This window comes from Panthera tigris, chromosome D3 (genome assembly GCF_018350195.1).
Source record: "Panthera tigris isolate Pti1 chromosome D3, P.tigris_Pti1_mat1.1, whole genome shotgun sequence".
Classification (NCBI taxonomy): Eukaryota; Metazoa; Chordata; class Mammalia; order Carnivora; family Felidae; genus Panthera; species Panthera tigris.
The window spans coordinates 59,419,689-59,491,777 of NC_056671.1; positions in this window are offsets into that span (position 1 = coordinate 59,419,689).

Consider the following 72,089-nt stretch of genomic DNA (forward strand, 5'->3'; position numbering starts at 1 on the left):
ACATGACAATGTATGTCTGAAAGATCTATCCACAATATAAAGAAAGAGAAGGGAGTTAAGAACTGTGTATAATTTGGATATTTAAGTCTTGTCTATCAAATAAGAACCCTAGGAAAAGACCTTCTTCTTCTCTCACCCTTATACACGATAAACAATTTTTTTGCTCCCTGCATATTCTCAGTCACATTATGTTGATGAATTAGTTGCTTAACTGGTGCTAGGCACAAAAGATTGCTTTGTCATGCTCTAGTGATCAGAATGAGGGCAGTAAGATGATATATCCTTCTTCCTTGTTTTCTGTAAAATCTGGTATCACAGAACTTATAATTCTAGGCACTGGGTTGATGCTACAAAAACATTAGTCCATTACTGGAAACATCAATGGTATTAAGTGGCACGAAATTTCCCCAAATTGGGTCTGAAACTGGTCTATTAAATTCCACCCAAAGATATCATTTTTCCCCAGAATTTGAAACTTAAAAGAAACTAAGTCAAGCTGGACTCCAAATTATTGCAGATGAGGAAACTTCAGCTCATAAGGAAGAAATTATTTGTCTGTCACATACTCAGCAGTAGAGCTCTGACAAAACTCTTGATATCTAGAGCTGTTAAGAATACCTTTTATGCTGCTTCTCATGAGTGAATGCCCTCAACATAACAAGATACACGATTTGCGGCTCCTAATTGAATATCTAAAGTTTCCAGCAGCTCTAGATGTAAGAAAAGATATTTGTGGTATCCATGTCTGAGGGAAAAGGAAGGATGTATTTCCCCTTCCTTGCCTCACCATATCTATGCATGTAGAAGTCTTTAAAATGGGTAAATCAAGTACTTTTTAAAAAGTACAAAAATATCACTGATCTTCCACTCTTATTATCTATGAACCAAAGGTATAAGAAATCAGAACCCTAAAGCAAATAGTGAAAGCTTAATTGCTCTAGAAATATACATCCTATTGTATTTTCAATTTGGCTCTAAAAAGTTCAGACAATCTCAAATATTCAGGGAATTAGGAAATGGAATTCTCTTTATAGAAGGATGAAAAAACATTTAGCTTAATTATTTCTTTACTTTCTGTCATGTCCCTATTAGGAATGGACTTTGGGGATTTGGTCAGCAATCCTCCAGAAGAAAAATTTTCACCTCCCCAAAGCATTATCATTATCATTATCATTATCATTATCATTATCATTATTATCATCATCAACAACAAAGATAAATAATTACCAAGATTAATACAGAGCTTACTGTGTGTCAAACAGTGCTTTAAGTTGATATGTATACATAAAATTTAATCTTTCTAAAAGTCCTATGAAATAGGTAATATTGTTATCCCCGCTTTGCCTACAAGGAAACTGTGACCAAAGACACAGTTCTAGTTGCTGAGGACACCAAGTAGTAAGTATGAGTCAGGCTCTTCTGTCATACCTAGGCTTCATGTATTATTCATTGACTTTGTAGATGGATGACTTAAGTGATAGAGCTGTTAGGTGCTACTCAGTCCCAAAGAACAAGAGATTATGTTTTTGCAAAAGCAGTCAGGGAAGGCTGCAGAGATGGAAATGTCCTTAGTTTGCTCCTGAAACTAGTTAAATGTTATTGAGATACATGAGGGAGTTCTAGAAAGTTGGTAAATTGTGGGGAAATCTGTTAGGAGGGCTATGATATTGGTTTGAGTAGAGATGAGTTGAGTAGGTATAAAGGAATGGAAGGCTTACATGAAGCAAAAATGATGGCAGTAATGTGAAAATACACATCAGTAATTAGGACAGCTGGGTGCTCATTAAAAATGTTCTTCCAACCAACTGTGTGACCCAGTAGCTTTCTCATCTGTAAAGACAATAAACTAAATGACCTCTAAAATTCTTCAAGTTTTAACTAATTCTAAAGAAAAAAATAAATCTCAATTCAATGTAGAAATTGAGGTCCTATAGAAAGTAAGTGACTTGGCAAATGTACCTACCACATACCAATAAACAGCAGAACTAGATCTAAAACTCAGGTTCTGACATCCAGCTCTCAAATGGGGAATATTAGGGACATTATTTGCTACATTCATTATTCTAAAAAGTTGCAAGACTAAATATTTAAATAGGTTTAATAAAAATAGTTAAATTTAACAATAATTTTACCTAAAACCACTCATGTAAAAGGGTTTTTTGTTTGTTTTTGTTTTTAAGTAAGTATAACATATCAAACAGCTACTTTTTTAATGTTTGTCCTCCCTTCCCCCAGATTTTTTTTTTCTTTTTCTTTCTTTAAGATAGAATTTGGGACTAGTGAGACCGTTGCAATAACCCAGGCTCAGAATTTGTTATTATTTATCTAAAATGGCATCTTTCTTTCTTTCTGTTTCTTCTATACTGTATGAAAGAAGAGTCATATTGCTCAAAGCTGATGTGGCTTGGGCTGTGTTTGAAAAAAGAAAATGAAAGAAAGGGGAAAACACACACGCGCGCGCACACACACACACACGCCAACAACAACACTGATCCTGCAGTTGTTCACAGTGAGGTTCACCCATCAGAGCTGAAAATAACCTATATTTTATTTCCCTTATTTTTAGAAAACTGCCATGGACACAGGGGTGGCCGAGTGGCCAGCTGTGCCCTGAAATGCCTGAAGCCATTGCAATCAGTGCTCCACTGTCTGAGGCTTCCAAAATGAAACACTTTGAACACTCATTCAAAGGTGTGAAAGCATGAAATTGGCACAATGGCCAGCTACCGCAGCACTTCCCATTTTTTTGCACTGCCTTCTGCTTCCCTTGTCTGCTCTTTCCGCTCTCTGTCCCTTGATTCTGACAGTTCTTCAAATGTCTGCTTAAAGAGCTGTGGCAGCCTGGGAGAGAGAACTGGAACGTGTTCTTAGGGAGTCTCTATCTTCAAGTGAAGAAAGCTGAGGGAAAAAAACAACTGCATTCAAAAATCATGAAAAAGTTGGCCTAGGTAACAGACAAGATGGATATGAGAAAGATGATGCATACACGGAGATGCATTAGTGGACAGATCAGTTACTGGGTGAAATCGAAGCACCTCAGCCTTAAATTCACTTTCTTAGCTGTTTTCTATACCATTTCAATCCTATCACTCATTTCCTATCACTCAACTTGATTCAATTAGGACATTCTGCTTCAAGCTTTGGGATGATCTCACTGGATCTTTGTGTGTGTAGAAGAAGCTAGGCCAGTTGCTGCCATATTGATACCCCAATATTTTTACCTGGATATATTGTTGCATAAAATTAAGGCATAGCAAGTTTATATTTCACTCGGCAGGTATTTTCAAAAAAGTTGCCCCAAATGAGCCTGCGCACCAATAATTCTTCCCAGGTTGTCATAGGAAATTTACCCTATATCTGTGCCTTTATCCCTCCTTCCAAGAATATATTCTGTCTTCTTTTCTACCAGTCTTCATTCAAGAATTTGCCCAACACGGTTCCTTCAGGACACTTCCCTCTATTGCTAGTTCATATTCTCTTATGCCTTTTCTCTCTGTGTAGAGATATGATATTTTGTATACTCCATGTGTTTTTTATTCCATGAAATTATTTTTTTTTCCTGATAAGCCTTCCCTATCCCTTTTTAATTTCTTGTAGTATCCAGGATCATGTAGGTTTGCTGCCTCAGGGATGGGAAATCAACAGTAGAACAATGGAGAACAATGGAGAACAAAAAGTCAATTCTCAGCTTTTTCATATAAAAAGATTTTTCAAAATTCAAAGTGGAAAAAAGAAGTTTTTGAATCTTAAAACTCAGTCTACACCATAAACATTAGATGTAGGAAGAATGTCTGGAGGTAAGAATTGGTGTGTATATTCTGGACTTCATAAATAATAAGTGGACTGGGGAAACATCAGAAGGCAAATTAAGAATTAGATGTTGGTGATTGTCCCCAAGAAGAGGTAACATTTCTATTAGACTATAACTACTAATTATAAGCCAAATACACAGAAGATGAATGCATATATTTGTAATACAAATGGATCCTTCCACTGGCAGACAGCGTGACCTATTTCTTGTGCTCTGTCCTTTCTCAACTTTATGCCTCTTCTAAGATAGATACTATAACCAGCCTTGGATGATAGCTGTTTATGTACTTATTCTCTGGTTTGATTATAAGTCATTCGAGGGAAAAGACTGTTTTATTCATCTTTGTATAACCCATGATCACTTACCTTATCAATTTCTTAGTCAATCACAGCCAGATAAAATAAAATGGAATTTTTATTTAATAGAATCAGATCTGGAATGGCCTTCCTGTATGTCGGCCTTGTTCTTCTGTGTGTGTATGTGTGTGTGTGTGCATGTTTATGTATTTGTGTCTGTCCAAGTATGTGTGTTTATATGTGGAAGGAATGGGGCCGGGAGAAAAACATAAATTTATTTCATAATGTATCATTTATGATGCTTGAGGATGCAGGAAGCAAAAAATATGCCTTAAATTATCATTTAAAATAAAATTAGGTTTCTCAACAACAGTAAGTACTCAGATCCATTAATAGGTTAATTTACTGGCTCCATGTTGACATATTAATAGCATTGCTTCTGTCTTTTAAATGTTTCTCTTTTTACATGTTTCTTTCTCTGAGTGTTGCTCTTTTCTTTGCCCAGTGTCCTTCGTTGTCACTCAGGGTTGTCTCAGTCACCCCCCCCCACTTTTTATATACAAGAATATAACATGTAAGAGAAGAAGAGCTTTCTTTCATGTTCCTTTGTTGTAGTAAAAGAACTTTTGAAGAAGTTCCCCTGTAGTCTTCCCGTTAACTTCTTTATTGGCCAAAGGCAAATGCTAAATTAGTCTCTGGCAAAGTCACTGGGACTACTACAAACTGCTTAAATTCTCAGGATTCAGTCTCTGGCAAAGTCACTGGGACTACTACAAACTGCTTAAATTCTCAGGATTCTTCATAGTCACACTGAGGAGGATTGGACATAGGGTCCTTTAAAGAAGAAAAGTGTGATGGCAAGTGTCTAATAGAAGTAATAATACTAAGAACAATGATAGTGATAATAGTAACCAGCATTTGTTGAGTGGTTACTCTATTTGAGGCACCCTGCTGAACAGTTCAGAATAATATAGCATTTAATAAACATGGTAACCCTATAACAGATAAGTATATGGAAATCAAGGAATAGAATAGATATGTCCAAGGTGATACAGATAATAAAAGACAAAGAAGAGAGTAGACATTTAAAACAACAGCTGTCTGTCTCCAAAGCTATTATTGTTTCCAGGGTTCCACAGTGAAGACTAGGAAGGAACATATGCTTTTGAAGCTGAGACAGAGATGGGTCTCACAAAGCCAGTGAACTATTTGCTACAGCCACCATGGCCACTTTCTAAAACATGTAATAGGCTTATCTAAACATAGTACTTGCTGATTGCAAACTTTCTTGTAATAGGAATATAAACGCTGCTTTCAAGTCTCTATCCCAGACTTCTCTTAATGATCTGTTTTAGGGTCACTCAAAATCTGGATTTCTTTGTCTATTAAACTAACTTAGGGGAGGCTAGAAACTGGATGTAGTGGATGATTCAGTCAATCTAATGCATGAACTTGTGAAATTGGACCATGACTCATTTCTTCTCCTTAAAGACAAACACAATCATTAAGGATAGCAACGCCACATCCTCAGACAGTTCTTTGCAAATTGCCGAAGGCTGCTTGCACTGAATTGCCCATCACTGGAGCTTCAAACTAGAGCTCAGATCTCATTTTAAGAGGAGACAATCATTGTATGTGTGTGTTATCTTTTTAATGGCCAAACTCATATGGCTTTATAAAGTGTTTGAGAGAGTTCCAGGCTGATCTCTCCTCCATAGCCCTCCCTCCAAATCCAAATTTCAAAGATTATTGCATGTGCCTGCCTAACCACGCCTTGGCCTTATCCATGCTTTGTACTTACCAGCAGTTGAAAGCAAACTGTCCCTTCCTGACCTTGTCTATCTCTAAGCCCTCTAGCTAGTCCAGAATTTGTGTAAAGACACAAGTTAATTCTTGACTCTACACTGCTACACTGTTATATGACTCTAATGTGTGGAAGATTGTGCTTAGCTAAATCCCAAGGACACTGAGGGGAGGGACAAGTTGACATTTCTAGTTATCACCAGTAATAGTGTCTGGCAAATGACTGGGCCCACAGTAGGTGTTGTTGAGAAATACCTTCTAATTTGTGTTAATTTACCTTTTCTTAACTCAACATTCCCTATCATGATCTTAGAGTACATTCTGAGGTAGCAGTTTGATCAGTGAGGGTATGATGGGTCAGTTGAACACATTCAATACTGCTAGATAATAGATGGCCCAGAAAATTAAATGATTAAACATTTACCAATCATTTTCTATAGTGCCAAATTTTGCTTGTTACTTTCACTTGTCTGATGTTTACTTCTTTTCCCCCATTTCTTTTCTTATTTATTTTTAGCCCAGTGCCAGACATTGCCCTCTTTTCAGAAAGAAAACTAATAAAAATTCTTAAAATGCAAGCAAACTTGCCAAAATACACACATTATTTTACTGAACTCAAATACTGAAAGATGCAAGTGAAGAATATATCCATCAGCTACTGGATGCATTGATGAGATAAAAAATTGAACATATTCACTTGCCTCCATTTACTCTTTTCAGTGGTTCTGTGGCCTCAAGCTGCTTACTGCAAATTAGATTTTGCCTTAATATGCTAATGTTGAATAAGGGAATTGGACTCTAAATAATTAAGTTGTGAGAAGTACAAAACTAAAGCAATCTATTAATGCAATATGAACATCCCTTGATTATATTTGCAGAATGAATTCACCTGCTTTAAATGGTGAATTAGAATGGAAAGGTAAATTGAAATTTAGAAGAAAATACAATAATAAACCACCACATTCATTTTTCCCCTTTTACTGTTGCAGATGTCAGAGGCTTCATTCAGTCATACTATTCACAAAAGGGCACATTACAATCACTGAGCCACAAGAAGTGTCTCTTGAATGATAAACTGGCTTTCGCCACCATTATCCATTTTCACCCCTCTTTCTGCCCCCACCAGAGGCAACAATTCCATTGCAGTTAATGGGTGTTGTTTTGTTTAGAATTGTCCTTGTAAGATTGTGAACTGATTTTACTTCATGAAATTTGAAGTCATGTAAAAGGGATCATTGGGATATTTACATATTTATTCCTTGCTTTTTTTTCCACTTGGTGGTCCTTTTGGTAAAACTAGGAGTTTCAAGGTCAGTATCCCTTTTCGGCCCTTTGATGGGAATTCACATGGGCATATCTTGTCTAATGTGCCACTGAGAAGTTTTATGAGAAATCTTCCAGTCCCCATAAAAAGGGTTTGGAAAAAAAAAGAGCACAGCTCTTTATCAGAATAAGATCCCTAGGCATAAGCTGAAACGGAAGGTCAGTCCAAGAATGAAGACCAGCTACGATATCAGAGTTGGGCACTTAGGGTGAAGAATTCCATTTTCAGATCCAGGACATCCCAGGGTAAGGCTTCGCTGGAACTGAGGAGTAATATGGGGTTCAGGTTAAGGTTCTGTCTACTGATTTTCAGGTCAATCTTATGGTGATGATGGCTCTATCTTGAAGATCAATAAACAGGGGGCTCTGAGGCACCTGACTCACGCTGGATGGGGCTGAGACTGCAAGTGGGAAGACTGGCAGACTGAGCTATGAGGTGGGCAGTGGAGCTGCAGAAAGCAGAGCCCTGAAAGAAAAGAGAGCCAAAGATAGACAGACACAATGCAGGGGCATCAAAACCTGGCTGTCTTGGGAAAGTAAGGCCTCCTCTGATGGGCATATGAATATATTTACACTGGAAATCCTATGAGAACTTTAGGGAGGGCACAGCAAAGTGAAAAACAACCAAATAAATAAAAGTCAACCAAATAAAGAGTCATAAATATTTTCTGAATTTCTCATAGTCTCCACACTATCTATTCTGTTTCCTTGAAAAATTGAATTATGATTCTTGAAAATCACAGCCTTATTGTATTTTTCCACGGCCTTGCCTTAATAGATGATGAATCGTTAAGTAGCACCTGTCACAGGCAAACACCCTTTGCAGTCGTGGCGCATTTTCACCCTGTGAACTGCAATTAAGCCTAGGTTTTTGCTTCCCAGTCTATCTCATTATCACAGATTTGAAAAATAACTAACAATGGAAAGTTTCGTATTTGCATATGGAGAACTAATAAATTTACCTTTCCTGACTTGGAAATTAGAAATTGTGAGTGGGAAAGATAGGATTCGTGGAATCAGAAGGCCTGGGCTTGAGTGCCATCCTTGCCTCTTGGTTTGATTTGGTTTCTTTAACTTGAGCAACTGGATCTCCTTTTCCACATCAATAAAACAGAATTGATATTAACCACTTCATAGTGAGGATAAAATAAAATACATAAAAGTTGTCTGGTAACGCTTACCCAGGCACACGCAATGTTTTCATACACTATTCATGTATAGTGTCCACAGGTAAACCACATATAGTTTAAGGCTTTGAAGAGTTCTTTAATGATAGGCACGCAGACTGCTTCCTGCATCAGCTTGGAGTGCTCATTCTCCATTCTCAATCAATGCTAGTTTTTATTATTTCAGACTTAGGTGGTCCCATAATGCAAAGGACACCACAGAGCCCCATCCTACTAAGAAGGCAGCCTTCCACAAGTCGCCATTAATTCTCCTTCTACCCCCTGGTACTCAGACTCTACAACTCCAAGTTAATCTCACTAAATCTCCACTTCTAACATAGTATACTTCTGTGTAAAAACATCTTTGGTTCCTCATTTTATGCAGAATAAGGTTCAGATAAAAATCTCACTCCTTCCATGAAACCATCTCTGAATATCCCCCCACACATGCTATTTTGTTCCACTCTGAATTCATGTTTGTACAACTCCTATGACCCTGTCACATTTTCTTCTCTACTCTAGCTTTGTGTTCCTATGTGTTTTCCTTGGGGAGCTAAGTTGGGGGAAGCAGAAATTCTGTCTTTCTCGCATATCTCCCATAGCACTTACTCTTGCCCTGCAAATAAAAGTCCCTCTCCCATTTTTATTGATATTAATACTAATAATTCCACGCAAGGCCAAAAACATACATATTTCTGTGCACCTCTCTCAGGTGCTTAATTAATCCTATGATGTTGCTGGAAGAGTTATTCAGATAAATTATCCATAGAACAGATTGTTTTCTCTTACTTCCAAACATATATACAGACGTTCTTTACATTTATTTCAAAAAGAGACACAGACCATATATGTCTATTTCTAGATATCCCTCTATCCTATGTATGTATGTTTGTATGTATGTATGTATGTATGTATGTATGTATCTATATATCTATCTACCTATCTATCAACTATCTATAGAGAGAAGAGAGGAGAGAGTGAGAGAGAGTGAGAGAGAGAGAGAAAATGAGAGAGATCATACCTTAACACAGATTCCTGCTGTGCTGGCCCTATCATCTGTAAAATGAAGGGAAGCCATTTCAGGTAATAAAGGTTTTTCTTTTTTAATTTGATGTCATCATTACCAGTTTATACTCTGTAAGACTTTCTTACTCCCAGGGAAATGAGGGAAACAGAGATCCAATGATCTCAAATCCACATACACTGATGCCTAAAATTTTCCACCTTGGAATCAGTGAAATGGTCTGAATATGCAACTCGAAAAGGTCAAATTGCCCAAGAATATAATTGGACCCAACATCACATTGTAATTAAAGCCGCAGAGGTTCGTACATGCCACCTCTCTGTCTCTCAAATGCAGAGGGAAACACAGGCTTCACAGACCACAGGAAAATGCACTGATTAATTACACGGTGATGTGATATTATTCCTGCCAGGATAGTCCCTCTGAAATGTCAGAAGGATTAGAAGTGCCACATCTTCCTCCCAGACTCTAATCTTAAAGGGCCCTAGGATGAAAACACAGCAATTACGTTCATAGACTGTGTCAATTTTACAATAGAAAAAAGAGCGTTCCCAACAGCAAATAATTATAGCACTGCTTAATGATTGATTTAACATAGAAAACCCATCTAATTCCTTTTGTCATTACAATCTACAGTACTAACAATCTAACAATGCTGCCTTCGTGGATAGACATTACATTAGCATTAAGAATAATGCTAATACAACACGCAGTTTAACTTGTTATATTGTGAGTTGGCAATGCTCCCCCATACACAGTTATTAGTGTAGCACACCTTCTGAGTGAGACCGACCAGCTGAGAATTTGCTTTTCAGCATCTGTGCCAATGCAAAAGAGCATTGTAACCCAAAGTAGTCTCCTGCATATTTCATACAGCAAGAGAGAATGTGTTTTCTGTTTTCCTAGGATATAATTCCAAAGTCTGAAAAACGTAAACTCTTAGCAAATCGATTCATGATGATTCTAAATGGATCCCTATGTGGATGCCATGCAAATGCAACTCTTGCAAAAGATTACCTACAGAAATCTAGCTAGTCTACAAGTCAATAAGCATATTGCAGCCTAAAGAGAAACAAAACAAAACAAAACAATCTTGCGAGCTCTGAGGCTTTCTTGTGCTGAGTGATTAGGTGACAATAAGATCATTCCAGAACATTTAGAGTAGAATTAGGAAAAAGAAAAAGAAAAAAAATATGGAGAGTTATCTTTTTTTATGGTATTCTACAGGAAATTATATGGGTGATTAAGGAGTTTCCAAACCCATTTCCCAACCCCTGAGGCTTCAGGGAATAGCTTCAGATAAACCCCAGTCATTTACTGATCTGATCCAATCAGTGCCATTACTGATTCACTAACTCCATAAATTGCAAATATTTGCTGAAGGCCTACCTGTGTTAGGGGATGGACAAACAAATACAAAATGCAGAAACCAGGCTTCCTATACTGGACAGCAGTGGTCGATGGACACCGGTTCAGTGGACATTAATACACACATCATTGTGTTAGCTCTGCAAGAACCACCTGGGGAATATGTTAAGATGTGTGGAGTTTCAGGTTTCATTCCGTCAGGTGGAGGCTCAGTTTTGTGGTTAGTAGAAAGATCCGTGTGCACAGACAATTTTTAGGTAGTCAGACCATCTGCATTAAATACAGGCTCATTCTCTTATTATGTCTCTCATTCTGCAAGTGAGCTAATCTCTCTGTACCTCATTTACTCATGTGTAAAATGATGGTAACAATGGAATCCCCAAATAGGCTGTTTGTCAAAGGTGAAAGAGTTCATAGAAAGACCTTCCACTGGTGTCTAGCACCCACGGGGTTAATTATACTATTCCTATGACCCTTGGTAGGTCTGATCTTGTAGTGCTTCATTGTACATGAATCTCTTCATTCTGACTTTATTTAACATGATGAGTCTTCTGGATCTCAGTATATCAGTGATATGCATTTTCATTGAAAAGAGAATGAATAGATGTATAAGTTCATTTTTTAATTCCATTAAATACACATCTTGTATTGAAAATATATAATTCAAAATTCTGTTTCTCATTTTGTTCTTCAGTAAAAATAGTTGATGACAGTCTGTTCCTGATAGCTTGATATCTCTGGATGTGTCCTTTTTTTTTAGTCTTTTGAGTATAGAACAAGAATACAGACCCACCAAATCATTCACTGAAGAACGATATCTCAGTTTCCTATCAGTTCTCTCGTCACTGCTCGCAAATTACAATGTCATCATTAATGCTCTTAATAAAAATAGACACAATAACTTATCTTTAGGTATGTGACCTCATTGTGGCAGAGCCCTCCTCTTCTGTCTCAGAAGGAACTCATTGAGCTTGGTAGCTTGGGAAATACTCCTGGTGGAATCTGGAAATCCAACCTTACTAAGGCTGCCTACTAGGAATTATCTGACTGCAGAAATTCAGGTGGATTTATTCTTTTTTGGACTACATCTGTCTCCTTCCTTTACCCTGTTTCAATTTCTCTCTCTCTCTCTCTTTTCCTCTTGCACATAGACCTTTCTTTAAATCTACACAATCTTGTCTTAAGAAAATTCTTCACCTTCTCTGGGGCACCTGGGTGGCTCAGTCGGTTAAGCATCCTACTCCTGATTTCTGCTCAGGTCATGATCGCACAGTTCGTGGGATGGAGCCCCACATGAGGCTCTGCACTATCACTTCAGAGCCTGCTTGGGTTTCTCTCCCCAGCCCCTCTGCCCCTCACTGTCTCTCTCAAAATAAATAAACTTAAAAAAAAAAAGAAAATTCTGCATCTTCTCACAGAAGAGGAGGAAGCTGGTCCCTAGGTAGCTCCTTGATTCTTATACATTTGGTCTCAAATTTTTGTCAAATGCTAATGAAGAGATTTGGAAGATTAAGCTCTATATCCTTGTGAAATGAGGCTCCTTATGCTTGAGATTCTTACATATAAACATGGGATAGGTGTTATAATTTCAGTTCAGTCTCTACATCAGAAACAACAATGGCTGATTTTAATTCTCCAGAGATGCAAGTATTGTTTTTTTCCTCAGAATATATCATATTTGATTAAAATATAGTCACCTGTTAGTATGATTTTTATGTTGCCCCTGTCAATAAAATAGTAAAAATAAGAAAGCTCTATTTTATGAAGAATTTGACTCTTTGATTCTTTAAAACTAGTTTTATTTTCCCTCTAGGAGTGGTGATATCACTTTTGAGTATATTATTTAAAAATCAACATCCTCTCATTTCCTTGGAGATAACTAAGAGTATGTGTTGCCAGTTTGTACTATTATTCTTTCTATATTGAAATTTCTAATGTGATTTCACACATATGTCTCAATAAATCCCTGACTCAACCATGTTGCAGAGTTTGGACAGGATTAGTTATGTCATTACATGAACACTCTCTCCCATCTCCACCTCTCACTATCTTAGTGGGATTGTTTTGGGGAGTATTGTCTTAGACTGTAGGCCAGGTAGAACTAGGATAGGAATCGAGGGGTTTTTCTGGTTGGTAAAACTGCTTCTCTCCCCCATACACATAACCCAAGGAGACATAGTAACCAACTGATGTTATGTAATGGTGGGATTGGGATGGAGGTTTCCAGAATGGACAATGCACTTGTGCCTGCTGCTAGACTGCTGCTAGGATGAAAGTAATACTCGGACTCTTCAGGGTATAGCAATTACATATGAAGTAGAGAGAATGAAAAATACTCAAAATGAAGGATTTTGGTTTGAACTCTGAAATATATATTTCTTAATTAACGATGGTAATAAAAGCATATGCTTCTTTTGACACACTTTCTTACCATGTAGTTTTTTGTTTTCCTCTCCAAGTAGAGTATTAGACTTAGAGTTTGCCCATCTGTTCTTGGTCCCAAATCTGCTTATTTATTTATTTATCGATCGATCGATCTATCAATTTATTTATTTAATGTTTATTTATTTTAATTAGTTTTTTAATGTTTATTATTTGTTTATTTAAGGTTTATTTGCTTATTTTAAGAGAGAGGGAGAGATAGCATGGGGAGGGGGAAGGGCAGAGAGAGAGGGAGAGAGAGAGAGAGAGAGAATCCCTAGCAGGCTCTGCGTTTTCAGTGTAGAGCCCAGCATGGGGTTTGATCCCATGAACCATGAGATCATGACCTGAGCCGAAGTCAAGAGTCAGACACTTAACCGATTAAGCCTACCCAGGTGTCCTTGAAAGATGTTTTTTTTTTTTTTCCCTCATTTCTCTTTATTTTCTCTTGAACCCAAACAGGTTATCCTCCTTCTCAAGGTTTATTTATTTGTTTATTTTTTAAGTGTTTATTTATTTTTGAAAGAGAGAGAGGAAGGGGCAGAGAGAGGGGGATGGAGGAACTGAAGTGGGCTCTGTGCTGACAACGGAGAACCTGATGTGGGGCTCGAACTCATGAGCTGTGAGGTCATGACCTGAGCAGAACTCGGACGCTCAACCAACTAAGCCACCCAGGTCCCCCTCAAGGTTTATTTAGATGACACCCTGAAAACCCTTTGAGAAGATATAGGTGCTTATATATGTCATTATCAATAATTACTGTTAATAATATCATTATTTCAGTTTAGATCACTGAGGTAAAGGTAAAGTCAATGATTATTAATTATTTTTAAAACTTGTATTCATTCATAACATACTTTAGCTGTTTTTCCCAGTCATAGTACTCTAGTGTAGACAGGTTAAGTACAGAGGTGTGAAATCATTAGGATTTATATTTCAGCATGTCTATAAGATTTGGCTTGGTTTCTTTCCTGGAGTTGCTACTACTCCTTTCTGTTTAACACGTCAACGTGCGTATTTGGCACTTGACCGCACTATTGGATTTTTGCTGAATTTTATGCTCCAGGAAGGAGCACGTTTTCCCCTGGGCTCCACCCTTCTATATATTCAAATTTGTTGTAAACTTCAAGAACCCTGGAACCCCATGTAAATACTTATAATCAATTCTCCTTTTTTCTTTCTGTCAGTATGTGGGCACACATTTTGAAAATGAATTATGCTTAAAAGTTACTACCATCAACAAAGAATTTCAGTAGAGAGAAATATTTAAATAAATGAGAGAAAGAATAGAAGAAGACAGGGAGGAAAAAGACAAAGTTTTCACTTAGAATCATGCACAATTGTAGGGAAAAAGAACTATTTCCTGCATTCTGAGGTATACAAATTAGCAGACCTCAGACTGAATCCAGCCCACAGACATGCTTTGACCAACAAAGTGGGTTTTTATTGTTTTCATATTTGTAATTGAATGTCCATACTAAAACGTTTGTCACAGGCCCCACCATTCCTATTGTTTATCTTTTGAGAGACACATCTATAGCACCTGGCTGGCCCCTTGGGCAAATGCTGGTGTTCCACGAATCCATTCAGGAATGGAAGTCATTTGTGAAATCTGAAGTGGTTCAGTGCAATAATAAGAATGTGAGTCCAAGGGGCACCTGGGTGGCTGAGTCGGCTAAGCATCCGACTCTTGATCTTGGCCCAAGTCATGATCTCACATTTCCTGAGACCGAGCCCTGCATCAGGCTCTGCACTGACAGCACGGGACCCGCTTGACTCTCTCTTTCTTCCTTTCTCTCTGCCTCTCCCTGGCTCATGCTTTCTCTTTCTTTCTCTCTCCAAATAAATAAACATAAAAAAATAAAAGAGTGTGAGTCCAAGACATAAAGCCTCCAAGTTCTTGTCCCTGGTTGCTATCACTTGAGTCACTTAGTGTTAAACTCCTCGAGTTTTACTTTCTTCTCCTGATGCACAGTAAGTATTTGATAAATGTCTAGGATTGAGTTATTATCCCATCTGGCAAAGTGAGAGTCTGAGGCCTGCCTGGGTTATATGAGTCACTCTTCATTCACTAAAACACATGTGCTTCCTAGGTAGGTCCATTTATGTTACTACTTAGATGCAACATTTTTATGTAAGGCAATAGGAGAAAGGATTAAGAGTTCTGTTTGAGGTCATTGCTATGGGGCTGACTTGAACTGTGCCCATATGCTTCAATTAGAGAGAGTCATTTAATTTGGGGTAACTAAGTTTCTTTTTAAAATGTAATTGTTTTAACCAGCAGAAATAGATTAAAACATACTCATTACTTTAATCAAAGTCCAAGTAAGAACGATTTTTTTTTCTTATTTTTGGTATCTCAATGCTTTAAATAAAGGGGATTTTGCATTAGGAAAGGCAGTTAACATGAAAGGCATAACTGGGAAAGATGCTATGAAACCAGCTGATCTATTCATCTCCACAGCGATCTCTTTCAAAAGTGCTTATCTCTGCCGCTATTATTACAATCGCAGAACATGACAGCACGCTGCCGATCAGAGATAAAACCCAAAGCTTCAGAGGCAGCTGGAAATAACACAGCTTATAGTGTCATGGTCTCTATCCACTTTCCCCTCACCTCAGCCAGCCAGCTCTAGAAAACATTGTGAGCAAGAGAAAATGACGTTTGCTTTTGGTTTCTGTTTCTATTCTTTCTGTACTCGGCCTCATTGCTCCCTTTGAGCACTAGCTCCCTTCTTCCCGTGATGCTAGATTCTCTTTGCTCTTCTCCATCAAAATCCACATCCCTCCCGTTACACATTCTTTAATACCAGCGTTATAAGTATCAGACGTGGTATTTTGCATGCTACATGCTTTGTTCCATGTTTGTACTTGGATATCTTCCGTTTGCCCTTCTTGCCTTCTCCCTAACTTTCATCTTTGCTCTCTGTCTAGGTCTCCCTTGCCTATTGGTTTCCAGTTGGGCTAGACCAGGGGGCTGGGGGGGCATCAGCATAAGATTAGAGAGTAGGAGAAAGGAGAGGATAGGTATTTGATCCCCTGCTGCCTGCTGGACTACCAGATGGCAATAGTAAAATCACTGTACTGAAGGCCACAGCTCCCATCCAGCAGTCCTCTCTTGCCCACTTCTAATAGCTGCTTCCCTGTCCCAGACAGAGCCTACAGACTCAAGAGTGGTGTGGTTTCACACTGTTGCTGGTTCTGTGGTGGTCAACACTTGGATTATCTTTAATCCATTCTGCACCTTTGTTAATAACTTCTTCATTAAGCTAGCTTTGAGTACCCCTTGAAGAATGCCGCAGCCTTCCTGCCACATTGCTGACTCACACACTGTACCCCTTTTAATCTGCTCCAAACTTGGATGGGGAGAGAAGTCCTGTTTGTAGGGCTCTTTTGGATACCAGATGTTTGTGTCCTCCTTTTTACAGCTCCCTGCTCAAATATCACCTCTTCTGAAGGGACTTTCCTGACCACCCTCAGCAGCCCTTATCGGATCACCTTGCAGTGATTTCTTTATAGTGTTTATTATCAGCTTTCATCTGTTGTCTTCCCCATTAAAGTATAGACCACGTGAGGGCAGGTGTTGCGTCTGCTTGATGTTCGCAGCAGTTCATCTTCGGTGTTCAGGACAACACCCAGAATATAGTGAGCACATAATTAAGAACTTCTGTTGCTTCGTCTTTCCCCAAATAGTGTGTACTCCTTTGTAAACTGCTCGTTTTAAGAGGAATGCCACTTAGGCAATGGTTGCTGAAATTCATAACCTGGACTGGGGCTGCACCATGCTCAGTGGCTCCTGGCTGTTCTGGATAAAGGCAGTGTTCTGGAACCCCATCTCCATATACATGACTCCTACATGCACATATAAGGCCAGACCTTGGTGCTGCCACTTCCTATAAATGCTAAAACCTTAGTGTCCACAATCCTAATGAAAATCGGTTTTCCATGAATTCACCTTAAGATGGACTCTTCAAAATGACTGTGAGTATAAAATGAGGGGAAATTCAAATGCATTTCAGGGAGAGGATGGGAAATGGCAGTGTGTCACACATAGCCACATTTGCTGTGATTGGCTCACTCTCCCCCCTCCAGATGTGCTTCTATTTTCAGCCATTATGTCACCAGAGCTGCCCATTCTGCTTCATTCTCTTCATCTCTTTCCAGACTCCTCCCTCAACCTTGGTCTTTCTGGCCCCACCTTTTACTCCTTCTGAACACTGTTTTGTCTTTGCCTGTCATGAACTGTGTGAGGCTAATGCTTGGTATCCTACTTTTTATTTCTTTGTGCCTTTTTCTTGCTTTTCCTACGCGGTCAGAGAAAGGACAGTCGAGTCTGTAATCTGAGAACAACATCCTCAAGGTAAGGCAGGGACACGTCTGGATAATAGCCCTGTGAGTGACCAGAGGCAGTGTCTGTGTATTTATAAGAGTCCCGTGTACTTTTAACCAGCAGGCATCAAGGTCTATAACCACATTTTTCTAGGGGCTGCATTCAGCCCCGTGCCGGCCACACTAAAAAGCTCATAAATAACTTGGATCAGAGGAAATTGGAAAATGATGACTACACAAATACAAGGAGAATTTTTATGTTTTCCAAAACCCAGAACGGCATTGACACTTACTTTCTCCTTGGCCATAAGTCACCATTCCTCAGAGAGCTGTTAGAACTTTGTGATAGGGGTAACAGAAGTCAGATTTGGGGAAGGGCAAGTCTTACAGCATAGAACAAAGTTGTGCAATTTGCTTTTGCCTCTCCTATATCTCATTTTTAGCACTCCTCTTATATTGCCAACATGTCTCCCCCGCCCCTTCAGTTCTCTGATGTTAAATTCTGTTGATCTGCAGGAAGATTCCCTCCATGACACTTCACCCGGGCCTATTTGAGTAGCGTCCGAAAGTGTCACAGGCTTCAGAGTGAAGTCTCTTTCCCAATTCACCAGAAATGGATCCCTGGTATGTTTAGAGTGACTAATAGAAGCCCTGCATCAGCATATAGGGCTAATAACTTAAAAGTGAGCCTAGTAAAACAAGCACATTTCTAATTCATACTTTAGGCTGGCAGAAGGGGTAAAATGTATACTTTTAGGAAGAGGGGAATTTTCTCATGAGGGAGTTTATTTGACATCTCCACGTCTTTCCCTCCATGTGAAGCCTGACTTGGTGCTGGCTTGGGCAATGTTACAATATTTATGTAAAAAATCATGAAAGGATGAAATTTCTGATTTGGTGGAGGTTAAAGAAATAAATATTTTCCCCAAACTGCACAAATCAGTAATTTTGAAGACAAATCAACAGACGCAGCTCTTGAGCACTTAGCTTGATCATATTTTATTCCTCCACCATATCCCCATGGTATCTTTATCATCTCAAACACTCTGGCTGGGCCAATGGCTGGAAATAACAGAGTCATCTTATCACATGGATGCAAATATTTTCAAAACAACATTGGAGTAGTCCTTTGAATAGATATTTTCTCTCTCTCATAGGTTTATGGGAACTTCATGAACACTTAAAATATTAATCTGTTTGTCATCTGCATTTTTTCTTATCTGTTATTTGTGATTTGCTATCATTTAAAGTATCTTTGGGGGCACCTGAGTGGCTCAGTTGGTTAAACATCTGACTTCAGCTCAGGTCATAATCTCACAGTTCGTGCCTTCAAGCCCTGCATTGGGCTCTGTGCTCACAGCTCAGAGCCTGGAGCCTGCCTGCTTTGAATTCTGTGTCTCCCACTCTCTCTCTTCCCTTCCCCTGCTGGCGCTCTCTGCACCTCCCCTGCTGGCGCTCTCTCTCTCTCTCTCTCTCAAAAATAAACAAAAACATTTAAAAAATTTTAAAAAACACAAAGTATCTTTGAACACAAAAGAGTTTTAATTGTCATATAGCCCAATATCTTTTTCTTTTTGCTTATAGTTTCTTGACTTTCTTTTTAAAAATTGTTTAATGTTTATTTATTTTTCTGTTTATTTATTTATTTTTTAGAGAGAGACAAACACTAAAACATTAAAAAAGATATTTGCTGCAAAGTTTTACAGCAGTCTCTGTGAAGAATACTATACTTTCCTTGTTTCAGACAAAAAAAAATCCAAAAGCAAAGATTAACCTCAGTCAAAATGATTTCTTTAAATTTTGAAACAAAATGGGTGCAATCATGTGTGACTAAGTCTGAGCGATATTTTCAGGATTAAAAATATTCATTAATAATGCTAAAAGAACTTCCTTGCATAAGAATGAATTAGTGCCCCTTTCTGCAATGTGGAGCCTGCCTTCCATAACATGCCTCAGTGCATTTGTTTATAGTCTGAGGCTGCTCCAAGCTGGGATGAGGCTATGCTTTCCAAGCCCCCACTTTCTCAAGTCACATTCAAAACTAGGAGCTGTCTTTAAAGACGGATGAAAAAATAAATCGATCTGAGACACCAGATCCATTAATAAAATTAAACATCGACAGAATAGTTATAATTGGGTGGCCACAAAAAAGCCTTTGCTCTCCCAACTCCATAGGCCTCTTAAGATGTTTGGAATTCGACCATTAAAATCCAGTACTTTTAGGTTCAAGAACTGAAATCCTTTTAAATTCTCTTGGGAGATGTCACATTTTATACCATAGCATTTAATAAAAATAATGATGCTGGTAACATTTATTATTGGGTTTAAAATGTGCAAGAAATGCTTATAAGCATTAGTAATATCTCTTTTAATCCTTACAGTAGTCTCATTATGAGGTAGGTATAACTATCACCCTACTTTATAGACAAGGAAAAGGGAATCCCCTCCCTGTGGTTAAAGAACAGCGCGACATCACATCTGGTATGTGACGGAGCAAGGACTCTGTCCTGACCTATTGCATATCCAGTAAGTCACGTAGTGGGCACAGTGTAGTAGGTAATGAACATGAGCCAACTGTGTAAGCTGGTATTGAAGAGAGGGCACAACCAGGAAATGGAGCCTGGATGGAAGACACTGGGGAGTTCTACGTCCAGAAAGGGAAGAGAAGGGAGTACCAAACATGGGTTTTAGTGTGCCCAAGTTTTCTCCAGCACTGCCTTATTGGATCCATTAGAATTCCCAGAAGGTGAAGTTCCATCTGCATCAGTCTCCTGCACGTATTATCTTCCATCTCCTTAAATACTCAAGGTGCCTCTGGATCTTTTCACTCTGCTCCAGGGAAACACAGGTACTCTTCAGGTGGATGAGCTGTATTTTTCCTTCTCTGTTTTCCTCCTGTGATTTGGATCACGATGACCATCTCAGAGCCTTTCTTGCCTGGAAAGTGTTCTAGGGTACACAAGCAACTCCTCTCAGGCAAAAATGTGGCATTTATTATTTATCAAAATATAACTGACTTCAGACCTCAAGAACCACGAGGAGACTAGAATGCAGCCACATAAGCATAGTTGTTTGGTCCTGAGAAATTTTAGAAAAATAGCTAAAAGAACAGCCAAACAAATGATCAAAACAACTTTGGGGAAAAGATTCTTAATGAAGGTCATTTTCATAGCATTTTCCCCCTTGTCTTTATCTTCTTTGTCCCCTCGATGAATAAAGAGATGTCCAAAGCTGATCCTTTTCTCTGCAGACTGTGGTGGGGGTAGGTGGGCTACAGGGATAAGGCCAGTGTCTTTTCTCTAGGCTATGTCTGCACAAGACCCACACACTTGTCCTTGGTCTGGTGCGGCTCTGCAACTGGTCTTTCCTGGTTGTGCAACTCATGGTCGCACAAGACAGGACCCATCCTCAAGATTCACACATAAATGCCACTTATGTTGGTTGGGGCTGGAGGAGCAGGCACTCTTAGGTTTTCTATGGGCTTGACTTGTTTACAGCAAGAAATATTGGTAGGACTAAGAGGTCATCCTAAGAAATTTCTTGATGGAACAAAAGGGATCCTTTGTAACTGATTCTTGGTTGGGGGTGGGGGCAGGCATTATATCAAAGGAAGCCTCTGACCTGGCAGGAGTGGCGTGGGGTGTAGAAGCTGAGCATCAGAGAGTCCTGGGTACTCAAACTCCCTCATCAAGGGGCCAATCCAAATATACATCTGTTCAGGGCCTGGTCCTGAAAAGCAAAGTTCATGTCACTTGCTACTACTTACTATGCTATGTAGAAGTGGTGTCTCATTTCTTCTTTTCAGGTATGGAGTGATGCAGAAAACTAAGGAAAGAGTTAGCCTATGACCTGTCCTGTGCAGTCTTTGCATCTATAACAAGACCCAGATTAGCTGGCATGTAAGAAAATATCCTGTAGTCAAATGCATTCTTCTGTTTGCACAGAGAAACAGAAGCTTTAAATGGCTTGTTAAAATAACACAAAGCTTCAGGGGCCCTGAACGGCTTCCACTAAACAACAATTTGATGGGTAAAGGGTAAATGAATCTGCAATGTATAGATTATATTGCCCCTAACAAAGATGCAAGTTTATAGAAGTTCACTGGGCAGTGATGTTTGGGGGCATCCCCAAGCTCTGGGCATTTGAAAGATTAATCAGGATATTTTGAAATAAAAAGCCTATCTGAGTATCTGCAGCAGCTATGGAAAGCATTTATTTTGTTTTGGAAAGTCTTGGATGGGAAGACTGGAGTCTGTTTATTATATTTTGCTATTTGTCATATCTATCCAATGACCCAAATGTTCCATTTCATGCAGTTTAATCTCAGACCAAATGCCGTTAACTATCTGAGAATGACTTCTTCTGATTTTTCCACAGTTTCCAATTGAAGCTATAATAGCTCTTTCTTCCAAGTCTCTGACCAGGTACTGTGAGAAATCACCATGTTTCACTGTGGGAGAGAGAATTGAGGAAAGGGCCAAAACAGTGACATTGGAAGCTTCTATCAATGAAAAGGGATGATAAAAATAAGCTGTAATGGGAAGCAGCATAAAGTGCATTAAAACAAAGCAAAGCAAAAGAAACAAACAAAAAAATGCAGTGGTCATTGCAATTCAATAGCCAAACCTGCAGAAAAAAAGAATAACAAAAGCTTATCCTCTGTGTTCAGTGAGTTTGTTTATGGCTTTGAAGATGACTGCTCCCTTAGAGTATTCCAACATATAACAAAGCCTGAATTCAGGAAAACGTGTGGTGTGCTGGGCTTTACAGTAAAGGAACTGACTTTTATTTTAGGGAAATGAAATTACCTCTCCTAAGGTGAAGGAAGGTTTTTATGATTCCTATTTGCTTCGAGTGACTTTACTGTCACATCAGGAAATATATAAAACGTAAAACAAACAAACAAACAAAAAATAACAGAGGGTTGGCAGGGTTGTTGTTGGGGTTTTTTGTTTGTTTGTTTGTTTGTTTCTTTAGAAAAGGACTTTTGGTTTTACGAGCAATTATAAGGTCACAGTTCCCAAGAAAGGAAAACCAGGAACTAGTTTCAGTATGAGCAAAGTATTAGATAATACCAACAAATTGGTACAGTCCTATCTACAAAACTAAAGATGGGTGGTGCTATTGGTTACTGACTCCTACATGGGGGTCCATCCATCATCAGCATCCATCCACACAAGGATAAACAGGGTTGGGTAAAATTGATAAAACTAACATTTAAAAATACTAGATTTTCTTGCCAATTCCAAGAACTTTTTTCAGATATTTTGAAGTATTATTTTGAAAAGAGGTCAAAAGACTGCCAGTGAGGTGAATGTTGAAACTCCAGCTGGGCCTTCCTGCTTTGGGGCCTGCCCTATTAGCTCTTTCATGGAAGCTGCTGCATGAAATGGAGTACAGGCAGTAGGGGGCCTTGGTTTCTGATCCCAGTGGAGCTGGTGAATCCCAGTGTTGGAAATTTCCTGGTGGATAGGACTGTGAGCTGTGTTCCACAAGGCATACAGGAATCAGCTATAATTCTAATTCTTTAGGGGCACTTCCCAAAAGTAAAATGAAGTCTTATCATTGCTTGATTTCTCTGACCTTAAGAGACTAGGATCTCTACTGCTTTGTGGAAGTAGATTGTCCAGTGGACTATGGGCTCTGGTCTCATCGTGTAACTAACTCCCTATGTGGAGGGAAACTGGATGTGTGTCAAGTTCATTTGTCTTTCAGGAGTCAGAACAACAGATTTAAGATCTGACCTAAGCCTTCAGTGACAATTTGTAAAGACAGCATCAAAGCCTCTGCCAAGGTTCTGCTAGCTGTCCCTCAGCCTACACTGCCCACTGTGTGGCATAAAGAATGGCTGTGCCTATCCAAAGCCCATGGTGTGGGTGACAGAAGTGAGCACCTTAGAAAGCTTGGCTTGGTGGCAGGAGGTGGGGGCGCTGCCCAAATCCCTTTCTACTGTCTGTGGGCTCCAGAGTTCATCTAATGTCATTTCTTTGGGCCATCCTTTTTTTTCCCCCTGTTCTTTGGATATCTGAGTTGTTGTAAAGCCTATGCAGTTCAACTGTTGTTGGCCTCGAGGGCTATCTGCATTGTTGTGCATTCTCCTCAGCCCCAAGTGTTACATTAGAACTCAACAAGTGAATAATAACCAGAAAGCAAAAGCTCCATTTGGTGTTTCTTACTGTGATAGGAACTCCCAAACTCCATCACCTCTGAGATGCAGGGAACTCACACTAACCTTTAATTGGGTTGAGGGTTCAAAATCCCTTATATAATTTCCTGTTTACAAACATTTTTACAAATCTCAGAGGCGATAGAAATACGTGTTAGATTTTAAGTTGATCCTCAAGTCTCTGTTTTTACTTGTATTATTACAGAACCCTAATGTGTTTGCAAAGGCCAACTGTCTCCGCGGTCCCCGTAGAGATAACATTCTATAATGCAGCATTTCTGAACCTATTTAAGGGGGTTGGGTGAGTTATCATAATCATATGTGGAGCCTTTTCCAACTTCACTTTTGCCCCAATTGTCGTTTCCCCTTGTTTGTTGTAGAAAATCGGTTAGTAAGATACTGGAAGGTTCACATCACCAGGACAGGTGGTCAGTTGAGTGTGGGGAAAAGGGAGAGAGAAAGAAATGAAGGTAGCACTCAGGTGTCTGACTCAGGTGCACTATAAAAGATAGTACTATCGACTGAAACGTGGAAAGCAGAAGAAGAAGTCAGTTCCAGGGCATGCACATGAAAGGGATTGGTATTGTCCATCTGAAGAATATCCAGGCACATCTGCCTGCTGGGCAGTCTGTTTACTTTCTCATGTCTGAGCTGATATACTCAGCAGGGACAAGTCTCATTCAGTTAGTAATCACTGAAATTTCCATTTCCTGATTCAGAAAATGTGCTTCTGGTGCCATTTCTGCTCCTGACTGCTACTATACAACTCCAAGCAATGCTGGCACTCCGGGGCTATGACCTTTTGAAACACACTTCAAAGGACAATTCAATCTGCAAATGATCAAGTGATAAGGATGCTGAACAGGTCAAGGCCAAGGGCAGAACTCATTGTCAGGCCACTAGAGATCTATCTTCAGGTTAATGCCGATCTGTTGATTAGCTGCCCTTATGTGTGGTCATCTAGCTAGCTACAAGCCAGTTCATATTTATACAAAATAATGTACGAAGTGAAGCCAAATAAGTTGTTGAAATCCAGCTACTGTGTTTTTTAGGGCAGCCCACTTTTGATATACCTGTCTAATATCTATGTCAAAAACCCTATCATAGGATAGTATTTGGGGCTGAAATAGGATTCTCATGGCAAAGACAAAATGACAGGAAAGTTGGAGAGGTGTGGGTGGGTCTGAAACTGAATCAAGCGTGATAATACATGTTCCTGCTGCTCTGAGAACAGGAGAAGCAGCAAGTTCCATGAGACACCCTTCTAGGAACTGAATACAAGTATATTGGGGCTGTAAATCGACGGGCAGTGAACAGGGGAGTTCATGCTGAGTCCACTGGAAGGTCACTGGAGAGTGGGAGTCTCATTTCCCCAGACTCCTAATCAGTGTCAGTCAAACCACACCGGGACTGAACTTTGCTGTGCATGAGCACTGTGAGTATGGCGCTGGAGGAAAAAAAAAAAGGCTCGTTCTCAGCACCTACCCTCAAACCAATGGATGAGAGAAGGCCACGGTTACCTGACATGTAGGGACTATGCATGCATGAATTCCTGGATCAAATGTTACTAGAGCCTCTCTACCGGGGAAGTGGTTAATGGAAAGCCTGCCAAAGGAGAGCAAACCTTCAATGGGAGATGGATGCTCAGAGAAGATTCACTTAAGAGTGGATATTGGAGAAATGGAGGATAAAACAAATTGTGTTTTCTTATATGTGTTGACTCATTAAATTTCATTAAAATGTTAAGTCCTTCCCCACTCACAATTATTTCAAATATGGTTCACAAAAATGCAGCATTAAAAAAGAAAAATCAATGGGGCGCCTGGGTGGCTCAGTCAGTTAAGTGTCCGGCTTCAGCTCAGGTCATGATCTCACGGTTCATGAGTTCAAGCCCCACATCAGGCTCTGTGCTTACAGCTGGAGCCTACTTCCAATTCTGTGTCTCCCTCTCTCTCTGCTCCTTCCCTGCTTGCTCTCTCTCTCTGTCTCTCTCTCTCTCTCTCAAAAAAATAAATGAACATTAAAAAAAAAATTAAAAAAAAAAATCAAGAGGCAGAAACAAAGTCCGCAGGATTCTAGTCCCACATACTCCCTCCCTTGAGTAAATCACTAAAGTTCTTTGAACTCTAGTCCCCACATTTGTCAATAGGCATAATAGGTCCCACCATGCTTATATAAAAATGAATGTTATCAGGATCCCGCAGCTCATTTGATTGGTAGTGTCACACAAAGCTGAAAGGACATACGGTTACAAAATATTAGGTCAGCCTTCTTAGCGGCCTGGAATTCCCCAATTCCCAATGAATATACAGCTCCTGTTTTTGTACTTATAAGCACTGAATGTTACTATCTCTTTTCTCACCAAGGATCTAGCAAATATTCTGTCTCCAATGGACCAACTAAAAGTATCTTACTAACTCCTCTTCTTGCTTCTTAGTAACTCCTCTTGCGCTTGCCATCTGCACAAGGCCATGCATGTAGTAGACATTCAAAAAACATTTGTTGATGCCTCATGGTATCTTGAACGGAGAGAAGTCCATGGATTTATAATACTTTTAAACCTCTCCACCGTTCATGGGAGAATTGTTGAGGAGGAGGAGGAGGAGGAGGAGGAAGAGGAGGAGGAGGAGGAGGAGGAGGAAGAGGAGGAGGAGGAGGAGGAGGAAGAACAGGAGGAAGAGGAGGAAGAGAAGTGTGTGTGTGAGGGAGGTGGGTGAGACAGAGACAGAGAGATAGAGGGAGAAAGACAGAGAGGTTTATTGTTCAATATGGTGGAAGCCCCTTTGTCCTTTGCTTTTCTTCCAATTTGGGAACCTTTAATACTTGCTATTGTTGAGAACCCTTGGTTAAAGTGGGAATGGGAAGGAATGTAAAAGAGACGGTTGGTTACAGGGATATTCATACAAAAGGAAAAATAACTGAAACCTGTGAGTACTGATGAAACTCAGAATTGGTCCAATATGTAAAACAAGTAGGTTAAAGAAAACACATTAAAAAAAAAAAAACTTAACAAATAAGCAAACAAATTAGACTTCCAGTAGAAGCTGTCATCTGAAGCTGTGCTGTCCAGTACAGCAGCAACAAGCCCCAAGAGGCCATGGAACACACAGAATGAGGCAGGTACACAAGATTGCTGTTAAGTGTTAAGTATAAAAGGACACTGGAGTTTGAAGACTTTGCATGAAAAAAAGAATGCAATGTATTTCACTGATATTTTATATATTAATTACTTGTTGAAATTCAAATAGTTTAGATATATTGGGCTAAAAATATGTTCAAATTCATTTACTAGGGTTTTTTTTTTTTGCTTTGTTTTTCAATTTCTAAATGTGACTATGAGAAAAATTTTGGCTGACATTATATTCCTCTTGAGCAGAACTGATATAAAACATCCAAAATATGACAAAGCTTTGATAGTACAAATGTCCTTAATAAGGAAGTCTTCTTACAAGTGAGATACAAAGGTCAGAGATGCAGCCCCAAATCACCAGCTGCTTTAAGAACATTGCAGATAGATCTGGGGGATTAGAGAATAAGGATACTTTAGTAGTAAAAAGAAACTATGTAAAATTACCAAAAGAGCCATTTCAAAAAGCCGTTTTGTCATGAGATATGGCATGATGTGGGACATTTTTACATATTGGGTGAAATTTTAAATTTTATAAAAAGAGTAAGTGTGCTGCCTTGGAGAATTGAACTACTCTTTTTTTTTAATAATAGAACTTAAAATTATATTTTAAATTGCATCATTATTTTTACTTTATAAAATAGAACTGGTAAGATGAACAGCTATTTTAATTGCATTCTGCTCCAGTGAAATACAGGACTTAAAAATATATATTTTTTAAAAGCTATTGCTCTAGCATTTTTATTGGTCTGACTAGTGAAAAATGATGTTTTTGCTTTTTGCAGGAATATCTTGGGCAGAGCAATAATGATCAATCCCTGATGAATATAACAATGGCTCCAGGCCATCACTGGGGAATGGCAAGAACCTCATTTTTATAACTATGTTTAAACACAATACAGGGGATTTTGTTTGTTTGTCGGCTTTTTATAGAAATTACTCCTGTAAGCCTAATGAAAAATTGAGGCAGATTCATCAAATGTATACATCAGACTGAAGGTCAGGATTCTATGTCTCTTGTTTTCTGTGCAACTCTATAAGCAAACTTCCCTGTCTCCTAATTCAACACATATTTCCTGAGCACCTCTCTGCCTGTCTTGTACTAGATAGGAAAGGCACGGAGACCAGTCAAATATGGACTCTCAATTTTAGAAACAGTGAATTTCTATTTTTAAACAACTTTAAAAGACCTTAAGGAACATGTCTAATTTTACCACCCTACTTTATACAGAGATCCAGAAAGAAAGAACAGAGATCCAGAGTGTCAAATGACTTGCTCAGGGTCACAGAGGCTGTTTTGGGAGAAGCCAGTGCTAGAAGCCATGTATTTTGTTTCCCAATTTAACGCTTTTGTATAACAATATGTTGCTTTAGTCTAGACAACTTCTGCTACCAAAACCAGATTATTTTTGTTTTCCTATCCCAATTCTTCTGATGCATATCACTAACTTTTTTCCAAGAAATGCCTCTTTGCAGTGAAGGCAATAATTGTATTTAGAGGATTACTCTAAACAGAACAAACCCAAGCAGAGAGCAGCCCTGGGCCCTCTCCATAGATCACAGCTTATGGCAGCTCCCCTGGGGAACAGAGAAGCGCTTGGACCAGCTTTAAGTTTAAGTGCATGTCACCATGATGTACGGTGTCTTTGGTGTCCGTATATCATAGAGTGGAAGGGGTGTCGCCCATGGACGGAGAGCATCCATTCTCCTCTCCTGACACTGTGCCTTTTCCCCAAACAAGACATATCTGTGCGATTATCATCTTATCCAGGCTGGCTTGCTTCCTCCAGAGCTCATCTGCAGTGAGGGGGAGAGTCAGTCAGCATTTTGTAGAGAGAAGTTTTGGGGAGCATTCTTTGAGAAACAATGAAAGAGATATAGAATTGAGACTATATAAGGTCCTTCTAACTGCTTTGTTTTTAGCTTCTTGTTAACATCTCAAAGGGTCTAATTCCTGAGTGCAGAGAAATGTGTAAGAGCATGTTCTCAACTCATACTTTTCTTGATTAACCCTTGATTAACTCTTGATAACCACTTCCTGGCTGTGTGACTCAGGCAAGTTACCAACATATCTTTGCTTTAATAGGGATTATATGAAGATAGTGCTTACTACATGGAATTATTATGAAGAATAAATGGATAAATACAAATGAAACCCTTAGTCTAGAGCCTGGAGATTGCATTGTCTTCAATACAAGTAATTGTTGTCATTATCATCTTTTCTTTCCTAGGACTTGGTCTAAGATACTCTTGGTAAAGTTTTTAAGTTAAGTAATTATTCTTTTAATAGTTAAGGAGCTTCTTAAGCAAAAGCTACTTCAGGACTCACCTTTACATATTACCTAGAGGACAGAAAGTGAAGCTCAGAAAGAGACAACCCAAGAATAAGTTGATCCATTCAGTCTTTTTTTTCCCTTCCATTCATCCATCCATCCATCCATCTATTTATCCATCCAGCTGTCTATTTATCCATCCATTTATTTATCCACCAACTGTCTTGCTGTCTTTGAGTTTCTTAGTCTAATTGAATGTGCTTGAGGACTTCTTGTTTCCTTGGGCTGATGATAGATCTTTTTCTTCTTCATTGTGAAGGCTTAAGGGAAAAGGTGAGGTTTAGCTTGTGCCCAAAGGCAGAAATTCTTCACTCAGATGCCTGATGCTTGTGTGGGCATCTGGCCTGAACTTGTATTCTATATTATACTATATTATTCTATAGTATATATGTATGTGTGTATATATAAGAATGTAATCATGTAATGTAATCATATAATGTATGTGTGTGTATATATAAGAATGTAATCATGAGATTATCAAGGGGGCCAGCTGGATAAAGGCAGTGGGGCATATTTTCTCTAGTTGTGCATGTTGCAGAAAGAGGACATTGAGCACCATTCTAAGCTTAAGTTCCTGCACAGATCCCAGAGTTTTGTCCTGTCTCCTCTTTGCTGTCCTCTTTTCAAACAAAGCCTTTGGCAATGTGTCTATTGCCTAGAAATAATCGTGTAATACTACTTGGGGGGAGGAGGGGTGGAAGGAGATGCTCTCCAAAGTAAACAAAACCTCTCCTCTCTGATTCAACACAGTGGAAGACTTTCTAAGGATGAGCTATCACTCTGTCTCAGCAGTATGACAGACATTTATTAGCTGACACTCAACCTCCTTTCCTTACATGGTATTCTAAATCACCATATTTAGGATTTCTATACCACTCTAAATTGACTAGTACTCTTAATGTATGTTGGTCTCCCCTGCCCATCAAGACTATAAATCCCAAAGTTGGAATGCCACTGTTTCCTAGTTTTACATTTAATCTAGTAACTATCACAAACTGAGAATATAGTAAAGAATTATTCAGTGGTAGGTGAATAGATTGAATATTGAAATCAGAACTTCTGGAAATCAGAAGAGTCTACTGATTCTTTATCTTAAGTCCAATTTATATGGTCTAATTACCATCCTTATTACCATAAGAATCACCACAACAGCCTCTCTTCCTTGCATGTGGAAATGGAGTTTTGTGATTTTCTTTCTTTGTGATTTTTTTTCCTAGTGCTTTTTGATTGCTACATCACTTCCTGGTGACTTCATTCACCTGCAAACATTCTGAATAACAAATACATCACATAAACCTAAGCTATCGCACATAGTAAACCACCAACTGTTTTCTATAAGATAGACTCAAGGGAGTGAACCAACAATTACTGAAGCTATAAAGTCACCCAAACAATACTTCAAACTACTTTATTCTTTTGTAAAGGAAACACACACACACACACACACACACACACACACACAATAAACAAACAACATGGCTCCCCTCAATAGGCTGATGCTGAAAAGAGCACTGACTTTTGTTTTCTGAATGATGTTTGACTTTGAGTACTCAATAATTAGAAATATTTAATGCAAGCAAACATCAGCAAGTTAAAATTGTTTTCTGCTTAAGTCTTGTCATTTGCCAGAAAGGAAATGATATGTTAGACATGTTGCACTCTTTCTCAGTATGATAGCAACTAAAGTGGCTTAAAATTGGATTCATTTATAAAGCTGGACACTATTAATATCATTCCCTGCATGATGGTAATTCATTTTACTCTGCTTTGTCTCAGAAGCAGTAGGGGATCCATTCCTTATATTCAGTTTGCAGTCCTAATTAAGTATTCATTATAGAATACATATTTTTTCATTTAGGATTGAATATCAAACATTTATGTGGTGTATTACACTTGTTTACTATTAGGTCAATGTAGTCAATGTAGTGAGGTATTGCACGTCTAGTGGTTATGTGTCTTCAACCTGTAAAATTAAGGTTGGGAGGAAGTCAGCTAGAGGAACAACTTGTCCCCCTCAGGTTCTTATTTCACTGGCATTGCACCACACTGAAAACCTAACTAAATGTAACTACTCTGGTTCCCCCATTGAGAATAAAAAGATGCTCCATGGATTCAGTGTAAAGTTGACATGGCACATACAGAAATTTCATATGAGATTCTGTAGAACCATGATCCTGCAAACTCTTACTATTGGCAGTTGAAGGAGCTAGACATCAAGAAAGGAAGAGCATGGAGAGCTTTAACTGAATAAAACTAAGCCAGATAAAATATAACTAGAACATTGGGAGATGTCATCTGGTGAGATCTGTTAAATTATTGTTATGTGTTGTAAGATAACTGTTCTAGCAAGAAGTGGGTTTACAACCCTAATGTTTGAATCCTTCAAACTTGACTTGGTAAGCAATGGTATATATATATTATGTTTAGGGGTTGAAACAACCGTAGACAATTTGCTTTATTCAAAATCACATTGTAATCAGCAATAACTTTCAAAGGCTGCCTTTAAAACTCATAAGTACACACACACAACAACAACAACAACAACAACAACCATGGCAACAAATAAATTATCGAATTGGGCTCACTCAAAAATTCTGTGAGTCTCCTTAGGATTTGTATGGAAATGACCCAAATGAAATCATGATGGGAACATGGACCCATAACACTTCTTAATGAATTGTCAAATATTTCCTGAGTGTTGATTTGTACAAAGTCCTTTGTTTGTAGTTGTGAATGAAGAAGGAGGAGGGACTGGAAGAAAAGAAGAAGTAATAATTCTTCATTGTTAATCACAATCACATTGGACAAACAAGCTATAAACATAGGTTCATTAAATAATAATTGATTCTGTATACAATGGCACAAGGCAAGGTGTGTTCCATTGGTAGGAACAATGGCCCATACAGTTTCATAGGAAGGAGAAACTATATTTATCATGAATGAACTGAGGCAGCTGCTTAGAAAAGGGAGCTCCTTATCTGGGCCTTGAAGGATTGTTTGAAATGAGAGCAAATGCATTTCGGTAAGAGAGGTAAGTATGAAGAAAGGAAGGGAAGTAAGATAATGCAGGGATTGTTGGAGCCCCAAATCTAGATTGACTTGCTAGCAGCAAAGGGCACAGAAGAGTAAAAGGGAAGATGGATTGGTTGGATTGTAGAAGGTCTGAATAGCATGCGAAGAATTTAAGGGTTTATCCTCTAGGAAATGAAAAGAAACTGAGAGTTTTGCAACCAGAATTAAAGTGTTATATTCAAAAGACTTAGCTTGCTGCAGATTTAATTAATTTGATAAGGAAGAGACTGAAGGAAAGGGGATGGGGGACTGTTGCTGTAGTGCTGAATGGGATGATGGAAGCCTACAGTGAATTTGTGGCAGCGACAAAAGAAAAGAACTACTGCGCGACACGGAGGGAGGAACTGGGCTTGGAGACTCCAGGAGTTTAGTTAGGTCAAGGCATCAAATGTCCCAAATTGATATTAAAGGGAAAATAATAAGACGATGTTTATTTTTTGCTTCTTTATTAAAAACAAACATTTATTTTGAGACAGAGAGCACAAGCGGGGGAGGGACAGAGAGAAAGGGAGAGAGAGAGAATCCCAAGCGGGCTCTGCAGAGGCAGAGCACCCCACACTTGATTCCATTAATCATGAGACCATGATCTGAGCTAAAACCAAGTTGGAGGCTTAACCCACTGAGCCATCCAGTCACCCCTGTTTGCTTCTTTATTAATTACTGGTTTATTGACATTTTTCCCATTAGAATATATCATGGTACCAATATATGAAGCCAAAATATAAACATTTCCCCATCAAATCTCAGTTTTCCCATTGACTAATGACTAAGCTTAGTCTTTGGAAATTCATAATTTCTCTCTCTTTCATACACACACACACACACACACACACATACACCTACAATACACATATGTATATATGTACACATATGTACACACACACATATTTGTATATATATTTTTTCACAGAAGGAAAGGATTATCTATTTACCCATTGTCTGTATATACAAAAAAGGATCAAAACATAGGCGCTATGTTGGGGAGAATTTTCTTTTTCCAACCGTGTAACAGAATAAGGTTTCTAGGACTGAAAAAGCTTTCTATAGATGAGATCACCTGAATTTCAGGACTTCAAACATTCCTTACCTCTCTCTAGAATTGAGGGACTATGTACACATTTATTCAAAGGCCTGCAATATCTTCCATTGAGCTTTTTAATTATTTCAGTTTGTTTCAAGTTTTCTGATCTTCCTCTTCTTTTAAAGCATTTTGAAATTTCAAATGAATAAATATGGGCCATTCCAGACGTATCTAATCTGAGCAACTGCTTGAAGATCACATACGATTCCATGTAATTCTCTTAGAAAACCTCCTCCTCTCTTGGTCATATAAGAAATGCTCCTGTTTAATTCATGGAAGATTCCCCAACACTGCCAAAAAAAGTCCCTCTGGCACCAGTGACTATCTTGCCCCATTTTTCACCTCTGGAGGTCTTTACACACATCAGCTAAATTCGTTCTCCAGGGCCTCTGTGAAGATGGTGACTTTACAAATTCCTCCTTTGACAAATTCCTCCCTGGGGAGACATTATGGATGTTGATGGGGAAAATGCATCTTGCCAAGATTATAACCTACTCAAAATGTGGAGCCTGAGAGTTTGGTAGCTGAGTGGTGCCTTTTAGGGCTAGAGATTTACTTAAGATTCAACAGCAAATGGTTAGCTAATGTTTACAGCAGGGATGCACAATTAATAAATGCAAAATTTGTGCTTCACTGCTATTTCCAAAGTGAATAGGATGTTTGTCAAAGCAAGAAACTTTGCTTTGATTATAAGCTACAGATAATGAAAATGTGTTTGTGTTTCACAAATACATTTGATTCTAGTGGATTGTATTTCCCATCAGGGAATCAGGTTCAGCAAATATTTTCACATGCTAACTCCTTAAATCAGGCAGAAGGTTTTAGTTGACTAGAAATACAATAAGCTTAGAGAATAAAGGTTTACACAGAAACTAAGTAATAGAGTTTATCATTGTTCTTCACTAGAATTTATAAGGACCAGCATTGGGTTGCTAACTGTAAAATAAGCATATCACCTACATTTTGTGGGGAGTGGGGCGGGGGAAAGTTCATGAAAACATCTCCACTTTTTCTTAATCTTCTTAACAAATCAAAGATAATTATTTCAAATATATCATCCCTTTATGTTGGACATAAGGGACCCATACTAAAATGTTTTTGACAAGAAAGAAGTAATTGCAAATAGGAAATGTACATCTGGAAAAGAGGGATTTAGAAGTAGAAGACTGCATGAACATGTTTTAAAGAACAGAGTCACTGCAAAGAGATTCTGGCTAGGAATCCAGGCACATAGGAGTTAAAGGATTGTTACTCAGCCCCTTAGAGCATGTCTTTCTACAGAGTCAAGAAGAAATTGGCTACCAGAACTAGCAAGATATATTTTACTCTTGATCAGGGGAGTGAGATGAATTTTCCAGGGTTAGATTCCAGAATGAGCTAAAATATCCTACTTACATATACCATAGAGAGAGAGAGAGTCAGCCTGGAATAAAACTGAATTAAGAATGAGGGCTACCTCTCTCAGCAAAAGCAAAATGCTTTGCAGACTAAACTTAGAATTAATGGTCACAGACTTAATATACGACAACCTGATACTGAACATTCTCACACTGTAAGGACTGTAATTAAAACAAAGAAAGAAGAAATATCATTATGTATTTTAATTACTGAGTTTTTTCTTAAAACTTTCTTGGAACTAGTTCATTATAGAGGAAGGAATAACCTAGAGAGCAAAATATCTGTCTCAAACAAGAGTTGAGGAGATGTTGCTGGGTGATAAACAAGGGTAGTGTATATGACTGAGCTTGACTCTGAGGAATGCTTCTCCTCTACTGCCTTTGCTGTTGCTTGTTTGTTTTCTTAAGGCTGTTACCAGAAGTGCAACAGATTTCACCTGTTATGAAATTTCAGCTCAACTTTGCACTTCAACCAAGGACACTTGTCTAAGACTTTGATTTTAAAATTCTCAAAAAGAAAAAAAAATTAAAAACACAAAGCTGTTGGTCCCCTTCCTTCTCAGATATGGTGCTTCATCAGGACCTGAAAATCACACCTCATAATTGACATGTGATCACCTAATTTCCTTCATGATTAGTCAGTGATGAGTTGAGGCCAAGAAAGAACAATCTCTGTTAACCTATGACTTTTCCTGACACTCCATGGGTTCCAGGGCTGTTTGCTTACAAGTCCTCAGTACTTATATTCTCTAAACCATAGTCTGAAAAGTTGAAAAACTTTGTTTTCCATCATTTCTACTCTGTAGCTCAAAGAACTTCTTCCTAAATCTCTGGTCTTTCTTTTTCTTAATGTTTATTTATTGAGAGAGGGAGAGAGAGAGAAAGAGAGAGTGCAAGTGGAGGAAGGGCATAGAGAGAGAAGAAGAAGAAGAAGAAGAAGAAGAAGAAGAAGAAGAAGAAGAAGAAGAAGAAAGAGAGAGAGAGAGAGAGAGAGAGAGAGAGAGGGAGAGAGAATCCCAAGCAGACTCAATGCTGTCTGTGGAGAGTCTGACATGGCGCTCGATCTCAGTCATGACATCATGACCTGAGCTGAAATCAAGAGTCGAACGCTTAATCAACTTAGCCACCCAGGTGCCCCCCTGTGTCTTTTTCTTATATTTCTCTCCCCATGTTGATTTATTCACTATTTCTACATGTTCTCTCAAATTTTCTCTTTTCTAAATTCCCATATTCCATGGTTGGATGCTATCAGTTCATGGATTTAGTTTCCATGACTTTTTAAAGACTCTTCCCAAATTTTTTAAGACTATTGTGACTCTCCTACAGTGGGGAATGAGGAGTGTGTTTCACTGCAGGTAGCTAACAAATACTTGTTTCCAAAGTTAATCATCCTAGAACTTTCTTAGCTTACGATGATAACTGCCATTCAGGATGGGGGAGGGGGGCTGAGAATACTGGTCTAAAAGCTTTGCTGTTGATAGTCTAATACCCTCTCCATTCACCAGGCCAAGTGATATTCTGAAAATATTAAAAAAGGAAAAAAAATACAGTTTAGTAGAGTCTCTTCCCACTGTTAGTATACTGGAAGCATGGAACTCTGAGATGATAGAACCTCATGGTGCTTCTCAGAGTCAGTATCTGGGGAACAAACCACCCAGGTTTTGGAGGGCCTCCAAACTGCATATACATGTGAAGTAAGTGAGAAATGAGCTTTGACTGTGTTAAGTTTGTGCTGACTTATGTCACGGAAAAGCCTAGCCCAACCTCAATAATATGGATCTTAAACTGTATGGTTGGGAACTGGGAAGTATTCCTAAACATGAGATGTGTCTATGTATAGATAAATAGATGTGTCTTTGCACATGTATGTGATTGCTTGCATGCCACTGACCAACTCTTTGACCTCTCCCCACAGTTTCAGTATCTTCATCTGTAAGATAATGCTAGGGTTAAAAGTTCCTTTAGCTTGAAATTTTCTTTGGAATATTGCTTGATGCTTATCCAAAAACAATCTTGCATTTATTCGGGTCTTAACATCTTCTCAAGTCTTTTTAACCCAAGAACAAAGCTCAGGGCTTGGGCAGACTCTGATTTTAAGTTCATCCAAACCATCTCTTTGTTGCCTTTGCCCCCTTTAAGAAAATTCCAGATGAAAGCATAAATCTGCCACATGAACTGATTTGCTGCACAGCAAGATAATTCTTTTAAGTAGTTTCTATTATAGGAAAATTAATTTCAAGGCACTTCATACAGTTCTAGTAAAATCCTTCCGCTCAACAGGGGTCCATGAGCAACATTAACTGTGCAGCATTTGCCGGGTATGCTTCGTTATGACTCGGTGCAGTGAAGGATGTTTTTAAATTTTTTTTAAGATGGGTTGTTTGAAAATGCATTATGTTTTTTTTTTAAAATCCCTGCATGAACATTTAAAGAAAGCTAGAATCTGAGATATTTTTAACAAGGACAAAATATTTTTTCCTAACTTACTAAGGAAACAGAAATTATTTCTTCTGATAAAACTTTGTAGCTTACTTGTTTTTATTTAGGCAGTGCTGTGTTTGTGTGATACAACATGGATTCATTTGAGGAGGTTATAGAAAACAAACACAGAACCCAGTGTGCCAATAAGCACTTTTAAAGTTTGAAGAAGATATTGTCCAGCTCTCACTTGTCTAGCTTCTTTCATTCTTTCATAGGTGTTCTCAATATAACTACGCGCACTGTCTGCACATAAGTTTTCTGTTTCCTGGAGAGCCTGAGAGACACAAGACCTGTTAAATCAGGTGGCATTCAAAGTCTTTTATGGACTGGCTTCATTATATCTACTTTTCTGCTCCAGCAAACTTCTTTTTTTTTTTTTCAACGTTTTTTTTTTGTTTTTTTTTTTTTAATTTATTTTTTGGGACAGAGAGAGACAGAGCATGAACGGGGGAGGGGCAGAGAGAGAGGGAGACACAGAATCGGAAACAGGCTCCAGGCTCCGAGCCATCAGCTCAGAGCCTGACGCGGGGCTCGAACTCACGGACCGCGAGATCATGACCTGGCTGAAGTCGGACGCTTAACCGACTGCGCCACCCAGGCGCCCCATCCAGCAAACTTCTTAACTCAGTCTCATACAAACACTTTCAGCTCCTCCTCTTCTTATCCTTCTTGCTTTGTTCACAATATTCCCTCTGCTTAACATATCTTTCTTTGACTCTTCCTCTAGCTCATAAGAACTGCATAGGGCTTATTAAACTATGCTATAGCTCATGATTGCTGTATTCTCATTAAATGATCATAGTCAAATATTTTCAGTTTTTAGGGAAAGGTGATTAATGGGTGTATGTGAACAAAAGATACATCCCTATATTGTGAATTATTTATATTAACAGGCTATGTATTTATATTTCACAAAGTAATATACAGCAAATACTGCAGTAATTTTTACACAACTGACAGTATGAGACATTCAACAACAGTCCTCAGTTTTGATGCTTCTCCAAGTGAACATGTGTAATCTCAGGTGATCTTCTACAGGCCATGGTAGCTGGAAGATGTGAGATTCGGCACCTTGAGATTTCTTTAACATGAAATCTAAACCTCTATTGGGTATATTGATTTTACTTTCTTATGGAGCATGAAGTATTAATAATTTGATTAAAATTTTCATAGTTGCAAAGTACTTCTATGGTCCTTTTTCATGAGATTTAGTTTGGCATAAATCAGAAAAGATCTTCTCTGTTTTGTTCTACTGGACTGTCAATAAGAAACCAACGTAAGGGCACAAGAGTATCACTGTTATTGGAAGAACTCCTAATGTTTCACACATACTCCATTTACCATTCCATCTGGAACCTAGAAAGCATCAGTTAGTTTCAGCCAATGACTGTTCTTTTCTTCATGGCCAAGATTTCCTCATCTCACCCAGCATTTTTTAACCACCAGCATCTCCCTCCCATCAACTAGTGCCAGAGAAGATACTTAGAATCTTCTTTAGATATAACACATCATGGTTCTATTTGAAGGTATTGCCTCTGACTCTTGGGCCCTTCTTTTTTTTTAATTTTTTTTTTTAACATTTATTTATTTTTGAGACAGAGAGAGACAGAGCATGAACGGGGGAGGGGCAGAGAGAGAGGGAGACACAGAATCGGAAGCAGGCTCCAGGCTCTGGACCATCAGCCCAGAGCCTGACGTGGGGCTCGAACTCATGGACCGCAAGATCGTGACCTGAGCTGAAGTCGGACGCTTAACTGACTGAGCCACCCAGGCGCCCCTCTTGGGCCCTTCTGATCTGGGGAACATCTTAAATAGGATTAGTTACTGCTGGATCATGATAATCCTTACCAAAGTAATAAATTTTAGTAGACTTGATTGATTAATATAAAAAGTTGGGAACTAAATTTTGTGACCCAGGCATAGATACCAACCTTCAACATAGCTGCAGACATTTACAAATAGATCTTCTTTGTGTTCAAAGTGGAACCAGTAATTATAACATGGAGATCAAACTTCATTTGCGCGCTCTCTCTCTCTCTCTCTCTCTCTCTCTCTCTCTCTCTCTCTCTATATATATATATATATATATATATGTATATATATATACATATCAAGAAGAGGGAAATCATGTATATAAATAATCATATATACAAAATAATATTATTGCCTGTATATATATAATAGGTTCAAGAAGAGGGAAATCATGACCCACATAGGACATAGGTATTAGTCTATTAATTTGCATGGATATTTTATCCCCATCCCACTTCCATAGTTTGTCTTTTCCCTCCCAAGTAATTGAGTCAGACAAAAAGAAATGCCTTCTCCTGTTTGTCCAATTGATTTCTGATTAGTTTCTTTCAGTTGGATCTACCATGTGCAAATGTATGTCTTTTCAGACCAGTATACTTTGTTGAATGGAGATGATCTAATATTGTATGCAGGTCTTTTAAAAACAAGTCGTGCTTTAAAGCCCCCTCTTCCTGCCTATATTCATTTATCCTTCCTGAGAAAAATTATATAAGGCTTTTAAATGATCAATTTACATCAGCATGAATGTCCTGTGCTAGCAAGGCAGGGAGATTTCCAAATCAGGCAACCTGACCCAGAAACAATAAAATTCCAAAAAAAGACAAGTAAAAACTTCTCTTATGTTCTTAATTAATCTTGTGGGATTTTTCTCTTACATTTTTTCCTCCTTTCTATGGGACATGAGTTAAAAGTTGTTCATAAATAAAACTGTTAATTCATTATTTATATTGTATATATGGTCTCATGTTGTATATTTTGGGTTTTTTTCTAAATTTCTTAAATGAGGAAAACAATCATAAAAGTTAGAATTGTCAGAACTTTTATGTTCATCTCTCAAGTTTCAATTCTAGATTACAGATACTTCTAAGGAAGTGATCATGATTAAAGCAAAGAGAAATGAACTAGGAGTCATAAAACAAGAAACCTAGTTTTAGGGGTCACCAATCAAATATGGCCAGGGCAAACCATACCATGTTTCTTCTCTCAGCTTCAAATTCCCTGTGTGAAGAAGGGCTTTGGATCTGGAACTCCTTTCAGCTTTTACTCTGCCATCGTTGTGATCTCACACCAGTTCTGCAGATTGATATGATGCTGAATGGCCAGCAGCATTGCTGAGTTGGTGGTGCTCAACTTTGATGTCCCCAGCCTCTGGATTAAGGGAAGTATGTGACCTTGAGTCGTTCCACGTGAGATGAATCTCAGGCACCATGTTCCTTCCCACTGGGTTCTCTGCCTTTTTACTCTCTCGGTGTAATAAGAAAGAAAAACACAGACAACGATTTTACAGGAACTCTAGGTATAAGAAAGCTGGCAAGGACCCTTGTATAAGGGTGTGTTTCTGTGATTTGGGGTAGGACTCTTCTTTTTGGGCCCCTGATAATACTCCATGCTTATACACTCATAGGACGCCTGTGATGTGAGTGCATTACACTGACAGCTCTGCTTTCCTGCAGCTGTGTCAATCTGACACCCCAAATCTGGAAAATAAATGGAAAATTCACCTCATAATCACATTGTTCTTAAAATCCTTAATGTTTTTGTGTGTCTATCAAAATAATGGGGTGTTCACCAGTTGGAGACATTTGTCTCTTGCATTCCCCATGCTGCTGGCTGAAGTTAGGTAATTCTCATCCTACTTCAGGTTTGAGGTGGAATTCAGAGACAGCTGAAGGCATATGGGGAGAGAGAATCCCATCCTGAGCAGCACGGTGGGGGAGGAGCGTTATCCACTCCACCGCAGTCATAGATTCTAATGTCCTGCCCCTCATTATCTAATTATTCGGGATCATGAATTCAGACGATGTGTTATCTTTTAGCTCTTTCTCTTTTCCTTCCTGTATATCGGAAAAAGCTCCAGGGGCGCCTGGGTGGCTCAGTCGGTTAAGCGTCCGACTTCAGCTCAGGTCACGATCTCGTGGTCCATGAGTTCGAGCCCCGCGTCGGGCTCTGTGCTAACAGCTCAGAGCCTGGAGCCTGCTTCCGAATCTGTGTCTCCCTCTCTCTCTGACCCACCCCCGTTCATGCTCTGTCTCTCTCTGTTTCAAAAATAAATAAACTTAAAAAAAAAATTAAAAAAAAAAAAAGAAAACTCCACCACTTTCTGGTAAATTCAGAAATGTGCTTTGATATGACTCATTCACAGCACAATGACAACAGTTGAATGGATTTTTCTTTCTTTTTTTTCACCCCCTGTCTTCTGCAAACATACATTGACTATCTTCGAGCAAGGTGCTATATGGGACTGGTCACTCTGGTGGGAAAGTGAGAAGATTCTGAGCTTCATCTTTGAGGAAATGGCAGTCCAGTGGAGAGGTAGAGGTGGCTCAGAGCATCAGACTGTATGACAGACCAGGTGATAAGAGCAATAGTGGCAGCCAGGAAGCAGATCTAACGCTACATGGGAAGCCAAGGGGGGCTGTGCAGAAGTGACACTTGGACCAATAGCATGGTTTTCCAGGTGAACAAGTTCACAAAAGGATCCTCAAAGGAAGCAATGTCATGTGCAGAAAATCAGGAAGGAAAATGTCATGATCTTGGAGAAGAGGTGGTTCATATTGCTAGAGCAACATAATAGAAGTATGAGAGCAGAAAATAGAGTTAGAGAACTATACTTAGGGTAAATATTTGTCTTTGAACAGACACTTCCAATAGGTTATTATAGTTGGGGAGGCAGAAAACCCTTGTAGCAGAGTACTCAGGTCAGGGGTCCCATTACGTTTCTAATAGGTTCACACCAATACTGCTACATAAGTCCAAAAGAAAAACAAACTAACTAACTAACAACAAAAACAACAACAAAAAACATGCCAATTGTGATACTAGGATACTCCTAGTCATCTTATTTGAGCCAGAATCCTTGTCTCCATTTAACACAAAGTGAACCTAGGCTGACTACTATATGCCAACTCTTTTATGTTTTAGTAAGTATAGAATCTGTGTGTGTGTGTGTGTGTGTGTTATGAAATATGTCACTGTTACCAAAAATGTTTACATAATTATATATGTATGTGTAAAAAAAAAGATAATGTAATGAACATCCAAGTGGCCAGTACCAATGTGCTTTAACACAATATTATTATTTAGAAAAGTTTTTTACTTTTTTTAATTTGAGTATAGTTGATACACAATGTTACATTAATTGCAGGTGTACAACATAGTGATTGGACAAGTTTATACATTATGTTATGCTCACCACAAGTGTAGCTACCATCTGTCACCATACAACACTATTACAGTATCACTGACTATATTCCTTATGCTTGTGCCTTTTATTCAGGAAAAGTTGTTTCTAAACCATCTTTCACAAAGAGGTCATTAATGGGGACAGAGGTCCAGATGAGAAAACAGTCATATTGCTGACCCTCTGTGCATCCAGAGTACCTCATCAGGACCAGAAATCAGTGACTTGGCAGCAATAATCATCCATTCAGCCAACATGTGTACAGTGAATGTGTGTTAAAAGTCTGGTAGCATGCCCAGTATTGGGTTTTCTAGGGTAGCTAGGGCATTTAGAGACTCAAAATGGTGGTATCCATGGGTAGAATTTCTATAATAACATGCTCTTGTAAAAACCATTCAAGTGTTTTGCTTTCTCCTAGATCTTTTATTACTCTTAGTCAAATAATATTCTGTTAGGATTCAGCATGCACGAACAATATAAACACACATCTTCAAAACAATGAAATTCTACCTCACTTTTCTTGCCAAGATGCTTGAATAAGCGAAGAGTTTATTCTATAACGTGAATTTGGTCATAGGGAGAGAAATAACTGTGTTCATGAAAAATGCAATCTTATTTGACCTTAATAACAAAACTTAAGCAACAAATAGAAACCCCACCACATTGCCTTTGCTTTAGTAACAACCAGAATACTAATAACAACTTAAACATTCCCCTTCCTAAGGACACAGCACTATTAAAATCAATAAGGAAAAAAAAAGTTTTTTTCCAAGTATTATTTAGCAATGGAACCGTTGCATCAGGAGAAAATGTAAATTAAAGCCAATTTTTTAAGGCAGACAAATTCATAATTGCTTCATTTGAGGTAGAAAAATGAGTCAGGAACCTCAACAGGTCACCCAACATTCGCTTTTCCACTAGCCTGGGAAGTATCACAGGACTTCATTAAATCTGTGTTAAAAGGACCCTATTGGACTACTCACTATTCCTGTTGGGTTTAGCTGTAGCTGTCTATAGACAAATCTTGCATTTATTTAACCAAAATTTGCCTTCCTAACTTCTTATGAATCTTTTAGATCCAGAAGTATAAATCTATTTCTTTGCTGTTTGATGTTTTCATTCTGAATGGAATAAATTTCTAATGAATTTCTAATGGGGAAAATAGGTTGAGCAATTGAAGACAAGTTTTTAAGACATGGTATCGGAAGAGGGGTGTGTGGTACTAAGAAATCATATCATATGGGTGGCTACATCTTCTGCCCTCATGTAACACTCACTGGAAATTAGAAAATGAGAGAAGAAAATGGGAAACCAAATATTATTTAAGGAAAAAAATGAGCAAGAGGGTTAGTGAATAAAAGGAAAATAAAATTGGAATTTAAGATTAGCAACTCGATCCTTCAGCTTTTCTCTAATGGAGGAGGTCTCTTCATTAATTTGTTTCCAGTCTGGTTGACTAACCCAAGGGAGTAAGAACAAAGCAGCTTCTGAGGAGTTAGAGGCGAGAGGTTCATTCTACAGATCCAACTCACTGAGACATGAGTGAGACATACAGTTCCCCAATAACATGCTTCTGAATCCAACAGCACACTGTACGTAAGGAACACAGAACATTTCCCTTAATTGCTCCTTATCAAATTCAGCCAGTTTATTGGCATATCTATCAGAGGTTATTTGATAACCTATCTTCTGTCCCAGAGCTGTGAGTTGACAACATCAGACCTCACTGGGTACTAAGCCAAATGGGGTGACCACTACCCTAGTGGGGTAAGGTTCCAAATGTGACTCCAAGAAAGCCTTTCAGTTAATAGAATGAGAGCATAAGTATTATATTCCCACAGCTTAAGGCATACTCCAGTAGCACTTTATAAATTGTGTCAACCTAAGGTTCATACCCCATTTCTTAATTCTAGTTCCTGATAGGAAAGTATTGACAATTACCTCACAAAGACAAGGGAGCATAGGAATGTGGGTGAATATGTGCACATCCTTCATCAAAACATGGAAGAAACTTGTAAGAAGCTCACATGATTGTGGAATGGCTACTTCATCTGTAGATATCAAGAGCATAGTACCATGAGTGTCTATGTCTAAAGGTATGTGTGTGAATCCTGTAATGGTGCCTACCCCTCACATTCCTCTGTAGACATTTACTATTTCCCATGGTGATGTGTTATAATTTGTGATGATGGGGGCAATGGTAGCAATAGTGCAGGGATCAGCATATGACTATCAGAGAGAGCCAGCACTATGGAACTCAGTGTAAGAATAGAGGTCTGTGACCTGGGCAGAAATGTTTGACATGAAATGTCAACCATTTATCAGAGTAGACTGACTACAAAACAAAATTTCGCTTGTGTAGTCCATTTGCATAAAAGGTTAGCATAGATACTGCTATAGAAAAAAATTTGCCTAAGTTCCCAGAGAAAAGATAATTCTATAAGGCAAACAAATTTCTCGTTGAAAGAACATCTCATATAAATTTTTCTGATTCTAAATGTGGAGTGTAGCCCTGGTCCAAATCCTCCTGAGAGTGACTAAGAGAGAGTGAATGTTAGCTACAAACTTTTCCATCTTCAATGAGCAGCTTCTCTTGGAACTAGATTGCTGTTATTAATGACAATGATTTTTGTTTACAACACAATTGTTGGACTGTAATTATTTCCTGGTATGAATTGCTTACTCACTTCTTCCCCCCAATTAGTTGGCCTATTGCTTCCTACATATTTTTGTTGTTCCTTCAATATTCTGGATAAATAGCCTGCCTGTGGACAGAACTGTTCTTCACCAGTTCTGATGGGTTTTTCCCCTTCCTCCTATAAATTGCTCAATAAAATTCAGGAACATAAAAAAGGTCACCAGAGGTGATTAACTGTGATATTTTCTCAAACTATATTTGATTGCCTGGTGGTTTACATTAAGATAAAAGCTCTTATACTAGCGTAACAAACAGCAAGCTTGATTGCTTGCTGTTTTGAGAGACTGGCTGACGGCATGCTCAGGGGTTCAATATGGAACCTGTTAGTGGGAAGAGAGTGAGAGTACACACTTTGTAGTCTGCCTGGGTGATTATCAGCACATTCCTCAAAATTAGGGGACACATGTCTTCAAAGTCCCCTTCTCTGGCTTCTACACGCATATGACCATTGAGAGCATGGGTAGAGGAAGAGATGTCCATGCCCAATTACCAAAGCTACCAACCATCCATTAATGAATCTTCACTGACACACCTGCTGTTTGCTCCATTCTTTGCTAGTCACTATGTAAATCACTGAAGAAAAGTATAAAATTCCTTCCTAAGAAGAGATATCATAGTATATGACAGGATGCTACAAAACAACATAAGGTATTGTAATTTAGAACTAAGATGAGTATTTCAGATTTGAAGTGCTGAAGTAGGTTAAAAGGGCACAAAGGAACAAAAATGGAAGTCTTCTTGGAGGAGAGAGTTTACCTAAGGTGGGTAGAATTTAGTTACACAAGGAGGGAAGGAAAGGCAACTGAAGCGGCCAGGAAAGCATAAGTAAATCTGCACCACCTACTTCTCACTGATGGTACTGGCATAGTTAAATCATATCTCCATTAGTTTTTCCTTGTTCTTACTTCAAGTTCTCCTTCTGCAGGGTGAGTGAACAGGGTTCTATTTGCTAAACTCATTCTATGTAATAATAAAATAATCTTGATCTTTAATGCAAATTAAAAAAAAGAAATTGACTTTTAGCTTCAGAAATCTCGATTAATTGAGACCACTTACAACTGCCTGGCAGCCTGAGATTTAAAAGGCCCTCAGGCAAAAATATGCAGGGATACTGGAGGGTGGCATTGCCTCCATTCCTCCATCTGAGGGCATAGTCTTTCTCATTGATTCGCCCACCCAGTTCTACCACTTGGCAAAATTAATTAATGCTTTATTGAATTCTTCACTAACAGAGAAGGAGAAAATAAAACCTCAAAAGAGCAGGAGATTACCACTGATACCATGAATATCCAAGAGTAAACCAACATATCATGGCAAATAAACAAACAATAAACAGACAAATAAAAGAACAGAAACTGTGGAGTTGATCATGAATTTAGCACTCTTATTTTGGAGGCTTTGATCATAGGTATAGGTGAAAATAGAACCTATGTTGGAAAGAAGATACAGCATGGCTTTGTATCTTTCAGACTGTGGTGCATACAAGCTCTCACATACTTGCTACTATTTACTCATGCATTCTTTCATTCAAGAGAATTTTGTTGATATTTACTATGCATCAGATAACGTGCCAGAAATACTTGGACTATAAAAATAAATCTGACAGAGTCATTGTGTAGTAAAGAGGCTATAACTACAATGCACTGTTTAAGATCTGTGAAAGTAGTAGGTAGCGGGTACAGGGCAAGCGTAAAGAAGTTCACACAGATCATTATGGCTTACAGGAGGTTGATGACAGTAACGGCCATAGAAACTTTAGGATGGTCAAATGGGTAGCATTTCAATAGAAATAGAAAAGATAGGAGAAAAGGACTGCAAAATACATCTCACAGAAAAGTATCTCCCAAGCAGAAGCAAAGAAGCCTGGAACACCAATGTATCAGGAATATTGCAAGTGTTCAGGATAGCTGAAGTCTGTGATTTGCTCAAACTTCCAAAATCAACTAGAGAAAGATAATTAAAGGAAGTTAATATCACACTAAAAAATCCAGTTATTTTCAAATCATTTCAGCTAGTGGAACTTTTTTTTGGTCAAAATAATTATTTGATTTGTTTTAGTAAATAAAAATGATAACAAGAAACATAACAGGGGTTAGGCTGAAGGAATATTAAAAACACAAAACCCTTTTCTACTCATGCACATCTTCCCTGTCTCATGGTTGCTTTAGATGGATTGTGGTGTTTTTAAAATGAAATATTTACTTTCATTTATGTATCTTTCCGTATATCCATCCATCTTTCTACTATCATGAGTTTTAGAAGATCTTTACATTTTTAAACAATAATAAATTTCTAATAATAATATAGAACCTTAGGGACTTCTTTTGTGTAGGTGCAGTAACAAACTGGATTTAACCTAATGCATGACACAAACCCCAAACCAAAATACATGCAAAAATAATTTTTAAGTCATTGGACATTCAGCAATGAAGAATAGTGATCCCTGGTAAATTGGAAACATAAAGGTGAGCCCTATAATTGCCCTACCTTACTGCTTTGAGAGAGTTTTCAGAGCACAATTCCAGAGGAAGTAAAATGAGGCAGATCACAGAATTGTGCAGACAGAGTTGAGAATCTGAGGAAGCCAAGGTAACTAGACTTCATAGAACAGAGTACTGAAAAGGACACAGATGGGCAGAGAGAGAATCCTGGAGATCTGCAAAGAATCACCCTCAAGTATTCAACTGAGTACTGATCAGCAGATGTGTGTGGAGAAACTACCTGAGACAAGGGGGGAAAAATCATCCAAAAGAATCAGCAAGCCCAGCACTCACTCAGGGCAGACAATAGTCTGTTTCCACCAGTTAGAGAGGAAAAATTCATAATTCATGGAGCATTAAGGAAAATACTCATAAAGATCATGTCTCAGTAGTAGGAAATAATTAGCTCTATATGGAACTACTCCAGACCCATCTAACAAACTATAGAAGCAAGACCTGAATTTCCAGAGCTGATAGAAATGATAAACCCATGGAAGCTTAACAAATCCCAGGCAAAAGAAACATGAAGAAAACAACACCAAACCACATCATAAGCAAGCTGCTCAAAATCAGAGATGAAGATAAAATATTTACCCAGAGAAAGAAGATATGTTACGTACGAAATAAAAAGATAAGATGGCAGCAGATATCTCTTCAAAAAAACAAAACAAAACAAAACAAAAAAACAATGCTGTGGAAGAGATGTTGGATAAAAGTCATTCAATCATTAAAAGAAAAAAATTATCAACTTTGAATTCTATAACAAGTGAAAACACCTTCAAAAAATTGAAGTGGAATAAAGGTTTTTTAAGATATAAAAATGCTTAAATGATTCATTAGCAGTAGACCCATATCACAAGACATATTAAAGGAAATTCTTCAAGAAAATAGAAAAATACTATATAGAAATACAGATCTACACAAAAGATAAAAAGCCCCAGAAACAATAACTCCATGTTAATAACATATTTTTGTTATTTAAATCTCTTCAAAAACGATTGGTTAAACAAAAAGTATAACCATGTAGTTGTGGTTTATAGCATATAGAAAAGTGAAATGTGTGGCAACAAGAGCACAAAGGCTGTAAGGGGAGGAATGAAAGTGTAATGTTTAAGGTTTTTATACTAGCCCTGCAGTGATATATTCTCATTTGAAGTTAGGCAGTGATAAACTAAAGGTATGTGCTATAAACTCTCAAGCAACAACAAAAATGACAATAAGAAAAGTTATTCCTAATAAGTCTCTAACAGAGAAAAAAATAAAATAATGATAAAAAAAAAACCTCAGTATGCTAAGAATAGAAGGGAATTTCCTCAATCTGGTAGGGACATCTATCAAAAAACCTGGAACTAACATCATACACTTTAGTGAACCTGAATTTTCCCCCCAGTAGCAGGAACAAGACATGTCACTTCTATTCAACATTAAATTAGAGGCTCTGACCTATGCAATCAGGCAAGAAAAATAAAACATCATAGTGGAAAAGAAGATGTAGACATAAATATCTATGGAAAAAAATCTGATGGAAACTTAAAAATGTTACTGAGGTTAGCAAGGGTGTAGGATACAGAATCATACAAAAATCAATTGCATTTATATATACAAGAAATGAAGAATCAGAAATTGAGAAACAATACCATTTGGAAGGGCATTACAATGAGAAATCTTCAGGGATAAATCTGGCAAGAGATGTGATAACACTCTACTTAAAAAACTAAAAAGAAATTGTTGAGAGAAATAAAAGAACTAATTAAACAAGAGGTATATTTTGTTCTTAGGCCTGAAAATTCACTATTGTTGAGATGTCAATTATTTCCAAATGACAAGCTGATTTTAAAATTCATATGGAGGGGTGCCTGGGTGGTTCAGTTGGCTGAGCATCCAACTTAACTTGACATTGGCTCAGGTTGTGATCTAGCAGTCATGAGAGTGACCCCCGTTTAGGGTTCCATGCTGAGCGTGGAGCCTGCTTGGAATTCTCTCCCTCCCTCCCTCTCTCTTTCTGTCCATCCCCCACTCGCATGCATGCTCTGTCTCTCTCAACATAAATAAATAAACATGTAAAAAATAAAATTCATGTGGCTCCTGGGTGGCTCAGTTGGTTAAGCATCCGGCTTTGGCTCAGGTCACGATCTCACAGTTCATGGGTTTGAGCTCCGTGTTGGGCTCTGTGCTGACAGCTCAGAGCCTGGAGCCTGCTTCCAATTCTGTGTCTCCCTCTCTCTCTGCCCCTCCCCCACTGCGCTCACTGTCTCTCTATCTAAAAATTAAAAAAAAAACTTAACAACTGAAATTAATATTGAAATATAAAGCATTGAATAGTCAAATCAACTATGAAAAATGGAAAGTCAATTGACTAAAAATACATGATTTTAAGATTTAGCATAAAGCTATAGTAATCAAAACAGTGTGTGTGTGTGTGTGTGTGGTATCATCAAAAAGAGATAAATCAATCAATGGAACAGTAGAGAGTTCACAAATAGATATATGTTTGTGTGTGTGTACATGGGTGTCTCTAAGATATACATTATATGTAACAACATATATGTATATATCTTGTCACCTATTTTTTTTTACAAAGGTACAAAGGCAGTACGGTGGAGAAAGCATAGTTTTTTTTGACAAATGTTACTAGAACAACCTGATATCCATTTGCAAAACAAGGAACTTAAATTCACATCTCACACCATAGGCAAAAATTAATTCAAAATATATTATAGATTTAAATATAAAGCCTAGAATTATTAAACTGGTTTAAAAGAAGAGAAAATCTTTGTGACTTAGGGCTTGGTAAAATTTCTTACACAGGACACGAAAGCATGATCTGTACAGGAACAAACTGACAAACTGGACTTGATTAAAATTAAAACCTATTCTTCACAAGAACCGTTAAGGGAATAAGAAGACAAGTCACAGGTGAGGAGTAAGTATTTGTAAATCACATTTCTGAGAAAGCAGTTGTATTCAGAAATTTTAAAACTCAATGATAATACTAAAAAAACAACTCAATAAAAAAAGTGGGCAAAAGGTTCAACAGAGAAGCTATGGCCTATGAGCACATGAAGAGATGTTCAACATCATTTATCACTAAAGAAATGCAAATTGAAACTATGATAAGGTAACACCATATATCTATGGAATGACTAGAATTAAAAAGATTGACCATATCTAGTTTTGGTAAAGATTTGAAGGAAGGAAAACTTTCTAACACTAGTAGTGGGAATGTAAAGTGGAACAACCCTGTTAGAAAATAGTTTGACAGATTCTTAAAAAGTTAAACGTGTATCAATTATGTGATTCCACAGTTCTACTCATAGGTATTTACCCAAGAAAAACAAAAGCTAATGCACTAACTTGTATACAGTCACACTTGCACACAAGTATTCATGATAGTTTCATTTATAATAGCTAAAACCTGGAAACGATCCAAATATTCTTCAAAAGATGAATGGATAAACAATTTGTAGAGTACAGACTACTTCTTAGCAATAAAAATGAATTAACGAAAAATTAATGAACACACAACAACATGGAAGAATCTTCAAATAATTATACCGAATGAAATAAGCTAGACCAAAAACAAATGAGTATATGCTGTGTGATTCCATTTATAGATAACTCTAGAAAAAGAAAACTAATCTATACTGACAGAAAGCAGATTAATGGTTGCCTGTGAAGATGTGTGAAGGAAAAGACAGGAAGGAGGAATTACAAAGGGGCACAAGGAAACCTTGGGAAACAGTAAATATGTTCACTACCTTGACTGGGTTGATGGTTTCAGGGTTATATGTCCAACTTATCAAATTATGCTTTTTAAATATGCTGAGTTTATTTTCTCTTAATTTCATAAAGCTTTTAATACCTTAATATTGCATTGTACTTAATCATTTAAAGTGCTTTTATACATACCATCTCACATAATCGTTCACCGGACCTTTGATTATTCTAAATGCTATCACAGCTTGCAGGTGACAGAGAACAATACTCACATCCACATCTCTAGTGTATCTCCATAAATTTCTGGTCCTGTTTGGAAGTGAAGTACACTCAGAAAAATCAGTTCAGTGAGCTGGTGTTACTGGTGATTTCTCATATTCATGTTCCCGTACAGTCTCGGGAGACTGACTAGCTACATGAAATGAACTCTGACTGGCATATACTACCTAACTTGCACCAGCTTTGCTTTTTTGCTGCTGCGCATTCTCACTGTATTTGCATGAGGCCAAGTATTTAGAGACTATTAACAGAGATGGCATCTGATTTGAGTTTCCTGAGGCCTTTCTGGGTCTTTAAACGTATAGCACTCATCACTACTTCTCATTTAGCAATGAGTTGTCTGTTTCCCCCAACATGTTACATATTGCCTCTTTTATGGTTATGCAATTCCTTTTGTTTGGTTTGGGGTTTTTTGACATCCTACATCATCAATTCAGTTTTCTATTCCTTGAAGATAGGACAGTGAATATACTATTGTAAAATATTCCAGTGAGCCCCAATGCATTTTCCTTTTACTTTCAATAGATGGGCAAGGAAGTTTTGTTGATGTGGACACTGATTTTTCCAGTATCTACCTGGATAGTTTATGAATGCTTTCTATAGCCTTAAGCTCTCCCTTGCATCATTCTCTCCCCATGTATTCCCAAACTGGTTTTTACTTTTCATGCAAAGTAATTAACATTTACATCTGTGGGTTTAATTTGTATCTCACATTTCATTAAAAAAATAAAAACCATTAAGTATTTTATTTTAATTCCAGTATAGCTAAGATATGATATAGTGATTCAGCAATTCTATATATTACTCACTGCTCATCATGATATGTGTATTCTTTAATCCCTATCACCTCTTTCACCCATTTCCTACCCCCTCTGGTAAATACCAGTTTATTCTCTGGAGTTAAGCATCTGTTTCTTGATTTGTTTAAAATAAATTAAAGAAAACTCTCACAAAAGCTAGAGAAAGAGAGACAAAATAATTTCCTGGAATAAGGCTGAATTGGTATCTTAGAAAGGATTAAAAAGGAATTAATATGTTGGTCAAGACTTCTAACTGTAACAAGTAAAATAAAGTAAAATAGAAATTGTTTGTAGAGGTTAATGTTGGGGGAAAAAAACAAACAAAACAAAAAAAACCTGAAAATTTTTGGCTACAGTTTGGGTTTTTTTGTTTGTTTGCTTGTTCTGGTTCTCCTACTAAAGAACTTTTATTTTTACTAAGGATCTGGGAACTTATTACAAATGGAAAGTTTTGTTCAGGTTATGTTTTCCAAATGGATAGTTGGTAGCATGAACAATAGCACAAAGAAGCAAAAATGACTTGGTGTACTAATTAAGATGATCAGCTCGGGGTCAGGGTTATGAGGGACCAGCAAAGCCCTTTCCTCTCGGCATTAAATCCTGAGCCAGCAAAGGGAAGAGTTCTGGTCAGTCTTCCTAGTCCTTCATGAACCCTTGCACACTTAGGAAGTGTGCTTCTTTGTTCAAGTCCTTTAGAGAAAGCTCTACGAACAAAACAACACAGATTTATCATTTATGAATTATTCATCATTATCATTATTAGCTCTTGTAATTCCAGCCACGCTGCTCAGGAGGCCCTGTCTTTTTGCTTAAGTCATATAAAACTCAGCTGACAAAACATTAGCAGGCATACCATGGGGAATTGCTGGGGGCCTGGTTTGGCTGATTATAGTTGCCTCAGTTCTACTTCCAGTGATTTTGTGTACACATACTTGGTTTGCAATTTTCAAACACAAAGTTTCCAAGAAAGTGTAATGTATCAAAGCAATAGCTTGAAGCTAATGAGTGTTCTCATTCAAAGAATGTGGTATCTGAGCAGGGCCAGCTTCATGAGTACCAATAACACCCACTGTTCATCCACAGTCCATAGTGCAGTGGGCACAGTGATAGGGGTGGCTATGGTGTAATAGGATGATAGGCCATTTATTGTGACCTCTTCAGCAGTCAGAGACATGTGGTATACAATCATCTCTTCCAGGGCACCTGGGTGGCTCAGTCGGTTAAGTATCCAAATTTGGCTCAGATCATGATTTCACCATTTGTGAGTTTGAGCCCTGCACCAGGCTCTGTGCTGACAGCTCTGAGTCTGGAGCCTGCTTCAGATTCTGTGTGTGTCTCTCTCTCTGCCCCTCCCCTGCTCTCAATCTCTCTCTCTCTCTCTCTCTCTCTCTCTCTCTCTCTCTCTCTCTCTCTCAGAAATAAATAAATATTTTTAAAAATTTTAAATAAAAATTAAAAAATAAAATCATCTCTTCTACTAATATCCTAAATGTCACTAATACTGACCAAATTTTTTGAATTTTGGGCTAACCTCATAAAAATGCAAATATTTAAGTAAGGGGTTATATCCCAGCCCCTGGCCCCTTATGATAAGTCTGCTCATTAGATTATTCTCTCCAAGCCAACTAGAAAGGGAGTGGATTGAGAGCAGAGTCTCTCTGCTTGGGGGAGAGTGGTTGGCAACCAAGGGATCCAGAATCGCTGGGCAGGCAGGAAGTCCGATGCTGGCTGCCCGCTGCTCTGTGTCTGTCTCCTGGTGTTCCACTGGGATTCTTACAGATTTTGGAACTGATCTGTTAGGCTACAGGGAGAAGCAAGTTTCTACACAATAGTGTAAGCTTGACCTTATGGTTATCTCTTTCTCTATGCCAAAACTCTAAAACCATTTCCGGGGTACCATTAATTGGGGAAAAAATGTTTCTCAGTCCTTTTATTTTAGAAGACAGAGAAAGAGGGTAGTGCCTATTTATAGAGCTTCAGGCCTGTTTTATTCCATTCAACTACACAAAAACCATGTAAATTAAATGTTATTGAACTCTTTTTACGTATGAGGTATAGGAGAAGAAACCATTGTCCTGACCTTTACGACCCCTGTATGAATCTGAAAATTAAGGCGAAAAAATAGAGTAACAGAAGATAAGTTTTACGTGATAAGAGAGCCTTCAAAAGGAAATGAAGACCCAAAGGGACAGTTAGAACTGAGCATTTGGTGCTGGGTTAGATGACGAGCGGGCAGTTGTGCAGGAACATGATAGGTTAGAGAGTATGAAGTTAGTGTAGTGAACTGGGGAGCACCTGTTTTTTAGGAGGCTTCGTGTTGTTTCATTGTTTTCAGAGATAAGGATGTTCCCTTCCTCTGTGTATAGGAAGGACACATCTCACGAGAATGTCTCATAACATGTTTCAGGAAAGAAAGGCAACCAGGGTCAGGGGGAATAGATAGTAATAGTTATCTTCCTGCATCTAATGTTTTCTCAAACTCCTTCATCTTCAATATGCCAAGGTGACATATTTTGGGTAACACATTATGAAACTCATCAGAGGAAACAGACTCAGAAAGCCTGTCTTGATTGATTGATTGATTCATTCATTCAGTTGACAAATATTTATTGTTCTCTTACTGTATACCAGGCGCTGTTACATATGCTACAGATACACTAGTGGAAAAAGAAGGGGCGAGGGAAGAGGAGGGGGATCCCTCTGCCTTTAGAAACGTACATATTATGAGGAAAGCCACCAATTATAGTCAGTGGCTTTGCTTTGAACCCAGTCTGTCACCCACATCCCCCTCATTATATATGGTTATCAATCACTGAAGGATAAAGAAGTTTATTTTTTAGAAAAGCTCAAGGTTCATAGTTATACTAAAGCAATACAGGGAAAAACTATATCCATCTGCTTTCTCTAATTCTGTAGGTGTTTCCTTTCAGTTTGAGATTCCTCTAGAAGATGTTCTAGATATTCAGGCTAACTAGCAGCGCTCTGAAATGAAGGTAGCCTAAGGTCAAAAAGCATGTGTTGAGATGTTCTGAGTCCTCCGGTTTCTTGGAGTAACGCAGGGAGCCTTCTTTGGAGGGGTCTGATTTCCCCACCTGAATGGATGCCCCAGACTTGAACTTTTTTATAGATGATTTGTTGCAGGGACTGTGTTTTCCTCCACTTCTGAGCAGCAGTGCTGTCTGACTGAGTGACTACCATGCCAGGGGAAAGGAAAGATTATGTCCTGCCATGCTGTAAGGCTACCTTGAGTGCCTTCCAAAGCTCAGATGTCCTCTGAATTGGGGTGAAGCAGAACCGAAATTGCCGGTAAATCAGGGTGGGGTTTGAGTCTTGTCTTTAAATATTGTTAAGCCTGCTGGCAGGACTTACAGACGCAGGAGTGCACATACACACTCACGCCTACACACACACTTCCACACACAACCCCAGGTGGAGTGGGGAATTAGTCAGCGGAGGCCTGACAAAGTGCTTCCTACACATGCTGTTCTGTCAGGCGGCACAGCTTCTCGGGCTTCAGAGGTAATTACATGGATTTTCTGTCTTGTACTTGCAAAAACACAGCCCAGCACTGCACTGCCGCTGCTGGCTCATCGCTGACAACGCGTTTGGCTCTGGCAGGCAGCAGGCTGCAGGAGAATGTTTACATGCTCTCTTTTAAGAATTCAAACCCCAAGAAGATACAGGAGGCACCAGTAGAAAGAAGAGGGGCGAGAGTTTATGTAAGGGTGAGAAGGGCGTAGAGAAGTTTCTCTTGGATAACCAAGCAAGCCATTCCACAAGAGGTGGGGGTGCACAGATGGAGAAATTGCTAACGAGAAGTCTGTGATAATACTTGTATTAATGAGTTTTATTATCTTTCCCTTCATCCATCAGCAAAATTACATGGCCAGTTATATCCATTTTGCTTTCAATTGATCCATCCATCAATCAAAGTTATCAGACCCTGCATGCCCCGAATTCTAGTCTGGGCAGTCTGTGTTTACCTGGGGCGGGGAAAAAGCATAAATTTACCACAGTCTCTGCACACAGGGAGCTACCTGGGAGGTGGGCAAAATGATTACTAATTTTAGGGAAACCGAAAGGAGAAGGTAGTCAGTGATTTGTGCTTAATTTGGGGTATGGAATACAGACCCTGATATCAAGCCTCTCCCCACTCTTTGGGGATGTTCCCTCTTCTGATCTTTATCTTAATGGGGATTATAAGCAACAAATGGAATCCAGAAACAGGAATAAATAGATGAGAAAATGTGTTAGGGTACTTCACCCTATTAAGAGCAAAATGGAACAGTGGATAGACCAGGGAGAAAAACATCCATGAGATTTGCCATGTGCCTAAGAGATGTGCAGAATAATGTTGTGAAAAACAGAGTCTGAGCGAGAAGTGTCATAAGCAGTATGCGATATTTCATGTGCAACTCCTCTGTATATTGCATGGGGGTCTTTCAGAAGTGGGATGTATAAGCTCTGTGAATAGAAAACCCCAGATCTGAAACAGGCTTATCTTCAGGCTGCAGAAACAACTCTGGCTGTTATGTCAGCCAGAGTAATAATCACCAAGGTAATAATTGGGGCCAGGTAATAATTACCAATATTGACCATGGATGGGCTTCTGAATTTCTTATTCCTATTAATTAAGTTTGGTTGTTTCTATTTACTTGCACTGACACCTGGAATGCTGACCCAAATGCTGTGAGGACCTTGGAGTCATCAGTAGCATAAAGAATTACAAATAGGCCTGGACTAAAGGATATATTTATGACTTTGCTACTAATTGACCCTGGGACCTCAAAAAAAGCCACTTTACTTCCCTGAAGTGATTTTATATCCTCAAATCCTTTGGACATTTTTATACCCACTCCAGTAGTTCTCCATGACTGGTGGTTCTCTCCAACACCAGTCAGTCTCCTGCATTTCTATGCTTATGCCTGTCTCTGGGTCTTAACTCACATTATTCTTCTCTAATGCTTCCCACATCCCCTCAAGTCTATCAAAAAGTGGGTTTGTTTCTAGGCCTGACTCAGGCCACCACCTACCTGTAAGCTCACCAACTTTGCCTTTATGTCCTTCTCTTCTTCCTCTGAACCCCTAGAACAATGCATTGACCAAAGTGTTCCAGCTCTAGACACTGCATGATGTTATTCCTTAATACTTATATTTACGTTTTATTTCTGTGCTTCTAAAAGGTACATGACATAAGGTGCTGGATAGAGATTGACAAAATTGTTGTTAATAGTTTTTGATGCATCTCTCAGGGGACTGGATATTATTGTGAAAAGCAACCAAATTCAGATTAGGAGAAATTTGTGGTCTGTACCAAGAGAAAATAAAATAAAAAAAAGACAGGAGTCAGTAGAAGATACTTGTCAAATGAGCCTTCCCAATCAGACCTAACAAGTTCAAATCCTTTTCATTCTGTTTCTCTGCTAATTATCTTGTTTTTCTCCCTAGAGATTTCAAAGTCAGCTATATCTATTACATGAGTTAAAAATCTATATGTATATAGATAGAGATGAGATAGATAGATAGATAGATATAATTGAATCCTAAAATTTCAACAAAAGATCTCTTTTCTACCTTTTGTCTATCATTTATTATTATCTATCAATCTACCCATTTGTCCATCCTTGCAAATTAATGCATAGAAAACAGGCTACTGCATTTATTTATCAAATATTTTATGGGGCATGGTTGCCTAGTAAGATAGGTGCTATTTTATTCCTATTTTAAGGACTGTAGAACCAGGTTACTGGTTCAAAGTCATATGGCTGGTAGGTGAGGCTAAATTCAAATCTCAGTCTATCTGATTTCAGTCTCCATCACTCAACCTTCATAAATACATTTAACATATGTATAAAGTAGAGTTAAATAATTCCTAAAGTGCACAAAAACATGAGTTGTGGAATTAGGGGGTTAGGATTTAGAAAAGTGAATTGGAGTGGACAGAATGCCTTGGTGACTTGGGAAGACTTTTGCAAAAGTTACATTTAGGCATTCTATGATGATACCTAAAGGTATCTCATCAATGTTCCATTTGTGTAATACAATTATGTCTTTAATATAGTCAAAGTATATAAGAAAGTCTCTCAAGTTAAAGCAAGAAAAAAAGCAGCAGAAATTTTCAAGTGGACATAGCACATGCAAAGGTTTACAGAGGAAACAATTCCCTTTGCATGCCGCAATCACTCTTTCAACTCACTAGGGTCCCATTTGTAGTACTAAAGAAGTAACCTGAAATAGGCTGTGATAGTAAATGACTCTTCTACAGAAAAATTATTCACAGGTATGTTCATTGTCTGCAATAGCAGCGTTCTAAGAAACTGTGGCATTTCAGAATCTCTCTTTCTCTCCCTTTCTGTTCATAAGAATTTCTGTGTAAATTAGTAGCTAGAAAACATTTATCTCTTCTCTTTCCCAAAACTCCTTTGAAATGACAACTAAAGAAAAAAAAACCACAAAAAATGTAGAAAATTAAAGGGATAAAGCATCAGACTAGAGCTGTTAACAAAATTTCTGAATAGATGGTGAATAACTGATTTAATAGGTTGAGGAATGATACAAATATAATTGCTTGCATAGAGAGAAAATGTAGAAAGAAATGTGATCCACTCTGCAAAACCCAGTTAGAAGTTGGGGGTTGCCAGATACTTTTAAGGCTGAGGATTTCAGGTTGGGTATGAAAACTGAGTGGATTTTTCTGGAATTCATAAAATGGACAGTTAGAAACCAAGTTTCCATTTCAAAGTCCATGATGTCCAGAAAACTGGCCTTGTCCATCTATAAGAATAAAAAGTTTATTCTTGAGAGTAGATGCATAATAATACACTTGACTCAGAGACAGCAGCAAAGCTGAAGGATGGGATAACATTCCATCCTGAAAATGGGAGAAGTTTTGTTTTTTTTTAAATCCAAATATAGAGTGGAATTTCCCACTTCTACAACCCTCTTCCCCTAACAGGCTTCCCAAATTATGAAAGCCAGGACTGTCACCCCAAAACATCATTTTGGGATATTATTCTACAGAGAAAACTCCCCAGCCCAAGAGAAAAGATTTATAGATATTGACAAAGACAAAGAGAAGAAGACAGACAGACAGCTCCCCATGATACCATATTCTGTGATAAGGTTCACCATTCAAGAAGCTCTGCCCATGCCACAGATAGTTTCTGGTCAGTTTATGTGAGCCTCACTCTTAAGTATAGATATTACCCAAGGTCCACCATTTACTTATTTTATTTTTTAAGTTTTTACATGAAAGACAAGAACACAGAGACAAAACAGTCGAACAACATGACAAACTAAATCAAATAGAGACAAAGTAGAAATCAGAAGAAAACTTTAATGAAACTATAACTGAGTGCTTCAGGGAGCATCATTTCTTCATTGATTTAGTAAATATTCATTAAGCAGAAGCATAAGACATCTATGCCTGTCATTGTCCCAGGTACTTGGGATATGTGGATGAAGAGCCCTTTGTCTTTCTGGACTTTATACTTTGTGGATAAGAAAAAATATTTTACCCACGAAAACAAAAATAGTATATTATAAACAGGAATATTTAGAAAATAATCAAGTTATTTTGAAAATACATTTGGAAATGCATAATAAAATTAACAATGAATAGAAGAGTTGGAACTGAAGTTCAGAAAATTTCTTAGGCCCTCGAAAATTATAAAGAGAGAGGGGTGCCTGGGTAGCTCAGTTGGTTAAGCGCCTGACTTCGGCTCAGGTCATGATGTCATGGTTCGTGAGTTTGAGCCCCACGTTGGGCTCTGTGCTGACAGCTCAGAGCCAGGAGCCTGCTTCCAATTCTGTGTCTCCCTCTCTCTCTCTCTCCCCATCCCCTGCTTGTGTTCTGTCTGTCTCTAAAAAATAAATATTTAAAAAATTAAAAAAGAAAATTATAAAGAGAGAGAACATGGAGAAGAAAATATAAGATAATTAAGACTCAAACCAGAAGGCCCAGAATTCAATGGAAATACAGGAAGAGAGGAAAGAGAAAGTGAAGAGTGGTGGGAAGAAGGAGTTATCAAAGTTGTAATAAAATAAAATGTCCCAGAACTGAGGGACATAGGTTTTCCTTTGCATGGAGTCACCTGCAGCTGCTGCAAATCACCATGGTTTCTTTGCCTTCTTGTCTTGTACTTGCTGGTTTCTCAGCCTAGAACCACCTCTCCCTTTCCTCAATGGCATCTGTATATCTGTCAAGACCAAGGCAAGCATCATCTCCCCAGGAAGCCTTCTCTCTCCCTTGGCTTCACCAGCCCTGATGCTGGCCAGTGCCCCTCTTTGTGCTCTCATTACACATGTGTTTCTCTCTTTCACAGATCAACAAAGTCAATTGATGTCAGTATATTTTTCTTACTCTTCCCCCAAAATGCAATCTTCTGGAAGGTGAGAATCATATCTTATTCATTGATATATTCTCAGTTCTTAGCAAAATACCTATGCTCCTAATAGTTTCTTATTTAATCTTCAAAACAATCTTAAGGAAGGAGGATTTTTTTTTAACACATGAAGAGCATGAGGCCCAGAGAGAATAAGTGACATATCATATCATATGTTACATATCATACCTTTGGTAAATGGAAGGGCCACATTCAAACCCAGACCTTTGGGAACCTAAAGTTTTTCCTACACTGTGCTGGGACACACTGCATGCTTGAGGCTTTACCAATGCGGTCTGGAGGTGGGACTCTTCAGGCCTTTTCCTGATCTGATCAGCCCCCTATGTGATCTTCAGGAAATTTCTGTTTCCCTCTTATAAGACTCCTTCCCAGATCTGACAGCCACGTTTCTCCAGCACAGACACACATATCTTGTCAGCTGCATGCTACTTGAGGTATTGGGTCCAGAAGCTCCATGAAGCGTCCAAAGCACACAGATATGAGGTGAGAGGTTTTAATTGCAACCTGCTGTGTTTGAAGATGGTCTTTCCTAAATATGGGAATTGATTCTTGCATTCTTCCAAATGATTCATACTTTACGTCTCTCTACATCTGCTCCCTAGCGTGCCACACACTGAAATTGTGTGAAGATAATGTAATGTTCATGTACATTACTTCTTGACAGTTTTGGTGAAAATAAAGACTGATATTAATATTATTAAAGTCATTCAAATTATGTATCCATCCTAAACATTACACAGTATAAGTGGAGACAATCAATATTAGAAAATGGCAAGAAACAAAATTAGTCAGGCAAGATGTTTTATTTGAAAACTTTTAACAAAGAATATCTAATAGGTGGGAACTGAAAAAAATTAAGTCTTGTTTTGACAGTATTCATTTAATAGGGAGAAATATGTTGGAGAATATAGAAAGGCATTTTTTAAAGACAAAGGAAATTTGACACAATATAGTTTTAAAAGATTGATTTTTGCTAAAAAATAGAATTCTCTCTATATTATAGCTGTACATCCTATTATTTCCATTTGATACTGAAAAATGGAAAAAGATAACTCATATCTAAAGAAACATTGATTCCAGTGCATTTTCAATTCAAATAAACAGTCTTCACTCAACAATGAAATTCATATAAAAAAGAAGTGCATTTTTTCTCTTTTCCTCCTTTTATTTATATATCCACAATCAGACAAGCCATAACACTATCTAAACAACTGTATGTATTAACAAACAAACATAGATCAATAGCTATAATTTGACACACATACACCGTTCTCTATGAAAACATCAATAGTCTAAAAGCTGAGTGGGCATAGCTGGAAAAAATATGCTTCACAGACACAATGTTGGCAGAAGATTAAATAACCAGATGTCAGGGAGAAAAAAAAATTCAATGAAACTGAATGCATATTGGAAATGTACAGGTATTCTGTAGAACTAAACTGTTCAGGATTAATAATAAGAAAATTATCTTCTACTTGCAGTCATTCAATTACTGTGTGTGCAAATATTTTGGATTGGATGTTTCCTATTCAAATATATTATTATCTACCTAAGGAGTCCTGTTGGGAGTCAAGGCAAAGCTAGGATATGAGTTGCACAATGCAGTCCAATCTGAAAACAATATCTTAAGTTGCCATAGAGCCTTTCATAAGCGAAACCACAGATGACTTGTGTCATTCAAATCTACAGCACTGTGATGGAGCCATGAAAAGGGAATATATAACTTAGTAATGGGCTCAGGCAGCTGAGAGAAGCCAAGTTTATGTAGAGCATTTGATTGAAAATAGATGAAATTCAAGAGTGTGTCAACTCAGCCAGCACCTACACAAACCAAAAAGCAAATAAGCCATTTACCATTTTATTACAAGGCAATATGGATGTGGATAGGGCAGTGCACCAGGGACAGGGGCCATACAACATTTTATCATTTTCCAATGTTATTATATAAAATAGTTCATTATAATTACATTCAATAGAAGACAATGTGTCTCTTATGACTAGTATTTTTTAAGGGGTGACTCTTGGCTTCACAGCATATTCAAATGGTAAGGAGTGACCGTGGCCAGAGAAAATATCAATTTATCACAGAAAACTTTGAATTCACTTCTTAAAAATTATCATAATGTAGGTCTACAAACATCCATAGTTCTATGATTCCTAAAATTGCTTAAAGAAGACAATCTCGTTGTTTCTGTAATCTTCACATATACAGGAAAAGAACACAATATGCTAAACCAGTTCACTTGCTTACATAGGTGTTATATGTCAGATTCTGTCTAGAAATTAAGAGAATGAAAAGAAGAAATGTACTGTGGGGTGAGGTTTAGTATTGGATGAAATTACATAGGTAGAAGAAGATACAGAATAGACAGGTTATCTTCCCAGACAAAAACAATCGAGAGAAAAACAAAACCTGTCATTTAGAAACAGAGATATTAATATAAATATGAAGACTTCTGACCAGAACATGGAAGCAAGAGTGGATGTATCAGCAATGTTTCAGGCAAGAGGCAAAGCAAAGTTTCAAAGTGATGAGTCACAGATTTAAGAGTGGAGATCGAGACAAAAAAGACAGAAGGCGGAGGCCATTGAGAAGGCATGATGTAAAAGTGGAATATGAAGACTAGTCTACATTTTAAAAGCTACCGAAATATGTTCTTGCCTTATTCCTAAAGAATATCATGAGCAAAAGATTGATAGATATAAGTAGATAGATAATGATGATGATGATAGATAGATAGATAGATAGATAGATAGATATGTTATCTTTTTATGATAGATAAACATAAATCAGTAAGAAAAGTATACCAACAAAATAAATTGAGCAGGAGTAGGTTCAGATATCCAACTATCCAATAAAAATATGTAACAATACTCAGTGCCATTAGTCAGCAAAGAAATGTTAAGTAAACTATACTAATTTTTAATCCACCCAATTGGTTAATGTTAACACAATAAAGAAGACACACTACTGTAGCAAGACTGTGATGATACAGGCCCTCATTTTATCAGCATGATGCTTTAGAACTTTTTAGGAGAAGTCTTAGAATTTTACATTCCTGTCAACTCAAGAAATTCATTCTATATAAATAATTACGGGCTTATCCAGATATTTAATCATATATACTTATTGTAACGTATATACACAAACACACTCTAACATATAGGCCATTCACGCATTCATCAGAGTGGCTCAGAGAAGCTTAAGCTGAGATTCAGGTCTCTTTCCAGGGAACTGGTAGAATGACATCTGCTCCTGATGCTCTTCATCTGCTTTGCGGGGGTTTTGAGGACACGGAGAGGTAGGAGCTGGAGAGTGTGGCCTCGTGGGCCAGGTCGGAGGGCTGAGAGAAAGTAGTCTGTAAAGAAATGTCAAAACATTGATTTGAGGAAGGATTTTGTGAGACCCTGACTATAAACTACACTCTTTTGGGTCCCTGGAGACAAAGTCCAGCAAGTATTTCGAGTGACTGTCAGGATTGGTTGTAACACAATGATGCTTTTACACAGCTTGAACTTCTAGAAATGTTGAGAATTGTGGGAGAAAGGCACCCCCAGTAAAGAGGACCATTTTGACAGTGGAAGACTGGTTGCAGTGGCAGCACTAAGGCATTACCCCCATGAGGCCATCAAGAAACATGCACCGCCCGAAATGAAATCATGAAACAACTTTTCATGTGGACATGCATGACGCACTTGGGGCTCCAGAGACAACTGTGGAGACTTAAGGTAATGGTGGTAAAAAACACTGGCCAAAAATATTTTCAAAATCAGCAAAGAAATTCCTTCACAGAAACCCCAAAGAAGGGGCACAGACAAATGTCATATAATTCCTAAGTTGAGGCCAGGAAAGAAATAGAAGATTCTGGAATAAAGTAGAAGTCGTAACTTTGAGAAGTCTCATAAATGTCCTTAGTTATGGAGCTAATCTTTTCCCTCTTTTAACTGAGATGTTGTAGCAACAGCTAGGAGGGAAATTAGAGAACATCAATGATAGGGCTGTGCTTCTGGTGGAAATGGATGCTTTAGCTCCAAACATTCAGTGGGAGAAACTAACTCAGTCTACAGAAGTGGTGAGCCCCGAATAACTAGGTGAAGTGAATCTGCCTGTAGACCATGTAAGATGGGTCAGAAATGATAGTATGTCAATGTCAGAGGAGTTGTTGAATGTGAGAATTTTGATAAACCTCCTGAACCCAACTGCCTGGAATGGGGCTAGGGCTAGAATTAAATCTCAGTAAAGATTCTTAGCCAGCTTACTCCTGTTAAAATTTACATTTTTCCCACCTATAGGAACCAGATATTGGTGCCCTGAAGAATGTACTGAATACCATTTTATCTGAACTTATGCCCAACCCCAGACATGTCCTCAAGGTATATAGAACATATGTAAGAAAATAAATACCCAAATTTCAAATGATAGCTCAGAAAGGAAAACAACCAGGTTTTAGATTTTATGGGAAGGAGTAAGGATCTCCTCCTTCTTTCTGTCACACACAGAGGCACATACATACACACCATGTAAGAGACATCAGGAAGTCTGGACCTGTGGCCCAAATAAGAGCTTATAAAAGAACAGAGGGAGAAGAAAAAGGAGCCTGGGAATTAAGAACTGTACAAAAGCAGTAAGGAGATGGATATGCATTTTTAAAGTTCAAATTACAGGCATCAAAAGAAAAATTGAGAGTCTCCCGATGATGGCAAGTAAGAAAAACAAAACATGAGGAGATTACAGCAGACACAGAGGAAATGCTTGATACACAGGTGAGAAAGAAAAGGATATTGTGTATACTCGAAGTAGGGGACTCAACAAAAATGACAAAGGACACCCAAATTATTTCCTTAGTGAAATTAATAAATAAATCTTCAAATCAAAATAGGCACTGAATTGTAAGAAGAATTAAAATAGAGTATTCAACACTGAGAAATATCTTGGATTAATAATTTTTGAAATTCAAGGATAAAGGTAAAGATATTTGAGCTATTCAGGGTGGAGAAGCAAATTACAGGCTAGGAAGGCAATGTTGGGCTGGCTTCACACAGCTCTACAGTCAAAAATTTGAGATGAGAAGCCTGTGAAAAAACACTTCCAAGATGTAAAGGAAAGAAAGCAATATTAGATGCCAAGATTTGGTTTAAGTCAGAAAGCAATAGGCAGTTTTTCAAACATGAGGGAATTCGGGGAAGTTAATACTCATGAGCCCTTCTCAAAAACCAAAACAATGACACCACTAACAACAAAACATCCTACACATTAATTCCAAGAAGAGATAAATCGAGATCAATAATTCAGTATTTATAGTAGCCATGACTTTTAGAAAGAATCCTGGTTTCATTAAAGTTACTTAAATGTAGAAATAATACTAGGAGCTTTTGAATTAATATTTTTTTCAAAAACAGAAAGTAATGACTCTAAATCTGAATAAATATAAAATTATCAAAATGAAAATATGACATAAATGTGCAGAAGCAGGTGAGGGGAGGTATGATAAATGAGAATGTTAGTGCCCTTTCCTTTGTTGGCATGGAGCAAATCGATACTATCATAAATTAAAATATGGAATTTAAAAATCTGTTTTTCTTAACCTTTCTTAACAGCATTTTTTGGAAAAATAGTATCTTTTCATCAAAGTTTTTTTTTTAATTCAGCTATGTTTGCAGTTCAATTGTACATTTGTTTTTTACTTCAGCTAAATTAATGAAAATTAAGATTGAATACTTTTCATTTAAAAAATTATAGGTCTTTATAAGGATCCAGATTAATGAAGCCAGCACTCTCTCATCCATTCTCTCTCTGTGTCTCTGTCTCTCTTGCCTCCTCCCTTCCTTCCTCCCTCCCTGTCTTCCTCCCTCCATCATTCCACATGTTAGGTGGTTACTTTTAGGCCAATTTCTGTCATTTCTTTAAATTTCTCATTTTTGTATTATTTGACATTTCTAGTATATATGTATTTTTGTGTATATTTATTCATGATATGTGTGTGTATATGTGCATTGTCAAATAAAAAAACAAATTTGCCTAGGGAATATAGTCAGTAATATCATAGTAACATTGTACGGTGACAGATGGTGACTCCACTTACCGTGATCAGCATTGAGTAATGTATAGAATTGTCAAATCGCTATGTCATTCACCTGAAAGTAATATAACATTGTATGCCAGCTATCCTTCAATTAAAAGAACACAAAAAACAAAACATGGACTTTGTAGGGACAGATTGTATTCAAAATGATTATTGGTGGAGGAGCCAATAGGGGATAGAGACGGTAATGAAGAGAATTCTGATCATGAAATCTGAACGGATCTTAAGGGTTAGGCAAAGATAGGATTTCTTTTTTTATTTTTTTAAGTTTATTTATTTATTTTGAGAGGGGAAAGGAGCAAAAAGAGAGAGACAGTCCCAAGCAGGCTCCACACTGTCAGCACAGAGCCAAATGTGGGGCTCAAACTCATGTACTGCGAGATCATGACTGGAGCCAAAATCAAGAGTCAGAGGCCTAGCCAACTGAACCACCCAGGCGCCCCGGTTTTCCTTTTTTAAAACTGTGTAAACAGGATAGAGAGAACTGGATGTGGGGAAGTGGCTTGATTGGGCAGTGGATCAGAGAATGTTTCACCTTGAATATATATCTCAGGAGAGGCTGTATGTGCTGCTCCAGGTGAGGGGGCGTTAAAGTTCGAGGGACTGGGGGAAGAGAAAATCTTAACCAAAGCTTTCTTAACAAACACTGTGTTCGGAATGATTAGTGGGCACAACAGTTCCGCTAAATCTTTTATGAAACAAAGAATGGGAATTAGGAAGATCTGTATCGGCCCTTGTCATAGGTTAGCAAGTGGGGCCATTGAGGAGTCTTATCAAGTGATATAAGGAAGGGGGCACTTTGTAGTAAGCCATTTTTCTGAAATACAAAATGATGAGTGTATTTCTTAACGTTTCTTATTTTCGTGAATCACAGAACCCAGGTAAAATGCAACATTGTGTGTGTGTGTGTGTGTGTGTGTATAGATGTATATTATTTATATGTGTATATATGTATATATATTCATATATATATAATATTTTATACTAGAAAAACATGTAGAATAAAAGACTATAAAACAGTCAATATAAGAATAAGTCAAATACAGTCATTAAACCAAAGCAGACTCCTTTGTTTGGGGGCACATTTTGAGCATTGTAATACCCAATCACCAATCTCACAGGTGGAATTCAAAGGAGTTGATATAGACATTGCTTAAATATTTCTAACTTCTTTGTAAAGGCATAACTAAGAGAATTGCAACATGAAGTTCTTAGTCCAAAGCATGGCTCCGGCAGAGTTGGGGAGTATAGACCCCCCTTCACTGTTTCCATGTAGCTTATCTCAGGAATTGATTGCACATAGAAGTTTACCATCCTGCTCCATAGGAAGAATAAAATATTTTCATTTCTTCATTAAGTCTTTTAGTCTTTTAAGAGATATTTATGAAACAACATCCTTTCCCTGTTTCCAGTGGAGAATATAAAAACATAAATAATAGATGCTGTTCCTTCTAGGGTTCTTTCACCTCCCCTATGATTATAAGCTCCTTTGTTAATGATTTAAATAACAATACAATAAAACAATATATAAATGCCAGAAGATAATAAGGACACACTAAGTGTGTAGAATATATGTACTGTTGGGTTGGTGTAATAAAGAGAATAGTGCAGTGTGAGAAGAGCCAGCATGGATTCTCTATCATTTACCTAGATGCATGGATGGATTCAGTTGATGGAAGAAATGTGCATGCAACTCTAGATTGATGGGAGGTAGAGCAAAAATCATAGTAAATACAATAGTTAAGGAATCTTTCTTCTGTATGAGAAGGGATTTCAGACTATGACCCGCCTTGGTTCACACTTTTCCTGATGCCACAGCGCCATTTCCTTTCTTTGACTCACATGCATTCATGGCTATTCCATAGCTAGAGGCAGCTACCTGCACATTAATCTCAGCCAGCACTTTTCTTTCTCCACCTCAAAGAGCCCAGGATAAACTCATTATCAAGTGGTAGCCACAGACATTTTATCACAATATGGCCCTGCCAATTCCTGCCTGGCTCCAGGAGGAAATAGCCATCGTATTCATTGTGTAACTATCTCTTTTTCAAGGAAAGTTGAAGCTGTTATTCTTTACTTTGTCATTCGGCTGAGCCTTCATGACTTTTACCTTGGCTTTCCAGCTAATCCATTCTTCATCTTCCTGGTTAGACTTCTTACTTTCATTTACTGGTACAACTTTGTGTATGTTCACAAGGCAAATTGGAGCTAACTGCAAATAGAAATACACAACTCTATAAGGTCAGATAAAGGCTCTATAACTTAATCAATATCTAATTAAACATATCTCCTTACGCTTGTTACTCATTTATATAGGATTTTATATCAAACAAACTATTTACAATCATGCTTTTTTCTTCTTTCTAGCATTGTCTCATGGATAATTAACCCAAAGCACAGAGAGGTTTCATGACTGAGCTCAAGTCACACAGCAAAGAAAATCGTCTATGTGTCATTCATCCTTCCAACAAATCTCTCTTTACACTTTTGCATATTTATTATTCCTTGTTGACCCCAGAATATCTCTGCCCTACCAGCCTATGAACGTACCAGTTTTCCTCAATTTTAAAACATCATTGATATTTAAATACTGAATAAATTTAAATACAGCTTGTTGAAGCTAATAGGAGATAGAAATGCACTTACTGAGTTAAATGTATACTTTTATTAGTCATGCACATGTAATTTGGATAATATGAAATGTCAAAACCCAATACGTTAATTTAAAATTATGGTATTATCCTCATCCCCCTAACTACGAATCTTTCAAGGCCAAGTTCAAGTGTCAGAATATCCAGGAAGAATTTACTATTTGTCCTACCTGGAAATGACTGCTCCCTCCCCAAAAATCCAATCACACTTGTTTGTTCATTCCTCACATGACATTTAAGTGCACTTCTTATCTGGCCAGGCTATGCTCTTTTCATAGGAACTCTAGCATAGAATACATTAGAATTTCTTACCCCAAGTACTTTCATGTGAATGCAATAGGTACTCAATAAATAATTTCTTGCTTGTCTTCCTAGAACCAAAATGACAGATGAATTTCTGGCTGTTAAGTAAAAAAACAATTAAACTATATCATAGGTCTTTTCCACTGATGTTAACTTTTTGGGTGCTGTAAAGATTTGGCCATACCAAAGCATTTTAAATTGGTTACTGTTTATTATGTTCTCACAAGACATTTGGATTCTCACAGGTAAGCAGGAATTGTAGGTTTAGAGTTGGCTCTAATCAGACTCCTCTTCATCAGACAAGTCTTCCTTTCAGATGGCCTCACTCTCTTTGAATCCCAAGGAGTAGTGAGCAGAGGGAAGCTTCGGGTCTTCTACAGTAGTGAAAACAGAGAAGGGAAGGTTCATAGTCCTGGTTCACCATACATTACTTACATGGAATAAAAAAGTGGCCCACACCACTGACTTCCCAAGTGTTCACATCTGGATTTAGGAGCTATGCTGTCTTTTTTTCTTTCCAGACCTCTCTACTAGTAGCCTCTTCCTGTAGGTGTTATTGTACCTTTCCTCAGCATCACCCTTTCACATGAACAGTCTGGGTGGAAACAAGATAATCAAGCTTTTTTAATGAGCAAAGTGAGAGTAAGTCTAGTAGATTCTGAGGCTTACGGGGGAGATATATGGGTCTCTCCCCTAAGGGTACTGGTGGATTTAGATGGTGAAGTTTGTGTCACATGGTATTGGCTTTCTCCTTTTCTTTTTGATATTTTTTGTCCCACATCAGCACAATCCCTACCACTCCTAGTGTTCCTACTGTACCTGATACTCTCAGCACCTCTGGTGAGTTTGTTTAGTAACTTAAATGGGCATCTTCCAGCAAGTAAGTCAGAGTTGGAGATTTTCCCCGTTTTCATGAATCATTATGTCCCTTCCCTGTGTCCCACCCTATTGCATCCCTAGCTAATCGATATGATAAACATATTCTTGTAAACGATGCTGATTTATTAGTGCAATAACACATACAATGCATTCTGGGAGTCTTCAATGCATTCTCATAAGGGTAGAGTTCAGACTGAATCATTTTGGATAAGGAGTTAATTCTAGTTGCCCCCAAGTTCCCACCTCATCCAGCAGTCCATGGATCTGTCCTGTTACGAATGTAATAGAAGAGGAACTACAGATCAAACATAATCTAGATGAGCCAGCTTTATATGTACAGAGGAAAGCAAGTTTATTATTTTTCAGCAAGCCTTTTAAAGAGTTATTTATAAGGTTACAAATTTGTTTTACCCTGTCAATTAATCATTGCCCTGTTCTCTCTTGGAACCACAGGTGTCCGCTCTGCATTCCTTTAGCACAAACTGCTACTCATACATTCTTGATTTACTATTTTCTTAATGAATCATGATTTCTGATTTTTGTTCTTTTAGCATTTCATATGTCTTACTTTCATTTGCATTCATTAACTCATGGAATTTTAAAGCTGAAAGGAACCTATACACCATTTGGTTCAACTTACTTCTTTTGCAAATGAGGAGAACAGACATTAAGTGGTTATTTCAAGGTCACCTGCTAATCAGATAACCAAATCAAGATGAAAACTAACAGATACAGTGCTGGGTCCTGTAAATTACTGGATGTCATTTTCTTTTGAAGTATGTTTTCCTTAAGAAGTTGCCTTTAATGATTCCATATGTAACATTACCTCAAGTACTTGAATAACTTTCTGCTTCTTATCCTTCTAAAATTTACAGGTTATTGCAAATATTAATGGAAAAGAATTCCAAACTTGGGTACCAACTTTTTGAAAGCAAAACGATCTACATATTCATGCTGGCTTTGATAGCCTGGCATGTCTCCAGCACACAGTAAACAGACAGGTAGAGAAGACCTTTATTCCAGATGCTGCATTTAGCAGGGTGGTATCTAATACATTAGAGATGTTTTCCCAAGTTTCTCCCTGTTAAAATAATTCATAATGATACCAAGGTCAGTGCAAGCTGAGGCTATTTGTTCTGTAGATACCAGACATGCAAGGTAAACCTCCTAGGAGACTATTACAAGCCATCAACAAAACACCCGCTAAGGATGTAAATTTTCATTCTCTCTGTAAATCTTCAGCTTACATCTCTCATGGCAACTTCTGCCCATTCATACCCAACACTTCCTGACTCGGTCTTTGCACAGACTTCAGCAAGGAGCATTTACTACATAATTTACAAAACTGTTTAGGACTCAGATCCACCTAAGAATGTCTGCAAAG